Genomic DNA, 72,089 nt, shown 5'->3' with positions numbered 1-72,089 from the left:
ATGTGATCAATTCTTGAAATGATACCTTAGTTTAAGACAAAATTACCACTTAAATTAGCAAAATTCAAACTTTTTCTCAACATATGGTTGTAGATAGGACACCAGTGAACCTCCTTCATATTTTTTCAGATGTTTAAATCTTCCAAATGGTCTGAACCTTCGCAGTTCGACAGCTGTTCTGGGTGATTAAAAAGGCATTGTCTTGTTCTTGTATGCATAGTTTACAAACATAATGACACGTAGGACTTGCTATTTATTGCTTTTATATATTTTGGCAACACATTTGGCCAGTTTTGGGCAGAAACAAGCTAGTTCAAGAAATGTTTACATTCTTATCCTCAAATGTTATAGATGGCCGCATATCCCCTTAATCAAGTTTTTATTTTTGAAAGATATATACAAAATACTAGTATGCAATATATGTAAAGGTCAGCTTTATAAAAGGTATCTAGCAGGTATTTCATCTATATGCAGACTGAAGTACATGTATGAAACGTGACTTTTGATTTTTGACCTGAAATTCATTTCTACATTGTTAGGTCTTCCATATACCAATGTACTTAATTAGATATCTATATCATAAAAGAGCAAAACAATATGTTTTTGGTATCTGATTGAAAAACTAGTTCCATGCATAAAAAGTATGTATCATTATCACACTTATAAAACTTTTGGTGGGGGTGAAGGATTTAGGTAGCGAGTATTGCTAAATTTAGCGTAAATTATCGTAATGGTTGATCAGAACGTTGCACTGTTGAATTCACATGGTTATACTTAATGACATGAAAACGGTTAAATAATGCTGTCAAAAGCTTTTTTTAAGATTTGAAGAAATACGTCAAATTAAATCAATAAATACTGAATAAAACCGGTTAGATTTTGATAAATTTCTATAGGAGTCGAATATCTGCATAAATAGAAAATATAAGAGAACATTTTCATAAAATTTTATTTCAAAATACCAATTTGCAATGGATACAAATTTCGACTATTAGGTCTTTTAAAATTATCAGAGATTTGATGGAGGAAGACATACCTGCACAAGACGATATCTGATGGTGCTGTGATGAAAGCTGAGACTTAAGGTAGCTGACTTCCTGATTGGTTTTACCCAACTCTTGGATCAAATTATTGATTTGCACTTGGAGAGCCTGAGGGTCACTACTTATAAGGAGCCGATCAGTTCTGTCCAGACCGAGAGAGGACCAGACCGACAAAAGTAAAAAATATGCCACAAAACTACTCGACAACATTGTGAACTCTGCGATAAGACTCGGGAATTACATCTAGAATTGTCGACTTATCTTAAAGATTTCATTCGTCCTAATGTGAAGTTGAAGTACATGTCGATAAGGAAGTTATTGCACACATTTGCTTTGCAAGGATCACTGCAATCATTCGACTATATTTTACATCAAACTTATGAGGATAACGTTTCTTTTAATTCAAATATTTCGTATCTGACATAAATTTGTTACAAACCCTGTATTCAATGTTTTAATCAACATCCATTAAGCTTATACACTAGAAAAGGAGAGGATAAATACAATTTATGTTTAACAAATAGTGGTCGAAAAATAACAAAATACTGTCTGAAAATTCGGTACACAATTTGAAAACTTTATTTTTGCAATTTTTTTCTCCAACCAATTTTGCTAGCTTGTTATGAACAAAAATGTATCATTCATTAATAATTCACAATTCATCTAGTCAGGACAAAAATCTTGCTTTCGAGGACGAACGGAACCTAATGCACTGGCCGCGCACTACACAATCGTTTGAGATACATGTGGAATATATTTAAACGACAATTTCAGAGGATCGTAACGATACACATTGCATGGATGTCATTTACATAAAGGAACAGAACACACATCTTTGTATGACGAACTGACTTCTACAAGACAAAGATTGATGAATATTTCTTTAAAATAGCACACGCATACGTGAACAATAAAAGGAGTGCAAATAATGATATTTGTGAACTTTCTAATCGTCAATCAACCCCAAAACAAATTTTGGTTTGCGAAAACACCTCCGATTTTTACCAAGGGAAGCATTTTACTGTTTTTAAGAACATCCATGTTCTATGGTTTTATCGATGTGTAGAAAAATGATATGAAGACAGGTTGTTAATATTTTAAATACATTAAATTTAGTATTGCTATGCGTTGGATATTATTCCTTCGTGTGTATATCTGTTCAGTAAAACAAATTTCATTTCATCGAGGTAAATACCCTAATGGGTCTTTCCACCTTTTAGGTGAAAGACCTCTTGTATTGCTTCTGCATTTTTCTCTGCTTCTTATTATTTTTCTTCTTTATTTTTTTTCGGGACAGGTTTTTATATCATGAGAGATATTGAAACAGTTTGTTCTTGACCTAATTGGCACTAAAAAATTATGGCAGTAGATGATCCTTTGCCTGAATACTCCTTGAACTTACGCAGTTATGCCCTTGTAATGGAAATAATTGTAATTGCTACATTTGTACTCCTCTAAAACCATAAGCGATAGGCATTACACGTTTATTAATGTCTCAAGGTTAATTTATTCTCTCTGAAAGATCTCGTGACACCCTCTAGCAGTTATATATAGCCCATGAATGTTTTAGGTTCTTGAAAAACACAACTTGGGATTGCAGCGTCTACCTTGGCCAATTTAAGAAAAAAACAACAACATTAAGGTCAAAAGTCAAGGTTATTTAAAAATCTGGTCATTAGCTGTCATTTCTTTTTTGTTTAAGGGTTACAGAAAACGTTTCCACTCTTTAAGACATTTCCACTCTTTAAGACATTTCAAAATGTTGCTCTTCAAACCCATCTTGAAATATTTTTAGAGTTATTAGCCTTACTGTTCAAAATGCTTGTCATGACCTCCAAGAGTTCGAAAACAAATTATGGTGAGCTAAAAGTCTACGAAGATTGGATATAAACATTGTATACCGACATTTATATCTCCTAATTGATTGTTTGGGGTTTTGTTTTGGATAAAACATTTTCTCTAATTTATTCATTGACTATAAATATCATAGTGTTGAAACGATGTTCATTCAATAATTTGCAAATATTCCACAAAAATGCACAATTGTCATGTCATCGCAAAGCTCGTCGGACAATGATCAGACTCTCAGTTCGTTTAAAACCCATACAGACAAAATGACATTGCACATCTAGTTAAACCACTAGATGGAAATGCTCTCTACTACAAGATAAATTCAGTGTGAACTAGAACTTTTTTTTGTCTTCCCCTTTTAATTAAATATTAAAAAAAATATTCTCTAGTTTATTTCCAAGTGTTCTAAACGCCTTGGTATCCCAAGTTGCTTAGATAGCAACTTATGAGTAGTGCAATGTGAAAAGAAAGATAACTCCAGAACTTTACAGGTAGCTATATTTCTAATTTCCAGAAAAATATTTTCAAAAAATCATATTGAAGTAAGTATTCATTCCCCGGACTCCAAATTTGGTATGCCTACAGTATTAATGCTTCTTATTCTTCCAGCAAAGATAGACAACTCTTTCTAAAATTCTTTTTGAAATTTGAACAAGTTCTGATCTTTAGGTCCTTCAAACCCCTATTAGGACTCAAAAAGTGGCCCCTTGGACCATAATTTTAAAATTGTACTCTTTATTCTAAACAATAAACTGAAAAGATTTTTAAAATCGGATGAAAGGTAAAAAAGTTACAGCTAAAAGGCTGTTTTGCACGTTGGCCCCTGCAGATCCCTAATTTTTTCGAGTTGTCTACCCAAAACTTTTTCAGGTCTGCGGATTGTGTGTGTCATTATAAAGATGAAATATTGTAGCAATTACTTGAAAACCTTTTGAGAAAACGAACCACGCATGATTTTTGTTAAACATTGAAACTCCCATAGGCAATTTCATTGACCTATAAAACCGGACGTACTCAATATATTTTAATGAAACTTGGAATATATGTTAATTACATCTATATTAATAATATCTAGGCGTTAAATAATATTTTAAAGGTCATTTGAATTTTTTTGCTTTTTCATCCCCCCTTTTCTAAAGTTTAGGACTTTATATCTCAAAAATGGTAAGATATAGAAAGTTGTCTTCGCTGACAATTTTGTACAACAAGACAAGATGCACCTAATTCTAAAAGTTGAACATTCTAATATAAAAACTAAACAAAGTATTGCGTTTAAATCAATTTTTACATTTTTCCTTGTAAAAACCGGAAGTACCGGAACCGGAAATCAAAAACCTTACATTCAATAGATTAATGGATTTGTTGTAAGACCGTTTCAAAACTGTATCAATATATCTTACAGTTTTCAAAAAATCGCTGACAGAAATCTGTCGAGAAAAATAATAATAACTAGAGCAGAGCTCGTGGCAAAGCCACGAGTAGGTCTTCCGTTGTTGCTGCGAGATGAAAATTTATGTGATTTGGTGTCAAACGATTATAATGACTAAAGATTAAAATTTCACTTCTGCTTTTCTTATAAAAACGTGCTGTGATTGAAAGCCTGTATAAAGACAGGAAGAACATGTTTTAGGAAAACTATTTGTCGAACACAGTTTGTGTAATTGTTTTGAAAACTCTTTAAGGCCCTGTCGCACAAGTTGCGTTCCCAGGGGCGTGTTCACGGCGTTGTAAAATTCATGGAATCACCGTAGGATCGCAAGGAAAATTCAGAAACGCGTTCTTACAGAGCTCCCAAATACGTTTCCACAGAGTTCTACTTGGCGATTGACTGCCCTCTCGCTGGGTATCCGCCGAGCGCTCATGACGTGCTAGGAGTTTTTACCGCGCATCCACAGCGTGCTCTGCGCACTGACTGCGTGCACATGCGCTGTTGGAGACTTTACAGCGCTGTCATGGCGACCTTACTCCACTTCTACGGCGTGTTTATCGGAACGCAGAGCCACGGCGCGTACTTTGTGCATGTTCAATGTGCGCGCCGTCGCATGGCGTTCTAAAATGTTCTAGGCTAGGATATCCCACCGCGGCGAACGAAGATGCCGTTGAGTTGTTACGGCGCTGTAGAAGACTCTTGTTCGTTTACCATGGCGTTTTACATTATTCAATTACGCAGCGGGATCGCTGTGAGGACGCAGCTCCAGTGTGACAGGGGTTGAAACAATGAGAAGTTTAATGGCGAGTTAAATTTTTCAGGGTAGCATGGATTGTTATATATTACATGTACTCATGATTCATGTAAGGAAATGTACGTAAAAACGTGCATAAAAAACACGTTACTTCTGTAAATAAATCTTTCTAATTTTTTGAAGACTATGTGCAAGTTTGAATTTGTTTCGTGCTGTCAAAATTTGGTAAATAGCCAAATTTGATGGCATCTCTGAAAATTTATTCAGGGCTGATATTATTTGATAATACGAGTAGACTTGAACATTTAAAATAATAATCAGCTATCAAAGATCATCGGGAGAATTTATGCATAAGTGAGCATCTAAATTTTACTCCTGATATACAGACACCGCTATGTACCGTAAAATTTGATAACATTATTTACAGAAATGAATATTACTTCTCCCTACGATGCAATAATATTCAAAATCCCTATCTTTAAGTCAGTTTTTTCTCCTTTATCGGATCAACAGTTATTCTCTCGGAGAAAGTTTACTTTGATTATAATTTGATTTGATTTATTAAATTACCTTGTACGCTGTCGTATAAATCAATGCTAAATCAACTGTACGAGTAAAATAAATTTATCTGTTCATCTGAAACCAATATATAATAGTTTAAAACATAATAAAAATAGTTGCGTTCGTACAAAATACCAAACATGCACGCGTGATAAGGTACATGTAGAGGTCACTTGCGCGGGATCTCCTCGGCCATGTGCGAGGGATGATCATTATTTAAAGGTTTTAATATTTGTGTTGTTGTTTCTTGTTGTTGATTGAAAACATTATTTGTACAGTTTTTAAAACATTTAAGACTTACAAACCAACCATTCGAATATGTCTAACGAGTTTTTCCGATTTGGAGTAATATCGCTTTTATTAATTTTCAGAACGACTTTTTAATTTACTCTCCAATGTTTAATCTAACTAAATACAAAATAAACAAACTTTTATAACATAAACTTAAAACAGTGTACAGTGTATTAACGACTATATAAACTCTAACACGTTCATATTCATGTAAGTGTGCGGGTGTGAATCTTGTGTATTAGATAACCGTTTACCGCTAGGTAGTGCAGCCGTGGATGATTTCCTCGGCCGCGGGCGAAGGATAGATTACATAAAGCTTAAGGTTTAACGCATACACACGCACAGCTAAGAACCTAGGAAGATTTGAAAAGTTTGCAATTTAATGACAAAATTCTATCAAATAGAAATTCTTTTTTTACTTAAAACCCACAATTGATATATATGTCTGATATTGCATTAGATTGAGAATGGCATTGCTTTTATTATAATTAACTGGACGATTTCTTAATTGACACCCTATCGTTTAATCCACTTGAAGAATAAACCTTTATGTGTAATCAAAACTGAAATAATTCTTCAGTTCGCAGCTAAATTAACTCATATATGAGAGACGCAACTCTCGTGTATTAGATAACCGCTGACCGCTAGGTAGTCTAGTCGCGACCATGGTGACAGATTTTCTCGGCCGTGGGCGAGGGATAGCTTACGTAATAATACACATCTCTGATTCAAGGTGGATTTTAAATGCATGCAGTATGATAACTAAAATGTAATGCATATAATTGTTTTTCAATAAGTATTTTGTGTTTTACTAGAAAAGAAAAAGGATGTTTTGTTTTCCGATTCTCGTCTTTAAGGATTGTGCACTATAAGAACTAAACGACAATGACTTTAACTTCTATAAAAAAGCATGTGTTCTAATTTTTTTCTCATGAATTAAAGCCTCCTGTATAAACCATCATATTTTTTGTGGTAATTATTTGCCAGTTTTACGCGCAGAAGACTCTCGTTAACTTGCCAAATGAAAGCAGGCACATGTTAACATGTATAGCTTTTTACACGTATACTACACAAATCACTTACAAAATAACATTGTAACGACCTTTATGAGATCCCAACAAACAACTTTTTCAGCGACAGTAATATCGAAATCCTAACCATTTTTGAGTTATTAAGCAAAATCTTTTGAGGGCTACTGGCCCTTAATTTAAGGGGCCAGCCCTTTTTTATTGGTGTTAAATGAAAGTCCTTAACATTATGCACAACTTTTGTTCTATATGTATTTAGGAAATATTTCAAATTAAAAACTTACGAAGCTAAAACATGAGAAAAATTTTGCTATTTTTAAAACATAGATTTCGATTGATTAATTCGAGTGGAATAATTGGAAGAAACTAAAATCCAAAAATCAGAGGACAATATCCAAAGTGTCAATAATAAAGATTTTTAACTATAAATTATTTGCTACGGACCATTTCGGAGCCTTTGTCTGGAAACTAACGCCCCTAAAATTTTAGAAAAAGGGGAATAACTCAAAACCGGAAATTGCGATTTCAATTTTTTTTGTGCTCTAGAAACCTAATTCAATTTACAATATACCGTGAAAATTTGAATAAAATCAGATGACAAAAAAAAAGTTATTGAGGATTTAAAAACGTCTAGAAGAAGAAAAATAATAATGAAGAAGAACCATCAGAATCAGTACAAGGTCTTCCGTTGGAAACGGAAGACCTTAACTAGAACTTTTTTGGTCTTCAACAAAAAGTAAGGGCTTTTCGACAGCCCCATTATCCCTTTTTAATTAAATGTTCAAAAAAAATTTATCCTCTAATTTATTTCCAAAAGTTCTAAACGCCTTGGTATCCCCAGTTGCTTAGATAGGAACTTACGAGTAGTGCAATGTGAAAAGAGAGATAACTCCAGAATTTTACAGGTAGCTACACTTCTAATTTTCAAAGGAATATTTTCAAAAAATCATATCGAAGGAAGTATGCATTCCACGGACACAAAAATTGGTATGCCTATAGTATTTATTCTCTACATTCTTACAGCAAAGCGAGATAACTCTTACTAAAAAGCATTTTGAAATTTAAACAGATGATGATCTTTGGGCCTTCCTTACCCCTATAAGGAGTCAAAAAGTGGCCCCCCGGACCACAATTTTAAGATTATACTCTTTATTTTGAACAATAAACTGAAAAGGTTTTTAAAATCGGAAAAAAAATAAAAAAGTTACCGCTAAAGGGCTGTTTTGTACGTTGGCCCTTGCAGATCCCTAATTTTTTTGAATTGTGTACCCAAAAACTTTTCCGGTCTGCGCATTGTGTGTATCATTATAAATCTGAAATATTGTAATGTTAACTTGTAAACTTTTTGAGAAAACGAACGACGCGTGATTTTAGTTAAACATTGAAACTCCCATAGATAATTTTTCAAAGGCTCATAAAACCGGACGTACTCAATATATTTTATTGAAACTTGGAATATATCTTGAATACTTCTATTTGAACAATGTCTAGGCCTCTTATAAAATTTCTATGGTTTTTTGAATTTTTTTTCTTTTTCATCCCCCCTTATCTCAAGTTTGAACCCTAATATCTCGAAAACGGTAAGAGACAGAGAAATGGCTACGCTTATGATTTTGTACATCTTTACAAGATGCATCTAATTCTAAAATTTGAATGCTCTAACTTAAAAAATAAATAAAGATATTGTGCTTCAATGGAATTTTAGTATTTCCCTTGTCAAAACCGGAAGTGCCAGAACCGGAAGTCCAAAACCTTACATACGCGTGTCATCAACAGTTGCTATAAGACTATTGAATAATTGGTTAAATATTCCTTTTTGTTTTCAAAAAATCGCTGACGAAACTTTGTCGAGAATAAGAATAATAACTAGAACTTTTTTTGTCTTCAACAAAAAGTAAGGGCTTTTCGACAGCCCAATTATCCCTTTTTAATTAAATGTTCAAAAAAAATTATTCTCTAATTAATTTCCAATGTGTTCTAAACGCCTTGGTATCCCCGGTTGCTTAGATAAAAACTTATGAGTAGTGCAATGTGAAAAGAAAGATAACTCCAGAATTTCTCAAGAAGCTACACTTCTAATTTCCAGAGGAATATTTTCAAAAAATCATATTGAAGTAAGTATTCCTTCCTCGGACACAAAACTTGGTATGCCTATAGTATTTTTGTTCTACATTCTTACAGCAAAGCGAGATAACTCTTACTAAAAAACATTTTGAAATTTAAACAAGTGATGATCTTTGGGCCTTCCAAACCCCTATAAGGAGTCAAAAAGTGGCCCCTCGGACCATAATTTTAAGATTGTACTCTTTATTCTTAACAATAAACTGAAAAGATGTTTAAAATCAAAAAAGAATTTAAAAAGTTACAGCTAAAGGGCTGTTTTGTACGTTGACCCCTGCAGATCCCTAATTTCCTCGAATTGTCTACCCAAAAACTTTTCCGGTCTGTGCATTGTGTGTTTCATTATACATCTGAAATATTGAAAAGTTAACTTGTAAACTTTTAGAGAAAACGAACGACGCGTGATTTTAATTTAACATTGAAACTCCCATAGACAATTTTTCATAAGCTCATAAAACCGGAAGTACTCAATACATTTTATTGAAACTTGGAATATATGTTTAATAGTTCAACCTGAACAATATGTAGGCGTCTTATAAAATATCTAGGGGTTTGTTAAAAAAAAATCTTTTTCATCCCCCCTTTTCTCAAGTTTGAGCCCTAATATCTCAAAAACGGTAAGAGATAGAGAAATGACTACGATTATGATTTTGTACATCAAGACAAGATGCATCTAATTCTTAAACTTGAATGCTCTAACTCAAAAAATAAAAAAAAATAGTGTGCTTCAATGAATTTTTAGTATTTTTCTTGTCAAAACCGGAAGTGCCGGAACCGGAATCCAAAACCTTACATACGCGTGTCATTTAAAAATGCTATAAGTCTATTGCATGGTTGTTTTAATATGTCTTTCCGTTTTCAAAAAATCGCTGACGAAACTTTGTCGAGAAGAATAATAATAACTAGAACTTTTTTTTGTCTTCAACAAAAAGTAAGGGCTTTTCGACAGCCCCATTATCCCTTTTTAATTAAATGTTCCAAAAGAATTGTTCTTTTATTTATTTCCAAGTGTTCTACACGCCTTGGTATCCCCAGTTGCTTTGATAGGAACTTATGAGCAGTGCAATGTGAAAAGAAAGATAACTCCAGAAATTTACAGGTAGCTACACTTCTAATTTCCAGAGGAATATTTTCAAAAAATCATATCGAAGGAAGTATGCATTCCACGGACACAAAACTTGGTATGCCTATAGTATTTATTCTCTACATTCTTATAGCAAAGCGAGATAACTCTTACTAAAAAATATTTTGAAATTTAAACAAATGATGATCTTTGGGCCTTCCTAACCCCTATAAAGACTCAAAAAGTGGCCCCTCGGACCATAATTTTAAGATTATACTCTTCATTTTGAACAATAAACTGAAAAGATTTTTAAAATCGGAAGAGAAATAATAAAGTTACAGCTAAAGTGCTGTTTTGTACGTTGGCCCCTGCAGGTCCCTAATTTTCTCAAATTCTCTACCCAAAAACTTTTCCGGTCTGTGCATTGTGTATACCATTATACATCTGAAATATTGTAATGTTAACTTGAAAACTTTTTGAGAAAACGAACGACGCGTGATTTTCGGAATGTACGTTTATTACTTTTATCTAAACAATGGTAAGGTATAATTTAAATTTTTAAAGGTCATTTGAAATTTTTTGTTTTTCATCCCTCCCTTTTCTAAAGTTTAGGATTTAATATCTCAAAAACGGTAAGATATAGAAAGTTGTCAACGCTTACAATTTTGTTCAACAAGACAAGATGCATCTAATTCCAAAAGGTGAACGTTGTAATTCAAAAACTAAACAAAATATTGCGTTTCGTTCAATTTTTACAATTTTCCTTATATAAACCGGAAGTACCGGAACCGGAATTCAAAAACCTTACTTTCCATAGATTGATATATTTGCTGTAAGACCGTTGCATAATTGTATTTATATACCTTCCAGTTTTATAGAAATCGTTGACAAAAAACTGTCGAGAAAAATAATAATAATAAAACTAGAACTTTTTTTTGTCTTCAACAAAAAGTAAGGGCTTTTCGACAGCCCCATTATCCCCTTTTAATTAAATGTTTAAAAAAATATTCTCTAATTTATTTGCAAGTGTTCTAAACGCCTTGGTATCCCCAGTTGCTTAGATAGCAACATATGAGTAGTGCAATGTGAAAAGAAAGATAACTCCAGAACTTTACAGGTAGCCACACTTCTAATTTCCAGAGGAATATTTTCAAAAAAAAATATCGAAGGAAGTATGCATTCCACGGACACAAAACTTGGTATGCCTATAGTATTTATTCTCTTCATTCTTATAGCAAAGCGAGATAACTCTTACTAAAAAACATTTTGAAATTTAAACAAATGATGATCTTTGGGCCTTCCTAACCCCTATTAGGACTCAAAAAGTGGCCCCTCGGACCATAATTTTAAGATCAAACTCTTCATTTTGAACAATAAACTGAAAAGATTTTTAAAATCGGAAGAGAAATAAAAAAGTGACAGCTAAAGTGCTGTTTTGTGTGTTGGCCCCTGCAGATCCCTAATTTTTTCAAATTGTCTACCCAAAAACTTTTCCGGTCTGCGCATTGTGTGTACCATTATACATCTGAAATATTGTAAAGTTAACTTGAAAACTTTTTGAGAAAACGAAGGACGCGTGAATTTTGTTTAACATTGAAACTCCAATAGGTGATTTTCATCGACCTATAAAATCGGAAGTAGTCAATATATGTTAATGAAACTCGAAATGTACGTTTATTACGTCTATCTTAACAATGGTAAGGTATAATTTAATTTTTTAAAGGTCATTTGAATTTTTTTGTTTTTCATCCCCCCTTTTCTAAAGTTTAGGATTTAATATCTCAAAAACGGTAAGATATAGAAAGTTGTCTACGCTTACAATTTTGTACAACAAGACAAGATGTATCTAATTCCAAAAGCTGAACATTCTAATTCAAAAACTAAACAAAATATTGCGTTTCGTTCAATTTTTACAATTTTCCTTATATAAACCGGAAGTACCGGAACCGGAATTCAAAAACCTTACTTTCCATAGACTGATATATTTGCTGTAAGACCGTTGCATAATTGTATCTCTATACCTTCCAGTTTTATAGAAATCGTTGACAAAAAACTGTCGAGAAAAATAATAATAACTAGAACTTTTTTTTGTCTTCAACAAAAAGTAAGGGCTTTTCGACAGCCCCATTATCCCTTTTTAATTAAATGTTCAAAAAGAAATTAATCTCTGATTTATTTCCAAGTTTCTAAACGCTTTGGTATCCCCAGTTGCTTAGATAGTAAGTTATGATTAGTGCAATGTGAAAAGAAACATTACTCCAGAACTTTACAGGTAGCTTCACTTCTAATTTTCAGAGAAATATTTTCGAAAAATCATATTGAAGTAAGTATTCCTTCCTCGGACACAAAACTTAGTATGCTTATAGTATTTGTGCTCTACATTCTTACAGCAAAGCGAGATAACTCTTACTAAAAACATTTTGAAATTAAAACAAGTGATGATCTTTGGGCCTTCCAAACCCCTATAAGGAGTCAAAAAGTGGCCCCTCGGACCATAATTTTAAGATTGTACTCTTTATTCTAAACAATAAACTGAAAAGATTTTTAATATCGGATGAAAGGTATAAAAGTTACAACTAAAGGGCTGTTTTTAACGTTGGCCCCTGCAGAACCCTTATTTTTTCGAATTGTCTACCCAAAAACTTTTCCAGTCTGCGCATTGGTAGTGTCATTACACAAAAGAAATATTGTAATTTTTACTTACACACTTTTTGAGAAAACGAATGACGCGTGATTTTAGTTTAACACTGAAATTCCCATAGACGATTTTTATCGACTTATAAAACCGGAAGTAGTCAATATTTTTTACTGGAACTTAAAATATATCTTAATTACTTTAATCTTAATAATGTCAAGGCGTCAAATATTATTTTTAATTTCATTTGAATTTTTTTATTTTGTTCACCCCCCCTTTTCTAAAGTTTGAAGCCTTATATCTAAAAAACGGTAAGATATAGAAAAATGTCTACGCTTACAAATTTGTACATCTAGCCATGATGCATTTAATTCTAAAATTTGATTGCTCTAACTCAAAAAATAAACAAAATATTTTGTTTAATATATTTTTTACAATTTTCCTTGTAAAAACCGGAAGTACCGAAACCGGAAATCAAAAACCTTACATTCCATAGATTGAAAGATTTGCTATAAGATCCATGCATAATTGTATCGTCGTGTCTTCTAGTTTTCTTAAAATCGCTGACAAAAAACTGTCGAGTATAATAATAATAAAACAGAACAAAAACAATAGGTCTTTTCGACCGAAGTCGAAAAGCCCTAACTAGACCTATTTTTGTCTCCAACAAAAAGGAAGGGCTTTTCGACAGCCCTAAAAACCCCTTTTTTGAAATTTATCATATTTTCTCTCAGAATCTGTATATTAAAAACTAGGAAAATATCATGAGCATATACCCACACGTTAACATTTAAGAAATTAAATGCCCAAAGAAAGACAACTTCAGAATTTTTTTATCCAACTATATCGTTTGTTTCTAAAAGAAAAGTTCTAAAAATTCATATGTAAGAAAAAACTCAACTATGATTCAAGACTTTTGGTAGGCCAATAGCTCTAATGCCAATCATTCATTAAGCAAAGCGAGATAACTCTTGAAATTTAATTTTATTTGAATTGGGATAAAGTTATCATTTTCAGGCCCTTAAAACCCTTATAAGGAAACAAAAAATGCCCCCTCGGACCATATATTTTAAATTGTACTCTTTATTCTAAACAATAAACTGAAAAGATTTCTAAATTCGGATGAAAGGTAAAAAAGTTACGGCTAAAGTGCTGTTTTGAACGTTGGCCCCTGCAGATCCCTTATTTTGTCGAATTTTCCACCCAAAACCTTTTCCAGTTTGCGCATTATATGTGTCATTACACAGATAAAAAAATGTAATATTTAATTGAAGACTTTTTGAGAAAACGAATGACGCGTGATTTTAGTTTAACATTAAAACTCCCATAGACGAGTTTCATCGACCTATAAAACCAGAAGTAGTAAACAGATTTTAATGAAACTCGGAATGTATATTAATTACTTCTATCTTAATAATGTTCAGGCATCAAATAAATTTTTAAAGGTCATTTGAATGTTTTCGTTTTTTCATCCCCCCTTTTTTAAATTTGTGGGCTTTATATTTCAAAAACGGTAAGATAAAGATACTTGTCAACGCTTACAATTTTGTATAGCTAGACAAAATAGATCTAATTGTAAAATTTGAACGTTCAAACTTAAAAAATAAACAAAATATTGGGATTTTTTAATTTTTAGAATTGTCTCTGTAGGTTCCGGAAGTACCGGAACCGGAAGTTCAAAACCTTACATTCCATACTTTGAAAGGATAACTTTATAACACTTGCATTATTGATTCAATATATCTGACAGCTTTTAAAAAATCGCTGTCAGAAAACTGTCTAGTATAATAATAAAAAAAGACGAAAACAATAGGTCTTTTCGACCGAAAGTCGAAAAGCCCTAATAAAAAAAGACAAAAACAATAGGTCTTTTCGACCGAAAGTCGAAAAGCCCTAAAAAGACAAAAACAATAGGTCTTTTCGACCGAAAGTCGAAAAGCCCTAATAAAACAGAACAAAAACAATAGGTCTTTTCGACCGAAAGTCGAAAAGCCCTAATAATAATAATAACTAGAACTTTTTTTGTCTTCAACAAAAAGTAAGGGCTTTTCGACAGCCCTATTATCCCTTTTTAATTAAATGTTCAAAAAAAAATTATTCTCTAAGTTTTTTCCAAGTGTTCTAAACGCCTTGGTATCCCCAGTTGCTTGGATATGATCTTATGAGTAGTGCAATGTGAAAAGAAAGATAACTCCAGAATTTTACAGGTAGCTTCACTTCTAATTTCCAGAGGAATATTTTCAAAAAATCATTGTGAAGTAAGTATTCATTCCTCGGACACAAAACTTGGTATGCCTATAGTATGTATGCTCTACATTCTTACAACAAAGCGAAAAAACTCTTACTAAAAAAAAATTTGAAATTTCAACAACTGATGATCTTTGGGCTTTCAAAATCCCTATAAGGAGTCAAAAAGTGGCCCCTCGGAGCATAATTTTAAGATTGTACTCTTTATTCTAAACAATAAACTGAAAAGATTTTGGAAATTAGATGAAAGGTAAAAAAGTTACAGCTAAAGGGCTGTTTTTAACGTTGGCCCCTGCAGATCCCTTATTCTTTCGAATTGTCTACCCAAAAACTTTTCCGGTCTGCGCATTAGTTGTGTCACTATTAAAAAAAAATGTTGTAATAATTACTCCAAAACTTTTTGAGAAAACGTGACACGCGTGATTTTAGTTTATCATTGAAACTCCCATAGACAATTTTTCATAGGCTCATAAAACCGGAAGTACTCAATATCTTTTATTCAAACTTGGAATATATGTTTAATAGTTCTATCTGAACAATGTTTTGGCGTCTTATAAAAATTTGAAGGGTTTTTGAATTTTTTTTTGGCTTTACATCCCCCCTTTTCTCAAGTTCGAGCCTTAATATCTCAAAAATGGTAAGAGATAGAGGAATGTCCACGCTTACGATTTTGTACAACTGGACAAGATGCATCTAATTCTTAAATTTGAATACTCTAACTCAAAAAATAATAAAGATATTATGTTTCAATGAATTTTTAGTATTTCCCTTCTCAAAACCGGAAGTGCCGGAACTGGAAGTCCAAAACCTTACATACGCGTGTCATATAAAGGTGCTATAAGATTATAGCATTCGTGTTTTAATATGTTTTTCCGTTTTCAAAAAATCGCTGACGAAACTTTGTCGAGAATAAGAATAACTAGAACTTTTTTTGTCTTCAACAAAAAGTAAGGGCTTTTCGACCTCCCTAATGTTTAAAATAATGTTTAGATCTTAATAGAATAATAAATTCGTTTAAATTCTAATAAACGCTTTGATAAAACTGAATTTCCATTTATGATTTGTAATGTCACCAAGACAAACTGATTTAAAACTATTTACATCTTTAATAATCACTATTTTCTTTTCTTTCTCTATATATATCATACTACATTTTAAGAGCCGAAATTTGTTGTACTATATTAAAAATGTTAAAATCACACCGATGCAATGAAATTCTAAAAGCAACACAAGTAATATTATTCAATAAAGATTTTGTAAGCTAATCTACTATATCTTAAAGTCATCAAGCAATCAAGCATATATATATATATATAAATTTGTATATATATAAATTTATATATATAAATTTGAAAGAAATGGATTATTGTGTTATCGTCTACTGAAAACATTTTTCTATATCGTTACCTATACCAAGGACTTATTCGTATATATATATATATATATATATATATATATATATATATATATATATATATATATATATATATATATATATATATATATATAGACCTTTTGTAATATAAACATTAACTGAATTTCTGGGTTTGTTAAGAAGCTCAGAAAATTGTCAATTCAAGTGCTTCATGATAACTATAGTATGTTGGAATCATTGATACTCTTGCATTTATATCTTTGCCATACACGTGATCTATCATGGTTCCACCATCAGTTGTTATTTCCGTTACTAGTTGAGTATATCCATTTCTTTCCATTAACTGCTTGATCGAAGAGATGCCATTGTTTATGTTTTGATTAAAATCGCCCATAATAAGGCAAGGAAGATTCAAAGTCTGAACAAATACTAACATTTTATTCATCGTTTTCAAAAAACATTCAACAGCATACGATGAAGGTCGGTACAATGTAATAAATAATACATTACTCGCTTTAAAAGCTATGTATTCTAGATTGTCAATAGGCAAAATAACTCGTTCATACTGGCATTGTCTGTTAAGCTTTCTGTAGACACATACTCCTCCTATGCCCTGGGCTTGTATTGCATTGTCTGAAGTGTATGCATTTCTGCGAAGTTGGTGGACTGATGAAAACAAATTCAATTCCGTATCAGGAGTTATTTCATTTGTCACCCATGTTTCTACTAAACAAATGAAATCAATACTTCGGTTTCTTAAAGTAATCTTAAGATCCTCTAAATGGTTTCGCAAACCCTCTATATTGTGATACAACACTGTCAGTCTCTTTTCAGTCACCTCTTTGTCTATGTCAAGAAACTGATGCATTGAGGCCAGACATTCCGGGATACATGGATTTGAATATATTGACTTTTCATTAAAATCTCGCAATGTCAAACCTAAGGCAACATAAGCTTGTCCTGGTTGAAAAATCTTTTTCAATGACACAACTGCTTTAGAAACGGTTAAACCTTGCACTTTATGAACAGAACATGCCCAGGCGAGTTTTAATGGAAACTGTTTTCTAACAATGTTTCTGTTTTTCCCTACCATCTCGTCTACTCGCTCGATGAGTACTCTAATTTCGTTATTTACTTTTGTTCCACGTCGCTTACCAACACTTTTGTTGTCAAAACATACTTCTACCAACTTCACTTCTGATGCATTTGCAGACTTTCCATGTAACAATTTTGTAACAGTTCCAAATGCACCGTTAACTAAACCATCTGCAATATCAATGTTATAAATCAGCATAACCCGTGCACCAACACATATCTGAAGCTCTTTCACTAACCTAAATTGATTTTTTACCGACGAAAGCGTATTTCCTTTCTCTTCTCCACGTGAAGACTTTTGTTTGATACAGTCTTCCGCTCTTAAAACCGTTAATTCTATTTCATTGTTTGAACAGAGTGAAGCTAATGCGTGTGCATTGAATTCATTGACTTGAGCATTTGTCGAAAATATATGCAATGCGTTAATAATTTCGTCATTTTCTCTGCTCTGTAGTAAATCTTTGTCCTCCGAACTTAAAGCTGACATGAATTCATAAAAGCATTTGGTCGCCATATTAGTTTCGATCGCTCCTCTACTGCCACTGAGGTATATATACCGGTTGAGAAAGTTACGGTCGGTTGCTTTCCGATCGAGGTATTCACGTTGCACGGACATCTAAATGCATGAACTACACATTGTAGTAAAATGTAGTAATAAAGAATAAAGAAAACAACAATCAATGAAATACAAATATATTTATTCTTTGAAAGGATGTCCAAGGTATCCGTATTAGTTTTGCACAGACAGTGCTGCCTTACTTCGCATGCACATCGAACACGTGTGTCGTTCATACAGTGCACAACTCTGCATCTTCTTGAAAACCCCGGCGACTCTACATCCAACACAGTAAATAAATGCTAGTAAATCCAAGAAAGTAACAACGTTTCCATCCGTTCCTTCAAAAACTCCTCATTTATAAAATCCATGCGATAATTGACATTGCTCGATCTGCCACAGTGTGTGGTTTGCGCATGTGCGATGTTATAACATACAAAGGGAAACGGTCTACAATTATCAAGGAATTTTTGAAGTATCTGCGCCTGGATTTCAGTCTGTCTTGTTTCGTCGTTTATTGGATAAATCTTGCCAGTGAAGTGGTTGTCATTATTTTTGTTCAAATCGCGTTTTTACAAGTCTTTTCGTCCAAGGTAACGTGTTCGGGTGTATGAAATTCCTGAATGCGTTGAAGCAAGACGAGGGCTCTCGGCCTTATATAGGGGGTGTGTAGCGATGAGCAGAACAATAGAAATCGACAACTAATATGGCGGTAGTCGGAGATAAAAGGGAAATAATGCGTATTTATGAATTCATGTCAGCTTTAAGTTTTCCTTCTTAACCTTTATTCTACATCTGTTGAGAAGCTCGGCAAATTGTTTATCTTCCTTTTGTCTCATGATCTCGGTCAAAGTCACAACTTTAAAGGAATCATTCCAAAGATCAAAGTAGCAATCGTGTATGAAAAGAGGCTTTCCCTTAACAGGCGGTAACTGAAAAAAATCACCAAAGGCTAAAACGCTCACATTTCCAAATGGTGTATAATCTCCAGTCTGTTTTATTTGTCTTAGACGGCCGTGTATGTAAGTCAACAGTTTCTTATCAACCATTGATATTTCATCAATTATCAACAACTTTAGCTGCCCAAGTTTTGTTCTCAGCGTATTTAACTTGTCATCACCAAGTGGTTGATATTCTAATGGCAAAGCGCTGTTTCCAGGTATAGCAAATGTACTGTGAATAGTTGCTCCTCCAATATTAAATGCTGCTACACCCGTTGGTGCCGTTAACAATACTGATATATCGTCTGGGTTTGCTAGGGAAGGAGCAAATAATCGTGATAACTCATAGTAAATGCTTTTAATCAAATGGCTTTTCCCAGTTCCAGCACCTCCTGTGATAAACACTTGTAGTTGCGAAGGTTGTCTTCCACCTATTGTTTCAACACACCATGATTTTAGTTTGTAGAAAATCCTTTGTTGATTTTCATTCAAAGATCGGATAATCTTTGTGCCATCATCTTTTGAAATTAAAGGTTGGGAAATTTCAACCGATTTAGAAGACTTTTCTAGCAAATCAGGAACTTGCAGTTCTAATTCATTATCGTCGGTTTCTTGAGCTTCTTTCTCAATTATACATTCAAGCCTATCAACTTCTGCTTCTGGACAAATCTGTGACCATGCATTTTCTCGAATACCACCATTTTCAAGTGTTTCTTCAGCCTTTTCTAAGGCATCTATATCCATTTCAAATGAACTCCGGTTTCTTTCAACAATTTCTTTAACACCTGAAGAGTTATAAAATTCCTCGTAGCTATTTCTAGATTTAAATTCTTCGATTGATCTGTGAGGACAAAATAATTGCAAATTACTGAAATAATATTTCTCAGCGGATTTATCTGGTGAAAATCGGGGGTATCGTATGACAGCTTTTTCAGTTAATGTTCTTTTCTGAATGTAACCCAAGTTCTTCTGCAATAAATGAATGGGGCTTCTTGGATTTTTTGATACCTGCGATGAAGCTAAAACTCTATACTCAGAGCAGAATGCAGCTAAGCACATACTATCAAATTCATTAGAGACAGGTCTTGCAATGTACTTCTCAGTGAGGCTTGACATCCAAATTTCTTCATCTGCATCTGATTTCTTTTCCAAAACTTTTAAAGGTAGACTCATACGAATCGGATTTTCTCCTATAGGTATAAACTGAACTTTTCTTGAACATCCTTTCAACTGAAAACTGCAAACTCTGAAAACAGCTTCTTGTGCACTGACTTCTCTATGATGTAAATATGCGGCTCCAAGTTTCTTCATGGTAGTTTTTGCTTCATGATTACCATCTCTGGCTTCTCTTTGGGTGCAATCCAAAATTTGACTCATTTCTCTTTCTGCTTTTGAAATGTAAGATACTATATAGACTACGCATGCATATGCATCAGTTATATACTGAATGTCCATATTTGCATTCCAGCAGGAGAGTAGCTGTGCGTTGTACTGATTGATCCATGATTCTTTAGGATTTCGTTTAAGGACAACACATGTCGACCTTGTTAGAGAGTTGTTTGCCTCCTCAAATTGTTCTTGAGTAATACCTAATGTATGGAATAGTTCTTCAGCAACCATCTCTTTCGAGTCATTTTCTTTAATATAATTCCAAATCCTTGATAACAATTCTTTCGATCTTTCTTTTCGGTTAGTTTCTTCGACATTGTGACGAATAATTTTATCGTAGTCTTCTTCTGACATATTCAAATCAACAGTCTTGATATTTTCTTGTTGAGGATGACAAACAAAAGTTCTTTCTGATGGTGGTCGTGGAAAATTGAATCTACATTCTTTTGGACCCTTTTTACATGACTTAGAATGCGACTTACTGTGTGTTTGAACGCTCTTAACAATTTCAAATACTTCGTCATCTTCACAAGGAATTTCACAAGAAACATAAGTATCAATAAAGTCAGCTACTTCACAATCAGCATCTGTATGTAATTTAGGCGCATCTTCAATCCAAAATAGACAATGTGTATGTGGGGATCCTCTTTGCTGGAATTCAACTCGATAAAAGTAATCTTTTACTTTTCCAATAGGATTTGCATTTGATAAGATCACTTTCTTGAGAAAGGTTTGAAACCGATAATCAAACATTCGTGAAACAGTTATTGGATTCTTTTTAAGAATTTCCCATTTCTCTGACAGCGTCAAGTCTTCAACATTTCTTAAGTCATTCTGCTGTTTTAAGATTGCTTCGAATATTTCTGGCCATCTCATTTCAGCAGCAGAGAAAGAACAAAACCATGTTGGAAGACCAAGTTGTCTAATCATTGCAAAAAGATCTTTTTGTGTTGTCTGCCAATATGGGGGAGTCCCTCGTATCGGTTTTAGAAATTTGTATCCATCATCTGATTTAAAAATTTCCTGCAGAGAGTCTTTGTTTTTCAATGACTTCAAAGTTAACTTATTTCCTTCAAAACCTTTCTCTGGTGTCTTTCTCAATGCTATTGAAACGTTTGAAACTACTTGTTGTAGTTCTGTCAAATACTGGGAAAAGAAAATGAAATCGGTATCATTTGCGTATCTAGGATCAACATTCATCAATTTGTTCAAAAGGTATCTGGACAATGTTAAACGGACATCTCTTTCATCGTCAAATATATTTTCACCTGTAGGAAAGTGACATGGAAAGCACTTTGTGTCTATTCCTTTTTCTGTTAAAATGCTAACTGGATTATTTTTTTCACAAGGTGCAAAACAAAATATTTGATCGAAATATTGATCAAGAACTTCTTGACCTAAATCAACTGGCTGGAGACAAGTATCATGTGGCAATGCATGATTCAATTCATCATCAACAGTTTCGCACATTTCGTCATCGTGAACATGTTCATCGTTAGAGTCTTCATTGTCAGCAGTAGACAATTCAATAGGATTTTCCCAGGACTCATCAAATTTAAGGTCTTTGTAATATTTGTTTGTTTTACATAAATACTCAATTGCTCGTCTGACCTTTTGAGTGTTAATAAACTTGAAATCACAATGACCTTTGTAAGCAAGTTTTCTTTTTAATTTGACTTGAATTAATTGGTTTTCATTTCCAGGTCGTGGCAGTGACTCTACAGTCTCTGAAACATTGCTAGGTACACAAACAACGGGCCCTTGAACACCAAACTGACCTCCTTTAGGTAAAGCCATCATTTTCTTGAATGGAATGATTCTCGAGACAAGGTGACGCTCAACCGAGTTTAATTCTCTTAAAACGTCTGGTACTTCTACATTTTCTAATTTATTCATAAAACATTCGCTAGGCATAGTACCAGATAGAAGTTTTCTATGGCAAGTGTAGCAGACCCACAGTTTACATCTAGATGAACATATGTGTTTTTCAGTCCCTGGACATCTTTCTAAATATTTCGTTGATACACATACTTGTCCTAATCCAATTCCGTCTGCGGTTGTATTTTTGTTGTATATTTCAGGTTCGCATATCAAGACTTGTTTTCTAAATAATAGTTTGTAGCATACCGAACAGACATGATCGGGTAACATTTTCATTTCATTACGAAATTGTTCGTGAACAAAAGACCATTTCTTTTTATCTTCATGATTTTTTCTCAGTTTGGCATAAACACATTTCTTAATGTTTTTTCGGTGAACTTCGCTTGTTTTATACTGTTCATAAGATGCCCTCTTGACTTTTGCTTTATGAATGTCATCAGTTTTGTACTTTTGTATCGATGCTTTCTGTACTTTCTCTCTATGACTCTGATCAGTTTGGTACTTTTGTATCGATGCTTTCTGTACTTTCTCTTTATGAATCTCATCAGTTTGGTACTTTTGTATCGATGCTTTCTGTACTTTCTCTTTATGAATCTCATCAGTTTGGTACTTTTGTATCGATGCTTTCTGTACTTTCTCTCTATGACTCTGATCAGTTTTGTACTTTTGTATCGATGCTTTCTGTACTTTCTCTTAATGAATCTCATCAGTTTGGTACTTTTGTATCGATGCTTTCTGTACTTTCTCTCTATGACTCTGATCAGTTTTGTACTTTTGTATCGATGCTTTCTGTACTTTCTCTTTATGAATCTCATCAGTTTTGTACTTTTTCACAGAAGCTTCTTGAACATTAGCTCTATGACTGTCGTTAATTTTGTACTTTCTAATTGATGCATCTTTTACTTTTGTTTGGTAGAGGATATCTGTACTGTACTTTCTTTTCGATGCGTCTCTAGATTTGTCTCTATAATCTTCATCCAGTTGATATCTTTTTAATGCATAGACTCTTTGTTGATCTTTTCGTTTATCTATAAGACATGTACGATCAAAATCGTTATTTAGCTTTGCTTTTTTCTTTCTGTAAACTCTCAAGGTTTCTGAACTTTTTCTTTTTCTTCTCCTCTTTGCAGAGTCGGGAATTTTATCTGGAACAAGCATAGGACTATGATTAATATCTTGAAAATCTGAGTTTTCAAAAAGATTTGGTACCTTTTGATCTATTTCTAAATTCGTTTGTTCTACCCCATTTACCTCAAACTGATTGGTTGTTTTTATAACGGGAAGCTTTTGACGTACATTTAGTTCTGCTACTCTTACACCAGTGATCTCAAACTGTTCAAACATAGTAGCATTCATGGAATTTGCCAACGTTATACAGTGCAAACTAAGCTCTTCTGTTGTACTGAACTCAAGAAGAATACTATTTCCACATCCTGACACTTTACCAAATCTATCTCTAGAATGGGGATCAAAAACATAATATGAATTTCTGTTCTTGATAATAATGTATGTGTTGGCTTTAAATGTAACAAAAGCACCATCTGATTCTGTAAGGGCGCTCTCTAATGCTTCATGGACAGTATAAGTTTGAAAACCAGAATCATGAAGACAATTATTAGAATTGATCAATCCATACAACGAATCATTAAATTCAAAATTAAATTCTTTATTAAAGCATTCGATCTGTCTTGGAATTTCTGCAATTAATACATAATCATTTTGCATGGTAGAGCTCTTTGACAATAACTGATACAGTTCATTTCCTGTATTCAACACAACATTCATGTCATTAACATTCCAATGTTTTGTGAGCTTTACTCTACTATACATCAAGGAAGCAAGACTGTTCAAAACACATTGTTTTCCAGCAGATGCACCGAACTTGGAATGTCCTTGGTGACAGTTACCTTGTAGGATTTTTCTCTCATGTTCATGGTCCTCTGCCCCTGTGCTATAATGATATGCCTCTTCCACAATGATGTCGTCAGATCTTGGACGGCCACATCCAAATGTCTCAATTTTTCTATCAACCTCTATATCGTGTACAGCTGTTTTTGAAAAGGCATTGTTTAAGGCTGTGCTTGCAGACATCTTTGATAAGTTTTCTTTTTGCACGTCCACAGAAAGTACAACTTCGTAATGCGCTCGGTAACAATGTTTCAGATAAATAGCCTCAGATTCTACACTTAATCTGCCGTTTGCCTGCTTTCCTGAAAATCTTGCCCATGATTTGCTATAATCGTCAAAAACAAAAATGTCTGTTTGTAGCAAATGAGCTGCAGCAATAATTTCAACTTCGGTAGCCCATGAACCGTTCTTCAGCATGCCTTTTTTTAAAACATAACTGCAGACTGATTGATATCCTGATCTTAAAAAGCTAAAAAATGTACTTTCATTCTTCAAAAGATGATTAACAATTGTGCTTCTTATCTTGAAATGATGGCATTCTTCACCAAAGATTGCAAATGATATCGCTCTAAAGAAACAATTTCCATCCCCTATTATAGATTTTGTTCTCGAAGGAGCTTTTAGTACCTTGCCAATAGAAATAGATTGTTCTTTTGATCCATTTGCAACAACAATTGAGCTTGCTCTTTTTTTCAACCGTTCTTTTGTGGTGTTTGAAAGTGGACAAAAACTCAATTCGTTTTTTTCACTATCGGTTACATACACTTCATCATCCTCTTTTTGTTTCCTTGCGTTTCCTACTTTTTTCGTTTTTGGTTTCTGCTTCAATACATCAATTAATCGAACTTCCTTTTTTCCATAGTCTGGTTGCGATAACTGCTGAAGTTTGCGTTCGATTTGATTTTGTATATCTGTTGGAATTGAACAACACTTTTTCTCGACTGTATCAATGGACTCGTCATTCTTGTCTCCTGGTATTTTTCGCTTATTTGAAACATTGAATATTTCTTCATATTTCATCTCTTTTTCTATTTCCTCTGTTTTAATTTCATTTTGATTAACTATGCATGCTCCCGTTTCGTGGATTCCTTTCATCAATGTAACTTTTCCTTTGACTTTGGTTTGGGAGTTCAGTTTCAGTTTATTTGTAGCTTTCCTTTCAATATCAACTTTCAGTTTATCTTTATTTTTAAGTATCTGTTTTGGGTTTTCTTCATTACTCACTTTTGTTTCTTTTTCATTGTTCAGTTTTGTGTCAGTTTCATCATTAAGTTTTGTTTTTGTTTCAGTTTCATTGTTTAGTTTTGTTTCTTTTTCATTGTTCAGTTGTATTTCAGTTTCATTGTTCAGTGTTGTTCTTATTTCAGTTTCATTGTTCAGTTTTGTTTCATTTTCATTGTTCAGTTTTGTTCTTGTTTCAGTGTTCAGTTTTGTTTCAGTTTCATTGTTCAGTTTTATTCTTGTTTCAGTTTCATTGTTCAGTTTCATTCTTGTTTCAGTTCTTGTTTCAGTTTCATTGTTCAGGTTTGTTTTTGTTTCAGTTCTTGTTTCAGTTCTTGTTTTAGTTCTTGTTTTTGTTCTTGTTTCAGTTCTTGTTTTAGTTCTTGTTTCAGTTCTTGTGTTTGTTCTTGTTTCAGTTCTTGTTTTTGTTCTTGTTTCTGTGCCAAGGTTTTTTAAAGAGGCCTTGACTAGCCTCTGGCCACTAACGTCGTTAGTTTTGGCCACAGTTCCTGAAATGGAACAAGGGTTTTCTGGGTTTTTTAATGAGTCACCCACTAAACTCAATGATTTCTCAGTCTTCGACTTTGCTTCCCTTTTCTCTTTTGCTTTGGCTGCTTTCTGGGCAGCTGACATCCGTTTAGACCTCATCCTGTAAAAGCCAAAGAAGACAACATTAAAATTTTTATGAGTGTGAGTAATTTTATTTACAGAATTTATATATTTAAATTACAAAACAAAATACATGTATTTCAGTATTTATAGAAAAGTCAACTTTATGCACACTTTGTTAGTTGTTTAAGAACAACAATCCTCAAATCAATTCCACAAATTCAGTAAAATGGAATTTATTTAATAAATGAAAAGTAGCAATTATATATCTAACAAGATGTAATTATAATCGGGGCGATTATAAAGTCTCCCAAACGAACAAGGTCATCATTGGGTGTAGGGATGACCCATATGGGTCAAACTTAACAGATAAAAAGATTTAGAACTTGATTATTTTTTATTTCTGAAGTTTCATGATGGTCCACAGGGGTCTTTTACTATACATTAAGTGAACCAACATAACTCAAGGAACAAGAATATTAATGGTTAAGGGGTGGGGATCTTAACTGTTTTCAAGATATTTGGACACTTCCTGTTTGAGGGGGTCTGGACCACCCCCGGGGCCAATGACCTACATACCATTTGATGCCCCTTGACACCAGGAACAAGAATATATTTGGTTTAGGGGTGGGGATCTAAACCGTTTTCAAGTTATTTGTGCACTTCCTGTTTAAGGGGGGGGGGGGGGGGGGGTCAGGACCACCCCAGTGGCCCGTAACCTACATACCATGTGATTCCCCTTAACACAAGGAACAAGAATATGTATAGTTTAGGGGTGGGGATCTTAACCATTTTCAAGTTATTTGTGCACTTCCTATTTGAGGAGGGTCGGGACCACCCCCATGGCTCATGACCTACACATCATTTGATGCCCCTTAACACATGGAACAAGAATATATATGGTTTAGAGGTAGGGTCATTAACCGTTTTCAGGAGATTCGGGCACTTACTGTTTAAGAGGGGTCAGGACAACCCCCAGGGCCCATGACCTACATACCATTTGATGCCCCTTGACACAAGGAACAAGAATATATATGGTTTTGTGGTAGGGTTCCTACAAATGTAACTGTTTTCAGGATATTTGGGCACTTACTGTTTGAGAGGGGTCCGGACTACCCCCAGGGTCTATGACCTACATGTACATACCATTTAATGCCCCTTGACACAAGGAACAAGAATGTATATGGTTTAGGGGTGGGGATCTTAACCTTTTTAAAGTTATTTGTGCACTTCCTGTTTAAAGGGGGTTGGACAACCCCCAAGGCTGATGACCTACATACCATTTGATGCCCCTTAACACATGGAACAAGAATATATATGGTTTAGGGGTCAGGATTCTAACAGCTCCTGAGATATATGGTCATTTCCAATTCCAGTGGTTGGGGATGACCCCAGGGGTCAGATCTAATAAACCCTATATATTGCCTGTAACAGTCAAATTATGGTTCTGAAAACTCTATTATTATTATCCTTGTCCGTTTTCAAGTTATAACCATTTACAATAGAGTCGTAGATTTTTCTCATTAGGTTGAATGTTAGACCCCACAACCTTTTGCCCCCCCCCCCTCCCCCTTCCCCAGAAAAGTGGTTGGCCAACCCCAAATGAGAAAAATCATCAGACCTATCGTATCCTAGAGTTTTGTACAATTCTGTTTAGCCATCTCTGAGAACTGCGACGGACAAGTTCAGAGCAGGCAAGACGAAAAAGAAGAAGAAGAAACCGTACAAAAACAATAAGTCTCCAAACTTCATTTGGGAGACTTACTTAGACTTTAGGTCACAATTCTGTACCCTTACATTTAACAATTACTTCTAGGTTGCATATTAAAAAAAGCAACATGTTTCATAAATGTAACTTCATAACTATGTAAATATTGTTATTTGGCATTCCATATCCAAGAAATTAATTGAGGCCACACCAATATAATCTCTTGTTCGTCAGACATCTAGTGAAAAAAGGTACAATCAGGCTAGCGATTCAATAATAAAATTGTTATTTCTTGTAGTCAACATTTTAAGATGGTACATGAATTGTACGGACGGTCATTTTTTTTTCCTGATTCTTATCTATTAATTAAAACAATTTAAAATGCCTAAAATAGAGAAAAAACAGCGCAGAATTTCCTGGATGCGGAAAATTAATAATAATATTTAATATATAGTTTTATATATTAATATGAGCGTGCGGGGTCCGACGAACAAGATATTATATTGGTGTATACTGAGGAAAATTATATTCAAGCAAATGCATATTATTAATTAATATATTAAGTGGCACGGAAATAAAGTAGGGAATGGTTAGGACTAAAAAAAATGGACCTTTCTTGTCTTTAGAAAAACAATCAGTGCAAACAAGAGGACCATGGGTCTACACTACTATGACTTTAATTTAATGCAAACCAAAGTTAACATAGATAATGCAAATCACAATTTAAACTATAAAATTATTGATATAAATAATACAATGTACTTCCAATTAATTTTTGAAAGAAAGAAATATAACAAAGAATAACATGTATATCAATGAGTGTTTACTTTCTATATATACATATATAAAGTTCAAATTGACAGAATTATATTTGGTGCAAACAAATTATATTAGAAAATTAAAATGAAATTCCAAATCACACAGCAGGGTGAAAAAAAAAAGCTTTTTATAATTATTCATCGACTTCAGAAGGAGTTTGCTGTTCTCTCTGATGTCTTTTATCATCTTGTCTCGAAAAACTTCACATGTGATAAGCATAGTCATCTAGGAGTTTGGATATAAGTTTGAACTGATCAAGTCATCATGTGTGTACGACGAAGTATCAATCATAAAGTTGTTCTTTGATTCATATTCACCCTTGGTGTCTTTAAGAAATCAGGGATGGCATTTGTAGTAGGAAAGGAGGAATGATTATATAAATACAATGAAAACATATGGCTGGACCAGGAATCGAACTCGGACCATACAACTCTAGTCAGGAGCTCTACCACTGAGCTACCCAGGCCGATATCCACGGTCCATATAGCCCCAACTACTACAGCATTCATACTCTAAAACTGAACAGTATCATTCCAAAGACTATCTGCTTTGGATGACCAAGTGTGAGGGTCCAGGCTTCAAAAGAATGCATTTTTCTTCTACAATTGGTTTATCTGTGTTTGGAAAGGATGGCGAATCTGTTCTGAAAGTATTAAATGCTTTCATTAGTCATTAATACAATTAAATATTGAATTACTTAGAAATTATATGAATAAACAATATTATAGCTTTTAAGTGTTGGTATTTACATTACAGATAATTTTTAAAAAGATGTCTGACAATTAACTAATAAACAAAATAAATTCAATATATCAACCTCTCATTATAACAATATAGCAACAATTCTTACACATTTTCTCATTTATACGTTTGAGAAATCTCGCCATTTGCTGGGATTTCTTTGATTTTATTAACACACAACCCGGGACTCGGGTGCTAATTGACACCTTCGTTATTCCCAATCTTTAATATGTCTTGCATTCAGCACTCACTTCCACATTATTCATGCCATAAATATCAAAAATCTTAATAGATTAGAATAATATCAATACACAAACAAAACAAATTGTAATGAAACAATAATGAAATTTCAAAACTATTTTTGTTTTCCTTTATAAATTTTACAAATAAAATCCTAATCAAATCTTCATCAAAATTGTAAGTATTCACTAAATGTTTGACCCTATCAAAGGGTTGCACTTGTTTCACTTTCCACAAATTCAAATCAACCATACTTGAAAATGTTTCTATTGTAATGATAAAAACTATCATTTAGTTCCTTAAAATATTTTTGTAGGACTTTTTACTCTGTGTGTGTGATTCTAAAATTGCTTTTTTTCCTGAATCCTAAGGATCATGATATGAATAAAACTTTATTCTAAAATATATTAAAAAGTTTGAGCAAAGATAAAGTCATTCCTTTCATAATACTATGGTATAATGATACCATAAATACTATAGTAACCTCAAAATACTATAGTAAACTCCTCATTGTAATGAACAAACTTACAGACAGATGACACTGAACAATAAGAGATCAGAAAAGCTCTGTAAGTTAAATATTTTAAGAGCCCATGCACCACATCCCTTATCCGAACAATATTAATTGTACATATACACAGTATGTGTATATGTACAATTAATTGAAATCATGAAACTCATTCTTCTTAAAGATTGTTGAATCCTTCCTGCAGCTAATGTATATACCTGAGGTCATGGTTTAAACAAAATACAGTAAAACATGGTTATAGCGAATATGCTTATAATGAATTGATGCTTACAGCAAGTGATTTTCATTTCCCGTGACAATATTACGTTGTAAACTTGACGGATATAATGAAATACGCTAATAACAAAGCAAAATTGCCCATCCCTCATGCTTCATTATAACCGTGTTTTACTGTACATGGATTCATTGGTGTTTCAGGACTTTTTAAGACACCATTTCTATTTTCAGTTACATGATACATGTCATATCACCTTTGAAAAAAGCTACGCTCTGTAAAGTGTTTTCAATTTAAAATTATTTTCTTATATAACAATGGTTTAATTCAGATTTAAACTGAGAAACACACAACAAATGATCATAAAATATCACTTGAATTTTCAGTACAGGTGAGCTACAAACAATCGAAGTGCTGACCATATAACAATATATCTAGTGAACATGCTACATGTGTGAATAAATAATTAAAATACTACCTACCTGATAACAAATTGAAATAGTCCAGTTACACTGGATTGACCAATTTTCATAATCTTCTTCTTGTTTTCGTTTACACTTCTGTGCAGCCAAAATAAGATTTTTCTTGTCTGCCAAATCTCACCCGAATGGTGTCTATTGAAACTTAAAGCTAACTCATAGCTCTATAGAAACAGCCAGACTGAAATCTACACCCACTATTTATCGATCGGTCGAAATCTACGGCGGCTGAAAGTGACAGGACTGAAATTGATACGACCTGTTTATTGATTGGTCTGAACCTACAGCGACCTTAGTAAAATCCAGGCTGCACGAAATAATCATGACGATGCCAGACTCAAAGTCTCACAGGAGATGATTTGGCTGATCAACATTCCTTTTGGCTAACGTATTTTTGTACATTAACAGTAATTTGGTGAATTTTACTAACTTTTCATAATCAGTTTATTAATTAGTTAAAGAAAGATGTAAATATAAACAATATAATGCTTTCTTTGATGATTCATGCGGGTTATGAAGGTAGCGATCATTGCAGGGAAAATTTACATAACCCGTGTTAGGATATGTATTTTTCCTGCAATGTCGCTACCTTCATATCCCGAATGAATCATCAAAGAAAGCATTTTATTGTTTAAATAAATCCTTAAACTTAGAGCTGCTTGGTCTGATTGAATTTAAACAACATTTATGCCACTCATGTTATAAGAAAGTGTAAAATAATAGGAATTGCAGTAGTTTTCCCAGTCAATCAAGCCATATTTCATTAAAACGAGGCCCATGGGCCACATCACTCACCTGAGCAACAGTAGACACTGAGACATGATAAAATCAGTTTTATGGAGTTATTATACAAAATATGCAGCATAATACATGTAGATCCTGTATAGATTAAAATTCGTTCCTTCCCTCTGAATATTCTTATGTTTATAATTAAGTCCCTTTTCTAACAGGATGATTGTAAAGTCAAATCACATGTTGAGCATTGCAGTTCTCAAAAAAGATTCAAAACAATTGTTTATATATGGGATATAAATCTAAAAATTTGACACCCCCCATTGTAGCCCAATCCAAACCCCTGGGATCATGATTTGAACAAACTTGAATCTAACCTATGTGAGGAAGCTTCCACACAAGTTTCAGCTTTTCTGGACAATTGATTTCTGAGAAGATTTATTTACCCAGTATACTAGACTTTGACCCGTGCATGCACGGGTTGCACGCACGGGTTGACATTGCATATGATACCGGACATTTACGAAATAGATACATCAACACATCGTATTGTTTACATTTACATAACCAAGCTTAAAGCCTACAATAATGCTATTAATTTCACTAAACTCTGCTTAGTAAGAATAATATAACTGTGTCTTAGGACAGGCCTTCACAACAATTAAAATGCCTCTCTGCATGGTCTAATATACCTGTAATGTAGCAATCAAAACATTGCAGAATCGCTCCGACACGATTTTTGAGAAAATTAATGAAGCTGCATTGAAAATAACAGTTAAATTGTTCATAACAAATCATTTTGAGACTGTAAATACCTTCCATCTAAAATTTTATTTCATATGAATGAAGGATTAAACACTTTTTCACCAATGTTTACTTGCTTTGAATTTACACACTATGCTGATCGACATTCAGAACTCTTGGGATTTTTCATATTAAATGCACTGAGTTAGAGTTATCTCCCTTATTTCCTTTGATAAACAGAATATATGACAAATTTTCAATGAAAATTTACACGTACTTGCATTATCGTTTCTGAATTTATCCATGCAAATGTGATATCGTGGAAACATTAACTAAAGAGCCTCCCGTGATTTAGCGTGAATGTAATGCGCATGCGCAAGATTGTAAAATCAAAAAATTTCAGATGATTTCCAGATTGTTTAAAGGAATTGTCGTTCATTAATAATTAGTGAAGCTTGATTGAGAAAATTTTTTTAAAAATTGGTAATCTTCAAATACCAATGATATTAAAATACTAGTATATAAAACAAAAGACAGTACTCTTCTGATTTCTCGGTATTAAAGCCCAAAAATTTGAGTTTATTATATTAATATAGAAGTATAGATTCCTATGTAAAAAAAAAAAAAAACACCCTTTTGGCCCAAGCCTAACCCAGGAGATCATGGTTGGAACAAGCTTAAATCGACCTCACCTGAAGGTACTTCCACAAAAGTTTCACCTTTCTGGCTAATTGGTTTTTAAAAAGACAATTTTTGAATTTTTTCTTTATACATTTCTATGTTAAAATTTAACACCCAATTGCGGCCCAATGCTCCATGGGGATCATGATTTGAACAATCTTGAATCTACTTTACCTGAGGATGCTTCAACACTTCCAACTTTGAATCCCTTTTGCTTAAGGAGCTTTTGGTTCTAGAGAAGATGTTGAAATGTAAAGTTTATGGCACAGACAGACAGACAGGAACAGATGGTTGACAGACAAAATGCGATCAGAAAAGCTCATTGAGCTTTTAACTCAGGTTAGCTTAAAAGTTGTTAACCAATAGTTGTTACATTTTATGAATTCTAATGTGGATTAATCATATTTTATTAAGTACATGTAAAATATTTTAAAAATATTATCTTTTTGCACTTTAAATTTATATCACATTTGGGCTGTTATATCCCAAATGAGCTATTATATCTGGAACACTAGTAAAATGTACATAATGTAGTAGTCAGTCAAGTTCCCGTTTACATCTACATGTATCTGTCCTTGTCTTGGTCCTACGTACCATGCATATTCCACGTTCAACTTAAAGACACCTCTCGTAAAAGGCAGTGTCCGCCATTTTTCTCTCTCACTGCCCCTATTCTTACAACACCTATATACATGTACGTCGCAGACTTTTTCGCAGTTCAAAGTATTTCGCTGTAGAGGTCTGACATGTGTGAACGTACAGCTTAATTGCCTTACCCTGTTACTCGGTTGCAATGAAGTTATTAAATTTTTGCACTTTTTCCAATGCAGGAGAATACTATCATCAAACATAAAGGTAAATGAATTATTTACAAACATAATATGCAATAAAATAAAACATATGCACAAAATTGAAGGCAACGAATGGAATATTACACGTCATCCACAAGTTTCAGGTCTGACAGACAGACAGATGGATAGACAGACACCAAAGGGTACAACAGTATATCCCTTTCTCCTTCGGAGCAGGAGTACAAAAACGGATAAATCTGTATTTGAAAGTAGAGAACATTTTCCAGAATCTCCTATCTTTACTTTCAATTTCTTTGAAATCGGTCCAGGATGTTTCAACAAGTTACTTGCATTTCTACTTTTCTTGAAAATGTTTAACAAATATTTCAAACAGTGTGAGTTTCTCGTAAAGTGAAAGTCAAACAAAACTTGCAACTGCTTCTCGATGTTGGCAAGAGCCATGTTGTTTATGTAACAGTCACGCTAAACAATAAAACATTAAAAAAAAGATAGAAATTTGGAAAAAAAAATTTCAAATTTGTCATCCATTTTTTATTATTAAAATTCAAACATAGTTTCGTCACTATACAATAAAATGGAATATATAGTTGTCAGTTAATAAAGGTCAGATGACAGGTTCCTTAGAATCTTTTTTGTACCTTCTCATAATGAAGAGTTCCAATAAAATTACTATTTACTATTATGTTAAATCGAAATTGAAGGTGTTTGCAAACATTTAAATCTGGCTTGTAAAAAGGTTAAAGTCTCTCAGTAGTTGTTTTATATTACCGGTCAATCCGACCGATTAGATAAGAAAAATTACCAGACATTTAAAATATTTACCAGTTTTGCTCGTCACCTGGGACCGTCTGATTTAAAAAAAAAATCTGTAATATGTGTTATGGTGCAACTGTTGGGGTGAGCGCAGTATGTGATCAAATAATGAATTACAATAAATCACTAAAAATAAAAGTAGCAACGTAATGTAAATAAATTTAATTGCAAATTAAAATAAGACGTGCCTTCTTTTTTTTCAGCGAATTTTCAATTTTCATAATTCATTAGATTTTTTATTTATTTAAAAGTAGAAATCATCTCCGATACAATGTCTTTGAATAATAAAGATTTTAACATAATGATCAATGCAGTTTATTTCCTATTTTCTTGCAGCAGACATTTTTCTTTAACTTGTATATAAAAAATTGACTTATCATAGAGCTCCCCCCCCCCCTTACATATAAAAAAGAATTTGCTTATCATATAAGGATCATGGAGTTGCCCCCCCCCCTTTTGCCCTTTGGGAGATACCATTGAACAGCTAAAGAGCTAAAGGCATACTCCGCACTCCCCATTCCTCACCCCTGATTAGAATTTTCATGATTTTGAGAATTATCTTTTATTTTTCTCCTTGCTTGTTTTAAGGTATCCGATCCATATAAGGACCAAATTTTTCCAGCCTTGAATATCCATCATGTATTAAATACTTTGATATTTATTTCAAGCATTTTCGAGTAGTCGAGTATGATTACCGAGATAAATTTTCAAAAATAATATTAACTTAGCAGTAATTAATTAATGAAGATTGCATTAAGGTCTATGGAGACTAGAACATTTCTTAAAATAAAAAAGTAATTACTAGGAATATCAAAAAATGCTTTAGTGGAAAGATGTATTTTATCATTAGGAATACAAAAACTATTGAAAATAAATTTTATACCGTGTAGATTTTCTTAGAATTAATTTTTATAGAATAAAAGCAAAGGGGGGCAACTCTTCCAAAAAAAAGAAAAGGTCATTAATTAGGACACATTCCACTCTTACATATTGATACTTAAATAGGAAAAGTATGTCCAAGTATACTGAGTATTAAGCCCATACATATCTGTTGTGCACCCAGATTCATTGAATCTGAGGCTATTATAGATCGGATACCTTAAATGGGGCTGCCACGCATTCATCCAAATGAGTGCAAGTTACAACTGTTTCATCTCTGAGGAAATGTCCCCATTCCTTAGCTTTGCAAGATTTTGATAAGATTTTGGTAACAGCGAGTGAAGCAATCTCTAAAAACCAGTGCGCATGGGAAAAAGAATGAGCTAAATTAACCTAAAGATTCATCAAGAAATCAAAATTTTTGAATCTACGTCCCATAATGCACTTATTAAACAAATGATTCTAGATTTTAACGTATGACGTCACAGTGATCTCGCGTTATATTTCCTGCAATAAATTTATAGGTGGATCAAACATCTGTAATGCGTGTACAAGCAATTTAAGTATAGACTGCGATACCTGCCTCTGATGATGTTTTTAATTTATTTGTTTATTTTTTTTTATTTGTGAACAAAGGTTGAATTATTTTATGATATATTTGCTCTCTAACTTCTCACATACTCACATTTTCATCGCATATTGTAATATAAATAAATATATATATTTATTAATATATATATATGTAAATAAATATATAAATAATATATACATGTACAATCCAAAGGCTAGAGAAAAACTTTTAGAAATTATGGATAAAGATGACAGTATATTCCTAGAGGTGCTTCTTATGGAAATAAGGGGTCTTTTTATTTCATATTCATCTCATACTAAAATAGAAAGAGAGAAGATTGAAATCTCCTTATCAGGGAAATAACATCCTTAGAATCTCAAGAGCACACTGATTTTGATGGAGAGATTACATATATACATGTAATTTCAAGAGCCATACTTTTCTGTCATATCACTCCAATTTTAAGCTAAATTTGCATGCATGTATAGAGTGTATAAGTAGGGAAGATTAAAAACATATAGGTCATTTTAACTGAATAAAAAAATAAATAAAGAGAAAATCTATACAGATATTGCATACTGTCAAACCATTAAATTGGAAAATGGGGAATTACAAACCTACAAACAGGGACCGAGTGCACGTATACACCGTATGCAATATGAATGCAAAAAAAAAATATATGAACCAGGAAAAGAATAAAATTCAGATAACAAGGTACAAAAAAATAATTATACTGTATTTATCGTTAAAAATTTTGACCAAATTGAACATAAATTACATTTTACAGACTGATCAATTCTATCTAAAAGTAAAGAACGGTTTTAGGTGGAAGCAAGTCTATGGATTTCCTAAGAATTTCAAGACTTAGAAATCTTGTAATTCTCTCTCTCTCTTTCTCTCTCTCTGTCTGTTTTCTCTAAGACTATCTGTTTTTCTCTGTCTCTTCTCTGTCTATCTGTCTGTCATTCTCTCAATCTGTTCTCTCTGTGTATTTGTCTGTCTCTTTCTCAAATTCTTTATAGTGTTAGTTGATAACTAAATGACACTAAGTTGACAATGATGCAGTGTATGCGTGATTCTTGCTGCACTCCTCACAACGGTAGCACTGTAAAACATATTATTTCAGCAGATTTACAATAACTAGTTAGAGTAATTTCCCATTATTGTGATGTCAAAGTTCATGTTGATTCAGGGACATCTGTCTCTTTAAAAACTACACGAGAAATAAAACTATGCAAAGTATATACTGTTCTATTAACTTAAAAAGCATTATGTTTGTGAAATTCCACATTTTATTTGTTTCTCAAAAGTTTTACTTTGATTCTCGCAACTCGCGAGAGCGTGAGTACGACATTTGAAATGCTTGGAATTGCATTGTGGGTCTGTTTGGAATTGCATTGTGGGTCAAAATTTACTGAGGCTTAAAAATTCTGTCAGATCAATATTTAAGAAATCTATTGTGACTTCACTTGATATTGCATTTAAAAGTGTACAGAGGTTAAAGGACAATAACTCCGCTAGTCTTATATGATGGTTGTGTCAGGAGTATATTTACAATGCAGGTACAAAGTCTCTAATTATTTTTGTCTTGTTCTCGTGAGAGCATGAAATGGAAAACCATATTTATAGGGAACTGCTGTTCAGATAAATACAGGGCATTACTTGTCTAAGTAATTGACACCAAAAAAATCAGTTGAATAATTGTGCAACTAGTCCGAATTTTCTTTTTACACGTACAAGCCTTGCCAGTAGAGCTCGCTTCGCTCGCTTTTAAAGCAAACGGATTTATTATTATTCAACCATAGATTTGGCAGAGTTATAAACTAATTGCAAGTTACCAACTTATACTCAACACTTAAAGTAATAAACATCAGTTGTAATTTTCAATTCACAGTATGTGGTTGCATCATCCATATTCATAACCCCTAACAATAAGCATGATAAGACAGTCGTGAGTTATATCTAATCATAACAGGGGTTAACTGAGGCTGTGGAAGCGTCTTTTTTTCAGTTAGATAATTGTCATTTTAATGCATTTGGGGTTAATTTACACGATTGAGTACTCAAAATACAGGGTGACTTCAACTTATCTTTCGGCGGAAATTCTGGAATGATTTTGTTTAAGACCACTCTAAACGATAGGAAACGTTTTATTGATTGTTTATTTTGCTTTAAACCAATACAACAAATGAGATTTGATGTTTAAAGGAATGTATCTGAAACTAGTTAACTTCCCTGTTTTTTATTTATACATCAATACATCATTTAGTTATATAATAGACATAGGGCACTAATCTGTTTATTGCAATCGTTTATAAATTATTGTATATTAAAGGTTTCTTCCAATCTTTTGTGGTACTATAAAAATGTATGAAATTAAAAAAAGCTAGTGTTTGCATATTTATTGCATATATTAAAGATTTTAACTAAAGTTGTAAACCAAAGTATCTGCCCCCCCCCCCCCCATCCCTAATTTTTTTTTTTTTTAACAGTCTTTTCTTTTAAAATTTTATTAGGAACAGTGATAAAAAATCATAGTACTTACAATTTGATCTAAAGAACAAAATTTAGAGATACAATGCACTTAATACCAACTCCCTGGTTTGAAATTTAAAAAAAATGTTTTTTTTTCCAGTCAGCAACAAAAAGAATAAGGGCCACATTTATGAATATATCATCCATTTTAATTTAGATTTTTCAACTCTGCCCGCGCGCGCTCCTCTTAATGTCCAGCCATATAAGCTGTCATGCAGTTATTTCTTTATTTCAATTTTAAAGAATAGCAATTAAGAAAATTTTGGGACACTGTACATATATCTGTATATACACAAAAATGAACAAAATATATGGTTCAACATATTAAACATTGTATCATATTAATGTGTAAAGTGTTAATTCCTGTGCTTGCGCTAGATATCATCTAGTGGTAAACAATATACAAGGCAAAAAAACCCTTATCTTAACTTGTACATGTAATATGCATGGTACAAAAAGGACAAAAACAAGACAAGGACAGATATACATGCAAACAGGTATGTGGTAGGAACTTGACTGCCTACTCTGGAGGTCCAGGTAAAGGGTTGGGACGTTGGGTATTGGACCAGGGTCAGAGGTCATTTGCATATCAAACATACATGTATATTAACATATAAACTGTCCTAACCTTTAAACGGCTTTTGATAGAAAGTCAGAGGCAATGTGTAAAAGCATAGTTTTGAAGCTGTATCTATTTAGTGAAAAACAATGACACACAAGTTTTAACCATCTATAAAATATTAATAGACTCTATAGAAGTTTGCAGTAGCTACATGTACAACACAGTCCAACAGGCTAAACAAATAAAAGTCATTTTACTTACACGTTTTCAATGTAGGTCTCTCTCTGATATAACCAAAGGCACAAATATAAACAGTACTGCCTTCAAGAATTCTTCGTCACTGGTTCTCAGAGCAACAAGTCTTGTGGTTGTAATAGGACACGCTAGTATATTATTTCGAGCCGGCTGTCAAACAGAAACATGTGGGGCTTCCACCTGCACGAGGAATATTTGCTATTTATGTACTCCCGAACCCGATGGACGAGATTTCGCTCCGCGACACATTCGCACCTCTCATTAAATTAATGTGCTATATATATATGATATAACAGTATCGTATGTCTATTTTTTGCTAGCTATGAGCAAAGCATAGCTTTGATGAGGACAATTGCAAGTTTAATCCTAGACCGAATCTACATATTTCACGAGGCAACCCCCCCCCTCATTTTTTTCCGCATATTTAGAGTATTTTTCATACACTCAGCTGTCAACAGTGTGTCAATTTCCCCTTTTTTCACAGTTCATTGCCCATACATTTAATTTAAAACCGACATTTTAAGGAATCGTTAAAACGAATCCAAAGTAAGTTTTTCGACTCGCATTTTGCAAAAAAAATATATTAAAAAAAATATTCACGCTGTGTTTTAAATATATATCTTATCTTAAAAACAAGTTGTCAAAAAACTATTTCAATGTACATGTTTGTCAAAAACTAAATTCTTCAAAATCTGACACAAAGAAAAAAACCCAGAACAAAACAAACACCCCCCCCCCCAAAAAAAAAAACTAAAAAAAAAAAAAAAAGAAAAGAAAAAGGTAGATTTGAAAAAAATTACGGTATTTAACATATTTTTGTCACGCGTCACAGGGAAACCAGAAATACATCGAAACTGTAAACAGAAAAGAAGCGGAGGTAGACTGACGAAAATTCCATTTGCGGATCTAGATGAGGGGGCGGGGGTGGGGGGGGGGGGTCCTTGGAAAATTAAAACACTAAATTGACAAAGTGATCGGATTTGTATAAAATTAAATCTTAACATCTCGCTGTATTGTGTATTCTCATCATTGGTTCCCAACTTTAATTGAAATGAAAAATGAAATGAAAAAAATTGTTAAAAGATGGTAAAATTCCATCAAATATTTGTAGTACGCCATACTGTTTGTGCTATACGTACAGTAAATTATATTTATATTATATTAGTATATGTAGTAAGGTTATTGATATCAAAAATGTTTATGAAGGTTTTCTCCGTGTGTCTTGAAGCTGTGTGTATAAAGGCTATGCATATAAGATGATTTCGCTTCAAAATAGCCAAATGCATAATTACTATATACAGTGACGTGGGAAGCAAAATTAAAGTGGACCGAAGGAGAACCAAGACTTATCAGAAATCTTGACAAGCAAAAAAAAATTAAAAAGGATTGTTGTTAAGTTATGGTTATGTATTTAAAAAAATCCCTCCCGGTTTCGACGGCCTATGTTATTATTTTATTTTTAGAGCAGAACCGATATATATTTTTATTGGAACGTTACCATTGTAAGTACTCTTATTCAAAATACTGGGAAATTTCATTTATAACACTACAGTAGTTTGACACCTGTCAAAGTCGCTAGGTAAAAGAAGAAAAAATTGTGACACAGATCTGTTTAGTACTGAAAATATTTTTTTCTGTTGATACCAAACAATCAATTATATACATGTTATTTCAAAAAATCGCACTTGGTATAGAAATAAGCCCACCTTGGTATTAACAGATGGTCAGACTTGTGAGTAAGGGCTTTCTGAAAGCCCCCCCCCCCCCTTTTTAGAATTTTTTTTAAAAAAAATCATTCATTTTTCCCCCCAATTCTTCAACGCCTTGGTACATGAACATGTGTATCCACTTGCCTGAATATGAACTTATAACAAATATCAAAAGAAAGATAACTCCAGAACTTTATAAGTAACTATACTTTGAATTTCTTTATGAATATTTTTAAAAAATCGTATAAGAGAAGGTATTCATTTCTCTGACACAAAACTTAGTTTCATTAGAGTATTTTTGCTCTACTTACTTTCAGCAAGGCGAGATAACTCTTTCTAAATATTTTTTTTGAACTTAAATAAGATTCTATTTTTTAGACCCTTTAAGCCCCTATAAGGAGTCAAAAAGTGGCACCTCGGACCATATTTTTTAAGTTTAACTTTCTACTCTAAACTATAAGCCGAAAAGATTTTAAAAATCGGAAGAAAAATAAAAAAGTTACAGCTAAAGGGCTGTTTTGAACGTTGGCCCCTACAGACCCCTTATTTTTTCAACTTTTCTACCCAAAACCTTTTCCGGTTAGCGGATTGTGTGTGTCATTATGCAGATGAAATATTGTAACATTTACTTGAAAACTTTTTGAGAAAACGAATGACGCATGAATTTAGTTTAACACTGAAATTCACATAGACAAATTTCACCGACCTATAAAACCGAAAGAAGTCAATATTTTTAACTGGAACTTGAAATATATGTTAAAGACTTCTATCTTAATAATGTGTAGGTGTCAAATAAAATTTTAAAGGTCATTTGTAATTTTTTGGATTTTCATCCCCCCTTTTCTAAAATTTAAGGCTTTATATCTCAAAAACGGTAAGAGATAGAAAGTTGTCTACGCTTACAATTTTGTTCAACTAGAAATGATAAATCTAGTCCTAGAATTTGAATGCTCTACATTAAAAAACAAACATAGTATTGAGTTTCAATCAATTTTTGCAGTTTTCCTTGTAAAAACCGGAAGTACCGGAACCAGAAATCGAAAACCTTACATTTCAAAGACTGATATATTTGCTGTAAGACCAATGTATACTTGAATCAATATTCCTTCCAGTTTTCAAAAAATCGCTGACAGAAATCTGTCGAGAAAAATAATAATAATAATAATTAAAACACGATTTGATTAAATTTAAAATTTTCAAAAAATTTAAAATCATCCAATCAATTCGACAAAGATATCATTAGACGCAGAATTCAAAACGCAACTTAAATATCATGTTCAAAAATTTTTATGATCTCATTTAAACACGATTTAATTAAATTTAAATTTTTTAAATTTTTTTAAATTCATCCCATCAATTCGAGAAAGATGTCATTGGACGCAGAATTCAAAGCGCAACTTAGATATTATGTTTAAGAACTAGTCTGATGTCATTTAAACACGATTTGATTAAATTTAAAATTTTCAAAAAATTTAAAAATCATCCAATCAATTCGACAAAGATGTCAGTAGACGCAGAATTCTAAGCACAACTTAGATATCATGTTTTAAAATTAGGCTGAAGTCATTTTAACGCGATTTAAATGAGTTTAAAATTTTTAAAAAATTTAAATTCATTCAATTTATTCAAGAAAGATGTCATCAGACGCAAATTTGTAAGCGCAACTTAGATATTAAGTTTTAAAATTAGTCTGAGGTCATTTTAATGCAATTTAAATGAGTTTAAATTTTTTTAAAAATTTAAAACTCATCCAATCATTTCGACAAAAATGTCATTAGACGCGAAATTCTAAGCACATCTTAGATATTAAGTTTTAAAATTAGGCTGAGGTCATTTTAACGCGATTTAAGTGAGTTTAAAAATTTTTAAAAATTTAAAATTCATTCAATTTATTCGAGAAAGATGTCATCAGACGCAGAATTGTAAGCGCAACTTAGATATTATGTTTTAAAATTAGTCTGCGGTCATTTTAATGCAATTTAAATGAGTTTAAATTTTTTTTAAAATTTAAAATTCATCCAATCAATTCGAGAAAGATGTCATCACACTTAAAATTGTAAGCGTAACCTAAATATTATGTTTTGAAATTAGTCTGAAGTCATTTAAACACGATTTAATTAAATTTAAAATTTTCAAAATTTTTAAAAATCATCCAATCAATTCGAGAAAGATGTCATTAGAGGCAGAATTGTCAGCACAACTTCAATATTACATTTAAAAATTAGTCTCAGGTCAATTTATAAAGATTTAATTAAATTTAAAATTTTTTAAAAATTTATAATTTATCCAATCAATTCGAAAAAGATGTCATCAGACGCAGAATTGTAAGTGCAACTTGGATATTATGTTTTAAAATTAGTCTGAGATCATTTTAACACGATTTAATTAAATTTTAAATTTTTAAAAAAGTTAAATTTCATACAATTAATTCGATAAAAATTTCATTGGACAAAAAATTGTAAGCGCAACTTAGATATTATGTTTTAAAATTAGTCTGAGGTCATTTTATAACGATTTAATTAAATTTAAAATTTTCAAAAAAATTTAAATTTCATCCCATCAATTGGAAAAAGATTTTATTAGACGTAGAATTAAAATGCAACTTAGATATTATGTTTTAAAATTAGTCTGAGGTCATTATAACACATTTAATATGAGTTTTAAAATTTAGCTTCCCTACTCGGAATTTCCAGACAATGATTTTTCTCGTGATGCTAGTCTATCATGTCCTCTATCATTCCTGAAATTTTCAGCTTTCTATCTTTTCTCGCTTTCAAATAGATGTGTGGACAATGAAAACTCATCGAAAGTGTGTTCTATATCTTGACCCCGGCTAGCTTCCGTACTCGGAATTTCCGGACAATGATTTTCCTCGGGAGGCTATACGATCATGTCCTCTATCATTCCTGAAAATGTCAGCTTTTTATCTTTGGACGTTTTTGAGGAGATGCGTGGACAAGACGTTTTCGTCAAAAACGTGTCCTATATTTTGACCCCAGCTAGCTTCCGTACTCGGAATTTCCAGACAATGATTTTCCTCGTGCGGCTAGACGTTCATGTCCTCTATCATTCCTAAAAATTTCAGCTTTCTATCTTTGGACGTTTTTGAGGAGATGCGTGGACAAGACGTTTTCGTCAAAAACGTGTCCTATATTTTGACCCCAGCTAGCTTCCGTACTCGGAATTTCCGGACAATGATTTTCCTCGTGAGGCTAGACGTTCATGTCCTCTATCATTCCTGAAAATTTCAGCTTTCTATCTTTGCTCGTTTTTGAGGAGATACGTGGACAAGAACTTTTTAAAAAATGACAAAATGGCGGATAAGTCCGAACCGGAAGTGATTTTTACAAAATAAAAAAAAGCGTATCAAGTTTATATAATAATAGATCGATGCTGAAAATTTGACAAAAATCGGACCACCCATCTCAGAGAAATCTTCTGCACAAAAATTGTAAAGAAAAGAAAAAGAAAAAAAAAAAACCTGAAAAAGAAACATTACAATAATAGAAGGGTCTTCCGCTGAAGACGGAAGACCCTAATAATAATAATAATAATAATAAAAAAAGACAAAAACAATAGGTCTTTTCGACCGAAAGTCGAAAAGCCCTAATAATAAACAGAAGAATAACAATAGGTCTTTTCGACCAAAAGTCGAAAAGCCCTAATAACTAGAACTTTTTTTGTCTTCAACAAAAAGTAAGGGCTTTTTGACAGCCCCATTATCCCTTTTTAATTAAATGTTCAAAAAAAATTTATCCTCTAATTTATTTCCAAAAGTTCTAAACGCCTTGGTATCCCCAGTTGCTTAGATAGGAACTTACGAGTAGTGCGATAACTCCAGAATTTTACAGGTAGCTACACTTCTTATTTCCAAAGGAATATTTTCAAAAAATCATATCGAAGGAAGTATGCATTCCACGGACACAAAAATTGGTATGCCTATAGTATTTATTCTCTACATTCTTACAGCAAACCGAGATAACTCTTACTTAAAAACATTTTGAAATTTAAACAGATGATGATCTTTGGGCCTTCCTAATCCCTTTAAGGAGTCAAAAAGTGGCCCCTCGGACCATAACTTTAAGATTATACTCTTCATTTTGAACAATAAACTGAAAAGGTTTTTAAAATCGGAAAAGAAATAAAAAAGTTACAGCTAAAGTGCTGTTTTGTACGTTGGCCCTTGCAGATCCCTAATTTTTTTAAATTGTGTACCCAAAAACTTTTCCGGTCTGCGCATTGTGCGTATCATTATAAATCTGAAATATTGTAATGTTAACTTGTAAACTTTTTGAGAAAACGAACGACGCGTGATTTTAGTTTAACATTGAAACTCCCATAGACAATTTTTCAAAGGCTCATAAAACCGGAAGTACTGAATATATTTTATTCAAACTTGGTATATATCTTGAATACTTCTATCTGAACAATGTCTCGGCATCTTATAAAATTTCTAAGGTTTTTAAAAAAAAAATTCTGTTTCATCCCCCCTTATCTCAAGTTTGAGCCCTAATATCTCAAAAACGGTAAGAGATAGAGAAATGGCTACGCTTATGATTTTGTACATCATGACAAGATACATCTAATTCTTAAACTTGAATGCTCTAACTATAGATTTAATAAAGATATTGTGCATCAATGAATTTTTAGTATTTTCCTTGTCAAAACCGGAAGTGCCGGAACCGGAAGTCCAAAACCTTACATACGCGTGTCACTCATAGATGCTGTAAGACTATTGTAAAATTGTTTCAAAATTCTTTCCCGTTTTCAAAATATCGCTGACGGAAATTCTGTCGAGCATAAGAATAATAACTAGAACTTTTTTTGTCTTCAACAAAAAGTAAGGGCTTTTCGACAGCCCCTTGAGTCCTTTTTAATTAATTGTTAAAAAAAATTATTCTCTAATTTATTTCCAAGTGTTCTAAACGCCTTGGTATCCCCAGTTGCTTAGATAGGAACTTATGAGTAGTGCAATGTGAAAAGAAAGATAACTCCAGAATTTTACAGGTAGCTACACTTCTAATTTCCAAAGGAATATTTTCAAAAAATCATATCGAAGTAAGTATGCATTCCACGGACACAAAACTTGATATGCCTATAGTATTTATTCTCTACATTCTTACAGCAAAGCAAGATAACTCTTACTAAAAAACATTTTGAAATTTAAACAAATGATGATCTTTGGGCCTTCCTAACCCCTATAAGGACTCAAAAAGTGGCCCTCGGACCATAATTTTAAGATTATACTCTTCATTTTGAACAATAAACTGAAAAGATTTTTTAAATCGGAAAAGAAATAAAAAAGTTACAGCTAAAGTGCTGTTTCGTACGTTGGCCCTTGCAGATCCCTATTTTTTTTTAATTGTGTACCCAAAAACTTTTCCAGTCTGCGCATTGTGCGTACCATTATAAATCTGAAATATTGTAATGTTAACTTGTAAACTTTTTGAGAAAACGAACGACGCGTGATTTTAGTTTAACATTGAAACTCCCATAGACAATTTTTCATAGGCTCATAAAACCGGAAGTACTCAATATATTTTATTGAAACTTGGAATATATCTTGAATACTTCTATCTGAACAATGTCTCGGCATCTTATAAAATTCCTAAGGTTTTTTAAAAAAAAATTCTGTTTCATCCCCCCTTATCTCAAGTTTGAGCCCTAATATCTCAAAAACGGTAAGAGATAGAGAAATGGCTACGCTTATGATTTTGTACATCATGACAAGATACATCTAATTCTTAAACTTGAATGCTTTAACTATAAAAATGATAAAGATATTGTGCATCAATGAATTTTTAGTATTTTCCTTGTCAAAACCGGAAGTGCCGGAACCGGAAGTCCAAAACCTTACATACGCGTGTCACTCAGAGATGCTGTAAGACTTTTGTATAATTGTTTCAAAATTCTATCGCGTTTTCAAAAAATCGCTGACGGAAATTCTGTCGAGCATAAGAATAATAACTAGAACTTTTTTTTGTCTTCAACAAAAAGTAAGGGCTTTTCGACAGCCCCATTATCCCCTTTTAATTAAATGTTTAAAAAAAATATTCTCTAGATTATTTCCAAGTGTTTTAAACGCCTTGGTATCCCAAGTTGCTTAGATAGCAACTTATGAGTAGTGCAGTGTGAAAAGAAAGATAACTCCAGAACTTTACAGGTAGCTGTATTTCTAATTTCCAGAAAAATATTTTCAAAAAATCATATTGAAGTAAGTATTCATTCCCTGGACACCAAATTTGGTATGTCTACAGTATAAATGCTCCTTATTCTTACAAAAAAGCGAGACAACTCTTTCTAAAACTTTTTTGAAATTTGAACAAGTTCTGATGTTTAGGTCCTTCAAATCCCTATAAGGACTCACAAAGTGGCCCCTTGGACCATAATTTTTAAATTGTACTATTTATTCTAAACAATAAACTGAAAAAAATTTTAAAATCGGATGAAAGGTAAAAAAGTTACAGCTAAAAAGCTGTTTTGCACGTTGGCCCCTGCAGATCCCTTATTTTTTCGAGTTGTCTACCCAAAACTTTTTCAGGTCTGCGGATTGTGTGTGTCATTATAAAAATGAAATATTGTAGCAATTACTTGAAAACCTTTTGAGAAAACGAACCACGCGTGATTTTTGTTTAACATTGAAACTCCCGTAGGCGATTTTCATTGACCTATAAAACCGGAAGTAGTCAATATATTTTATTGAAACTTAGAATATATGTTAATTACATCAATGTTAAAAATATTTAGGCGTTAAATAATTTTTTAAAGCTCATTTAAATTTTTTTGCTTTCTCCTCACCCCTTTTCTAAAGTTTAGGACTTTATATCTCAAAAACGGTAAGATATAGAAAGTTGTCTACGCTGACAATTTTGTACAGAAAGACAAGATGCATCTAATTCTAAAAGTTGAACATTCTAATATAAAAACTAAACAAAGTATTGCGTTTTAATCAATTTTTAAATTTTTCCTTGTAAAAACCGAAAGTACCGGAACCAGAAGTTAAAAACCTTACATTCCATAGATTGATAGATTTGCGGTAAGACCGTCAAAAAACTGTATCAATATATCTTCCAGTTTTCAAAAAATCGCTGACAGAAATCTGTCGAGAAAAATAATAATAATAACTAGAACTTTTTTTGTCTTCAACAAAAAGTAAGGGCTTTTCGACAGCCCCAGTTTCCCTTTTTTATTTAAAGTGTCCAAAAAAAATCTCTATTCTATTTCCAAATTTTCTAAACGCCTCGGTATAGCCAGTTGCTTAGAGAGGAATTGATGAGTACTGCAGTGTGAAAAGAAAGATAACTCCAGAATTTAACAAGAAGCTACACCTGTAATATTCAGAAGAATATTTTCAAAAAATCATTCCAAAGTAAGTATTCATTCATTGCACGAAAAACTTGGTATGCTAAGAGTATTTGTTCTCTAGATTCTTAGAGCAAAGCGAGATAACTCTTCCAAGAACAAATTTTGAAATTTAAACAAGTTGTGACCTTTAGGCCCTTCAAACCCCTATAAGGAGTCAAAAAGTGGCCCCTCGGACCATAATTTTTAAATTGTACTCTTAATTCTGAACTATTAACCGAAATGATTTTGAAAATCGGATGAATAATAAAAAAGATACAGCTAAAGGGCTGTTTTTAATACTGATCCCTACAGATCCCTTATTTTTCAGAAGTTCTTTTCCAGGACCTTTTCCGGTCTGCGCATTAGGTCCCTTATTGCAAATACAAAATATAAAAATATTTGCTTGATAACTGTTTGAGAAAACGTTACACGCGTGATTTCAATTTAACATAGAAACTCCCATAGACAATTTTCATCGGCTCATAAAACCGGAAGTACTCAATACTTTTCAATGAAACTTTGACTATATATTAATTACTTCTATCCTATTTATATTCAGGCGTCAAATAATTTTTAAATGGTCATTTGAATTTTTTTTGTTTTTTCATCCCCCCTTTTCTAAAATTGAGAACCGAATATCTTAAAAACGGTATGAGATAGAAAGTTGTCTACGCTTACAATTTTGTACAACTTTTTATGATAAAGGTAATTCTTAAATTTGAGTGCTCTACATTAAAGAATTAACAAAGAATTGAGTTTCAAACATTTTTTGCAATTTTCCTTGTAAAAACCGGAAGTACCAGAACCGGAAATCGAAAACCTTGTATTTCATATATTGATATTTTTGCTTTAAGACCAATGTGTACTTGTATCAGTATTTCTTCCAGTTTTCAAAATATCGCTGACAGAAATTTGTCTTAAAATAATAATAATAAAAAAAAACAAAAACAATAGGTCTTTTCGACCGAAAGTCGAAAAGCCCTAACTAGAACTTTTTTTGTCTTCAACAAAAAGTAAGGGCTTTTCGACAGCCCCAGTTTCCCTTTTTTATTTAAAGTTTTCAAAAAAAATATCTCTTAACTATTTCCAAATTTTCTAAACGCCTCGGTATAACCAGTTGTTTAAATTGGAATTTATGAGTACTGCAGTGTGAAAAGAAAGATAACTCCAGAATTTAACAAGTAGCTACACCTGTAATTTTCAGAAGAATATTTTCAAAAAATCATTTCAAAGTAAGTATTTATTCCTTGGACGCAAAACTTGGTATGCCAAGAGTATTTATGTTTTACATTCTTGGAGGAAAGCGAGATAACTCCTCCAAAAACTTTTTTGAAATTTAAACAAGATGTGATCTTTGGGCCTTCAAAACACCTTTAAGGAGTCAAAAAGTGGCCCCTCGGGCCATATTTTTCTAATTGCACTCTGTATCCTGAACTCTAAACCGAAAAAAATTTAAAAATCGGATGAAAAATAAAAAAGTTACAGTAAAAGGGCTGTTTTGCACGTTGGCCCCTGTAGACCCCTTACTTTTTTGAAATGTGTACCCACAACTTTTTCCGGTCTGCGGAATGTTTGTGTCAATATACTGATAAAATATTGTAATATTCAATTAGAAACTTTTTGAGAAAACGAATGACACGTGATTTTTTTTTAACATTAAAACTCCCATACACGATTTTCATCGACCAATAAAACCGGAAGTAGTCAACATTTTTTAATGGAACTTGGAATATATGTTCATTACGTCTATTTGAATAATATTCAGGCGTCATATAAACTTTTAATGGTCATTTAAATTTTTTTTGGTTTTCATCCCCCCTTTTCTAAAATTTAAGGCTTTATATCTCAAAAAAGGTAAAAGATAGAAAAATGTATACGCTTACAAATTTGTACATCTAGCTACGATGCATCTAATTCTAAAATTTGATTGCTCTAACTCAAAAAGTTAACAAAATTTTTTGTTTAATATAATTTTTTTAATTCTCCTTGTAACTCCCAGAAGTACCGGAACCGGAAATCCAAAACCTTACATTCCATAGATTGATATAGTTGCTATAAGATCCATGCATAATTGTGTCATAGTGTCTTCTAGTTTTCATAAAATCGCTGACAAAAAACTGTCGAGTATAATAATAATAAAACAGAACAAAAACAATAGGTCTTTTCGACCGAAGTCGAAAAGCCCTAATAAGAAACAGAAGAATAACAATAGGTCTTTTCGACCGAAAGTCGAAAAGCCCTAATAGGTCTTTTCGACCGAAAGTCGAAAAGCCCTAAAAAACAGAAGAATAACAATAGGTCTTTTCGACCGAAAGTCGAAAAGCCCTAATAACTAAAACTTTTTTTGTCGTCAACAAAAAGTAAGGGCTTTTCGACAGCCCCATTTTCCTCCTTTTTTTAATGTAAAAAAAAATTCATCTCGTATCTATTTCCAAAATTTCTGAACGCTTGGTATAACCAGTTGCTTAGATAGGAACTTATGAGTACTGCAATGTCATAAGAAAGATAACTCCAGAACTTTACAAGTACCTACACTTCTAATTTTCAGAAAAATATTTTCAAAAAATCATTTAAAGTAAGTATTCATTTCTGGGACACAACATTTGCCTACAGTTTTTATGCTATACATTCTTAGAGCCAAGCGAGATAACTCTTTCCTAAAAAAGTTTGAAATTTAAACAAGTTGTGATCTTTAGGCCTTTCAAACCCCTATAAGGAGTCAAAAAGTAGCCCCTCGGACCACAATTTTTAGATTTATCTTTTTGTTTTTAACAATAAACTGAAAAAGATTTTTAAAATCGGACAAAAAATATAAAAGTTACAGCTAAAGAGCTGTTTAAAACGTTGGCCCCTGCAGACCCCTTATTTTTTCGAATTGTCTACCCAAAACTTTTTCCGGTCTGCGCACTGTATGTGTCATTATATAGATGAAATGTTGTAACATTTAACTGAAAATTTTTTGAGAAAACGAATGACGCGTGATTTTTGTTTAACATTGAAACTCCCATAGACGATTTTCATTGACCTATTAAACCTGAAGTAGTCAACATATTTTAATGAAACTCGGAATGTATATTAATTTCTTCTACCTTAATAATGTCCAGGCATCAACTGGAATTTTAAAAGTCATTTGAATGTTTTTTTGTTTTTTCATCCCCCCTTTTCTAAATTTGTGGGCTTTATATTTCAAAAACGGTAAGATATAGATACTTGTCAACGATTACAATTTTGTAAGGCTAGACAAGGTACATCTAATTCTAAAATCTGAACGTTCAAACTTAAAAAATAAACAAAATATTGCGTTTTCTTTAATTTTTAGAATTGTCCCTGTAGGTTCCGGAAGTACCGGAACCGGAAGTCCAAAACCTTACATTCCATAGGTTGAAAGGTTTGCAGTATAACTGTTGCATCATTGAATCAATATATCTGACAGCTTTTAAAAAATCGCTGTCAGAAAACTGTCTAGTATAATAATAAAAAAAGACGAAAACAATAGGTCTTTTCGACCGAAAGTCGAAAAGCCCTAATAATAATAAAAAAAGACAAAAACAATAGGTCATTTCGACCGAAAGTCGAAAAGCCCTAATAATAATATTGTAAACTGTTAACCGCCGTAGGCAATAGAATTAAGCTACAAATATGCAAGTCATAAAAATGCATAACCTGCGTCAGAGTTTTTATTGCAATGCTAGTTATCTTCAGTCTTTATAAAATGCCGAGTATGAGATTAGTTTTCAACTTCCGAATTACACTAACAATTATCGATGGATAACAGTGGGAAAATAAACAAGATTTTGAAATCTTTAAATATACTTTTTGTGATAGTATATATGGTTATAAAAATATATGAACTTCAAGGATTACTTAATCGACAGCGTTTTTAGCTTTTAAAAATTTTACTTTTTGTGAATTTATTGTTATAAAAATATACGAACGTTAAGGGTTACTGAATCAACCTGAATCAATTACTGAATGTTTATGTAGAGCAAAGTGGATCAGAAACCCTTGACTTGCAGGGGCAGATACAGGATTTGCAGTTAGGGGGGGGGGGCGTGGATAAAATTATTGAGGCAGGGGGTCTGGGGGCAAAGCCCTGGTGGGGGCCCAGGGGGCGAAGCCCCCGGAGGCTCCTGTGTTTTCGTGTATTTTGAAGGTAAAACCAGGCTCAAAAGAGTGGTATTTTTTTAGTTATGTACATTTTACACAAAAGCTTATAACATATATATAACAATTTCACACAGATTTTTACTTATAACTTATACATGTATTGGATTAAAAACAAAATATTTTAGGTATATATGAACTCCCAAAATTAACCAGGTTATCAAAGTTACAACATTCTAATGACGTTACGGTATCCGACCCCTATTAGCTGTTAGAAATATCTGATGCATCAAATCTTCAAAATTCTTATATTAAAATAGTCTATTTACCTAGAAAAAATTTCAAAAAATATACAGTTATTCAGAAATTTCTGCTTGCATTGCAATAGGGAAATGACAGCGCAGTCTACACTCTGCTGGGGTTTCCAGTCGATTCTTGGTCGAAGCCCCAAGTTCAGGGCCCTGGGGAATTTGATGCAGCCACCATAATCAAATGACCAACACTGCTTGTTTTAAACACAGTTTAATTGGTTTTTTATCAGAACCTGTCAACATGCATTAGGTTCAGATGTTTATAGATGTTTATAGAGCAGCAGAATTACAGTCAGCATAGCACAGCTAGTGTATCAATGAGGTGTAACATTGAGTCAGGCATAATTATAAATTAAGTGAAACACAAAATGCTAACTTTTCTATGTAAAATTTATCAAATCATCTACAGTAATGCATACTTTGAAAATTTTAGGGGGGGGGGGGGCGGGCGTGCGCCCTCCACGCCCCCTTAAATCCGCCAGTGACTTGGGAAGATGATGGTTACTAAATCGACCGCATTTGTAGTAAATAATCAAAGTACTGTGAGTACTGAATCGCGGGGTTGTGAAAGTTTGAATTTGTACAGCGAAGTACATTGAAGCGTTTAATAGGGGTTTACTCCAGAAAAGTCTTGACTGAACCTTTGTCCACTCATATCGTAGCTGATACATTGCCGCTCGTGACTTCAATGAGAGAGAGAGAGAGAGAGAGAGAGAGAGAGAGAGAGAGAGAGTAAATTATAAGTGATGCCGATGAAGAAATCACCATTAGTTATAAACTGGCAAACAGATTAATTAAGGTCTATATATAAAAATTACATGTATATCCTATATTGGTATATCTTTAAAGCGTTTTAAAGAAAGATTGTGAAAATTTCTTTGGGCGTCGACAACAGTGTCTTCATACATGTACATGTATAAAAATGACGTAACTAACCAACTTAATTTCCTGGCATGGAGTTCAAGAATACGCATTAAAAATTTTGAAATGCGAACGAATGATCACTTATGAATTTAGATGTAGTGAAATAGAAAGGCAACGCAGGTGGATGCTAAGTGAAAAAAACAATGGCGGACAAATTAGTCCTTAGGTGAAAGAATGTTTCACACTGAGTAACCAAGAATTTTCTGATACTTGGTCTAAATTTTACTCAATTCCGGCTTTCATAATTGTAGAAAATTGACACAACAGTATATTATGTAAAATAAGACGCCAAGGAAATTTTTAAAAAAATACTACTAACAGGGAAAATCAAACAACTATATCAAAGTAAATAATTTTAATCATTAGGTTTATTCAATTTTGTGATCCAAGGGAAAATCCACAAGTCGGGCGGTATCCGTAATTAAAGTTTTATGAAAACACCGGAAACTCAAAAACTGCTGAATTAACAAACAAAGTGAACTTTTTATACCTATAACAAACACAGGTACCTGACGTTAGAATTTTTTTTTTTACAATTAGAATCCAAGAACTTTGAAAATAAAAAGATTCGTTACGGTCGCCTTTTTGATTTTTAAGACCGACTTATCTGACACGATTTGCGATTCATGCAAAATTAATAGGAAAAAATAAATCCGTTCGCCACTTACTACTTTTTTGTGTAAACTCGTGCATCACCTACACGAATTACGATACAACCGTTCCTTTCATTAAAAATCATACTCCGAAAATCAGAGACATAGATAACAGAGATTGTCAACTCCGCCACTAGCGTTTAAATGTTACGGGACCAACCTTACTTTGAGAACTACAAGTGCAACAGCAATCTGGTATAAGTCATTAAATTTGAACCTGATAGTGAACATGAACATGAAACTATAAATATTTTAAGCATGTTTTATCTATGAAATATTTACAAAAACTCTTTATTTAGTTTTTAAATTACTTTTTTAAAACTTATTGACTTTTCACAAAGTAATGGTAATGCATTACTTTACTCATGTAATGGTAATGTAATGTATTACTTCAAAAAAATTAAGTAATGTTAATGGTTATTTAATGCCCAAATTCATGAAGTAATAATGGTAATGTAATGCAATATTTTACAATGTAATTCACCCCAAGCCTGATTCCAACTAAGCCGGAAAACATGAACATTAACATTTAACTTGGTTCTTCAATCGATAAGATTGTATATATTATATGATGTATAAGTCTTCCAAAATGTATGATCTATTATAGATTTTGCTTACAATGCATTGTTTAAAATTTAAATTCAGTTTAATCAACGAAAGAACCAACGAACGAGAAGGCAAATTCAGACTTGTTTTTATTTTCTTTGTACAAAATTCCTTTAGAGACGAACAGCAGTCATACCGCAAGTAGACTGGAAGCCAATGAAACACCTATTTAATTTGTAAAACATCTGTGTATAACCCGTCCCGATTTTAACTTGCGCATGAAGTTTGGTAGTATTAATGTTGTGATTACGTAATATTGGTTACGTAATGTAACGTAAATAAAAATATCCAGTTTTAAAATTTAGAATTTATTAAAGTTCAAAATCACTCAATTAAAGAAACATCATATTAAAAAGAAATCCAAAGTGAGAGTGTCAAATAATTATCAATCCCGCATGTCTCATCTTTGACAACTCCTCCCCTTTCTCTATAAAGGACCAATGAAATAACTCCAAGATGGAACTAAAATTTGGGGAACGCTCAAAGACATAAATTCTCAAAACAGGATACAGGAGGGAATTACTACAATAAATTCAAAGACACGCCAGTCTAAGATCTGACCATCAATCAGATAAACGAAAATAAACAAATGGCAATAAACAGGGGATCACTGTGAGAAATGGATAAGGGAGAGGAGGGAGATGTCAACATGAGAGATCACAAACAGATGCGGCAATGTATTTCTAAAATGATCAAACAAATTAAATTTCAAACATAAAATACCACTCGGTTTACAAAAGGAAATTAATTCAATATGAATGAAATATATAAGAAAGTTGTCTTTATCAATAAGATATACGTATGTATATAACATCCGCCCCGAAAAAAAAATTGACATTCAATTTTAGATATAAAAAAAATTGATAAAGACAATAAAATCATACTGCACAAACATAAAAAAAAATAAACATTACTCACCATATAAAAACACAAAACTCAAATCATGCAAGTAAACATTAAACACAACTGAAAAGAAAATGATCATGTCACCCGAAAATTATTTTTATCACTTTCACACTGTACATGATTTGGCCAGTACATGTACTCACACTTACTCCTTACACTGCAATGTCATGGTCATTATCCTAACTTTTAAACTTCTTTTTTCTTTACTTTTTTTTTATTCTTTGAACACAAAAACTACTGAAAAGTTTAACAACTAAATTATATCAATTTTGTCTTGAAAATATTTCAGTCACCATAGAAATGCATAAAATATAACCCTGTCGGAATAACACATCCTTGGTTAGAAATAGCAATAACTATGTCAATTATTCAAGATTTCTCAAACACTATAGAATTGCATAAATTATAACCCTGTCGGAATAACACATCCTTGGTTAGAGAAAGCAATATCTATGTAAACCACAACAATAAACACAAATGTCGCAATTTGTGCAAAACTTAGAACAACTGAACTCTCAACATATCTCGACTTGTATCATAATTGTTAAACCTTGTCGATGCATCCATCTAAGTTAACACAATACAGACAAGATGCATTTCTATTCTAAACAATTCATTTACATTTCAAAAGTTGTACATGTAATCATTTTGGAATAAAACATACGGTGATTACATACAATGACAAAATTTGTAAATGGTTATCTTCATAAATTACTACAGGTCAAACATACTCTGCAGTAAAATGAAAATACACACAACTAAATATAGCACACTGTCAATAAATATATCAACAGAAAGCATAAGAAAATTACAGATTAGGTGGCGGTCTTATTTCAATTGCACGTCTGGCTTTGTTGTTAAGTGCAGACCACGGAATCCAAACTTTGGTAAAATTTTGAAGAAATTAAATTGATTGTACCATACGAATCCAAAAATGCAGACATTGAATCATAACCAAAACGTACATGTAAATACAGAAATTTTCCTTACTGAAAAATGTCACACTTATCGGCACCATTTAATACATCATTCTTGGAGCCTAAGACAGATACCGCATTTATCCCGGGCGCTGTGCGTTTTTTGGTTCGGAATTACGGACTGTTTTCTTTGTAGCGAACAGACAACATTCCGCGGCGGTATGTCCGGTCTGGAAACAGATCTGGCACTTTGCTTGAGACTTTGGGGAACCGTGCCCGGTCCAATTACAGCTTCGTTTCAAGTGTCCTGCTCCCCCACACGCGTGGCAGGTAGGTAAATCCCGGTCACGTCCAGTCCGCGGTCTAGAAGTTGGTGCCTCTAGTTTTTCTAGACGGTGACTGATGTCGCGCAACATGCTAAAGAGGTGTTGATTATGGCCCTGGTTAGTGTTCGACTCTGCTGGCTGTACGGCTGCGACCATTGGTGCTGTGGCGGAAAGGGATCTATATCCATAGGCCTCGCCTAACTTTGCTTGTTGCAAAGCATCCTTGAAAGATTTAACGGACGCTGTCCGTACGAAAAATGCCAACTGATCAGGTAGTTCGTTGACGAATTTTGTGATTAAATCTCTTTCGGGTTTTTGCAGGCGGGAACCCTTTTCCATTATCTTACTGTGAAAATCTTCCAAGGGTTGTGAAGATGCCAACCTCAGCGCTTCGAAAACTGCACTCTCTGCAACCATATCAGGGTCAAACATTCCCTGTTTTGCATACTGCTCTGTAAACGCATTTTTTAAGGCAAACCATGTGCGTTTTACAGGGATCTCTAACGAATTAAACCAAATCAATGCCGGTCCAGATAGATGGAGATGGAAAGCTGCAACACGTCTATCATCAGTTGTAAGATTTTGGTATATACAAAATGATTCGAATTCCATAAGAAAGTTTTTGCCATTTTCGGAACTAAATCCACTGAATTTTTTCAAAGAAACTTTGTCCGAAATTGATGAAACATTGTTTCCTCGTGAATAATTTAGTGAACTTCGAGGATTGAAGACAGGAGTGTCATCTAGCCCTGCTTCCATATTGATAACAGTTGGAGGTGTACTAAAATCACTGTTTTGTCCTCGTACAGGCGTAAACATTGTTTTGTTTTTTAACTCAATAAATTAACGCAAAAATAGTCCAAAAGAAGCACAATACGAATTTAGATTCTCCACCATGTTGTGATTACGTAATATTGGTTACGTAATGTAACGTAAATAAAAATATCCAGTTTTAAAATTTAGAATTTATTAAAGTTCAAAATCACTCAATTAAAGAAACATCATATTAAAAAGAAATCCAAAGTGAGAGTGTCAAATAATTATCAATCCCGCATGTCTCGTCTTTGACAACTCCTCCCCTTTCTCTATAAAGGACCAATGAAATAACTCCAAGATGGAACTAAAATTTGGGGAACGCTCAAAGACATAAATTCTCAAAACAGGATACAGGAGGGAATTACTACAATAAATTCAAAGACACGCCAGTCTAAGATCTGACCATCAATCAGATAAACGAAAATAAACAAATGGCAATAAACAGGGGATCACTGTGAGAAATGGATAAGGGAGAGGAGGGAGATGTCAACATGAGAGATCACAAACAGATGCGGCAATGTATTTCTAAAATGATCAAACAAATTAAATTTCAAACATAAAATACCACTCGGTTTACAAAAGGAAATTAATTCAATATGAATGAAATATATAAGAAAGTTGTCTTTATCAATAAAATATACGTATGTATATAACATTAATTTAAGGTGAAAGATTGTCAAAATAAAATTCACAACTTTTCAAAAATGGCACATTGCGATTATGAACTTTAATTTCGATTCCACAATCAACCTCTTCTATTGATAAATGAGCTCGTACACCAACTGAATCGTCAACGGCGCTGTGCATTCAGTTACGTAACTCATTCCACATTTGAACCCGGGCAAGAATATTTTGATCAATAAAACTATTTGTTTATTTTCTAAATAGAATTTTGTTATACACAGAGGACTTAAAAAAGATTTAATGCGTGTTTTTATAATACATATTTACTGAAATGCATGAAAACTTTCTGCACTATTTTCTTACGCGTAGACTCAATTCATGTGTTCTACGCGTGCCTTCCGGTTTGAGACTTCGGCTGACAGTAAACCAATAGACGGGGTCACGTGACCCCGTCTAAAAAACCCAACTTACGGCTAGCTTTCCTCGTTCATATGTTAAACCATAAGGCTTAAAGCAAAAGCAAACCCGTATCAAAGGTGCCTGAGCGATAACAACAATTTACCTATATATCTCGCCTGAAATGTTAGATGTTTTTTAAGTAAAGTTTGTTAAGCTTTATTGTGTATAGACATTCCTATTAAATATATAAATTAAATATAAATTCTCTATAAAAGGCAAGCTTTTTCAGGGAGATGTAAACAATTTTCAATAAATCAGTTCAAAAACATCAAAAATAAAAAAGTAGAAAGAAATAAAAAAATGCAATCATTTTAAACTTTGTATGTCATAATCGTTTTTTGACTAGCATGGTCACGATTTTGGTCAATTTTGATTTTTCTGTTTTATTATTTACAGTGCTTTCTAACGATCAACTGAATTTCCGGTGCCAGTCGATGAGTTTTTAGCAAGATACAAGGCTCACAATTCTTCAGAATGTAAACAAGGCTCGCGTCCTGATTTTTTTTACATAGGTTCTATATACCAGTAAAAAATCTTTTTCAAGTTGATTTGTCTATCCTCTTATTCATTTTAATCATAGATAAACAGTTCCTAACGATTAACACTTTCATTTTAGGTCTAAAACTGGATTTTTCATTTCAACATTCAAAATGTGAACAAAAGCTTTGTTTACATAGCGAAAAATTGTAAGCTCTGTAACTCGCTTACAACACTTACATGTTGGTTGCCAATTAAAAATTCCTTACTAAAGCATTGTAAACATTAAAATCGAAAAAAAAAATAATTTCGACCTAAACCATGACAATGCCCCTTTAAGGTTTAAGGACGACGGACCCAATTCATTTCTACAATAATGATTTTCATGAAAATTTATACGTGAGTTAGATCCAATAAAGATATATCAATATCAACCAAAAATAACATTAACATTGAACTAGATTTTTAGTAAGAACCATTTCAAAAATTGTTTGTATTACTTTTCTTTTTTCAATTGAACTTATTGGGCAAAAGCGTTTCGTGAAAGAAAAAAAATACTATTGAAAAGATGCTGCAATATATTTTCTATCCAAATTGAAATATGATACTAACAAATGTATATGATGATTTTGAATTAATATCGCGTAAAAATGACCATGTAATCGACTTCGTTTTTACGGGGGCAAATACTAAAGGGCGGTATGTTGTTTTTTTTCTTAATTTTTCATGAAAATTATCTAAAAAAAAGGTTATGTACATCATTTCGAGGTTGATTTATGACATAAAACAACTATAAGAGTGTGCTTAGCATTTTTTAATGAAAAAATCTTAGATCTTAAACACAGGGACGGTTTTGAGAAGTTGAACTGACCTCGAAATTGCGACATATTTCACGACTGTTTGCATGTTAAGATTTCTTTTTTAATAATAATCATACAATTTTGACATCATATTTTGATTTGCACATGAACAGAATGTCTATGTTATTCAGAACAATTATTAAAATGGTATTAACATGTCAAAAATATGCGTATTTTGATACGAGTAAGCGGTTGATTGGTCGGAACGAATTGTGATCAACCGATTAGCAATTCTGAAATTGATTATAATAGATAACAATCTATTATAAAAAGTAACTGTAAAAAAATATTCATATAGTACTTATTTTCATTGTGAAATATTTCCGTATCAATTTTTTCTCGATTATAAATTATGTTCTGTTCAATCACGATATTGACTATTTCATAATTTTCATTCGATCTTAAATCGCAGTAAGGTTTTATTCCATTGTAAGTTAAGCTCATCGACAGGTGTTTGCAAAGTGAACTCTAGAAATTCGCAGTTTCCCTCAAAATCTACAGTGATAATGGAGTGTGTCCGTGTTCCCCGCCGTAGCTCTGGCATATATCCAAACAAGGAGCTTAACTGTTCGATCTGTTTAGCTTTATCAGATGTTCCTTCAAAAGGTTTTTCATTTTTTGTTTGCATTTTCAAAACAGGATCATTCAAATACACTGTCTTGTCTTTCAATAATTTTAGCAGTGCGCTCTCAAGTTTTGATTTGCTATCCTTATTGTTAAAGTTTTTAACGATGTCTTTGAATATCTCCTTTCCTTTTGCAACTTTTTAATTAACCATGGCGCCTCCTCTGACCGAGAATTTCTAAGACAAATAAATTCCTTATCGTCACGAATATCCTCACACCTATTGTTGGTGGATCTGTTGTTGAAATAATTCACATCTGTCTTGGTAGAGCTGCAGTCGAGCAGTAAAAGATGAAACTCTTTGTAATTATCGCTTTTAGAGTTAATGCATTGTTCTAAATACGAATGTCCATCCATGTTGGAATAAAGGAAATCACTGACCAGGAAACCCCTTCTTTGGTAACGAAATGTATCAGACTTGGCCTCTATTATATTGAGCAACACTGCAATTTTCCCTTCTTTTGACGTTCCTAACCATGTTTGTCCGTCGCCGTCGAATAGCACATCTTGGCCTCCGGCGAAACTTCTATTTTTGCTTTTCCAGTAATATAGAGGTTTCGTTGGACGATCTCAACTTTCATCCCTGTTCATTGCAAGAATTACCCTGTATTTGTTTGGCTCCGGGATGTCATTTACATAAAGAAACAGAAAACACATCTTAAGGTATCGAATTGACATCTACAATTCTATCACTTATGATAATCATTATTACCTTTAAAAACGTAGAATAAATTTCTTGAATTCACACAGGATGCACACGAATACGTCCTGATTAGCAGGTGTGTGTATAAATATATATATATATATATATATATATATATATATATATATATATATATATATATATATATATATATATATATATATATAAAAGAAGCACTGACAAACCAACAACAATCGTTATCTATAGTGTCGGATCAAAAGATACACGGTTATAAGATGAGATATAAAAAAGCACTAAAAATAACCAACGACACGAACAATAAAGTAAAAATATTGTCAAATTTTCGGGACGACCGTCCCTTCTTCAGGACAACAAAATAAAAACTACATATGAAAGAACAAAAACATCTACAAAACTAGCACTAAACTAAAATCTAAATAATATATGAAAACTAAAAAATGTATAAACACCGGATCGAAACGTGGCAGCTACATCTTTGTATTAAAGATTTCAAGCCCGAGAGAGAAAAATCCCGTCCGACGCAGCGGACGGTCTGTGAAGAAGTGCTAGAAGATAACGCGAACGAATTAATTTGCTAATTGGGGGTTGCTGTTAATAAGTTGTACTAGTAAGAGAAATCGTAGTGAAGGTTTGTAGGGAAGATAGGCTCTGTAAAAGACCACATAAATATACATAAGAGTGTAAAAACTAATGGGAGTTAAATAAAGAAAATAAAATGGATAAAAAACAATTAAAATAACAAAACCAAGGAACGAGCTAGTAAGTTGAATAAATCACAGGTAGCAAGGGACAGTTTCGAATAAAGTACCCGTCAATATTTTTGTAAAATTGGGAGTTGCTGTACTTGAAGGCTTATGAGTGTTGCTAAAATTCATGAAATGATTTTTAATGATTATCATTGGTTAGAGGGGTGTCTCTTGTTGAAATTGATATGCAATATGTAGGCCCCTTATGTTAGGTACATGAGAATCAGAAGTAAAATGCGAAACCTGCGGCTTTGACTGTTGTGCTGACTTTACACAGTGAAATTGCAAGTTACAGACGGGAGGTAAAATAACACGAAAAGTAGGTGGATGGGACATTGTAAACTATACACCGGTAAGTTTCTGACATGTGATAGTGCAGCATGCACGCGGTACGGAAGGTCAACCCTCTGCAGGGAATTAGCTGGGGGAGGTCTAAAAAGCTGAAAAATCATGAAAAATTAGCAAAATATGAAAGGGTCAAAATCTCATAAAAACCAGTATGTAGAGAATTTTACAGGTTTTGATTAGCAATTTTCTTCAGAAATTGGTGATTGGCCTTATAAAGAGTGAATTAAAGGTATTTGTGCTGAATGGGAACTGAGGAAATTCTAGTTACAGAGTTCCGAAGACATGCATACCTTGGCTACAATGAATTGGATAAAAAAAAACTGTCCCCTGCCACCTACATGAATGAAAGTTTGTACATGTACCCAAGAGGTGATCGCAGGTTTAAGAATGTATTGAGACAATTTCAAAATATAATATTTCTTATCTAATTTAAAAAAAAAGAGAAGATTTAAACAAATATTCAAGTAAAGCAGACTCGCAGTGCTAAATCAGCTTCATGTACCTATTGCTATTGATTGCGCCCAGTTAAAGCAATTAGCCAATGATAAATTTATTGAAAGATAAAAACCATAATTGACGTGTAGCTTCCCTATCCTGTTAAAATGCATGCATTTTTGCTTTTTTTTAATTAAGAACTGTGTTCACAATTTTGAATAGATCAGTCAACTTTGGTTCAGCGTATAATGATGATACAAGTAATACACTTTTGAATTGATGAATAATCCTAAAAGAAATTAATTCATATCTTTGTGGTAACTGTGAATATGTCTTTTGGTAGTTTAAGCAAATATATTAAAATCCAATATAAGTAGTTTGTCATTTGCATGATGCAATAAAACTGCAGGTCTGTAGTTCCAGGTCTGCAAAAATTCGGATGGAAGACCTACAGTTCCGTACGTGTTAAATAGTTGTGATTCACGGCGCACAAAAACTTGCGCTGGTTTTGGACTGATTAATCTCACTTCCACATAAATTCTGGGAAAATAATTAGTAGCACCTAACTTTTCAGACAATGTCATCTAATTCCCAATCCCAAGGACTTGCAAAACCCCAAATTAAAACAGCACCACTTTTTTTCAGATACTATTATAACAACCCCTAACCCCCCCATGTTGTGTTTAGTAACTTTAACATTTATTCCGAGCTGCTTTCATCCAATCTTTATAAATCAATTTCAATAAGGTCAACCCGTTCCATGTGTACTAAAATGAACTGAGATATTTTAATGTAATCAAAGTGGCCGTTGCTTTAGATGAGTACACGTACATGTATATTATCAGACCTTGGGGATTTCAATTATTGGCAAACTGAAATTTGAATAATTTGAAAAATTGATACAAACAGAATTGATATAAAGTTTGTCAATGTAATTTTTTATTTTGCTCATAACTGTTATATGAGATTAAATTTTTCATTTTGTTATAGAAATAATATTTCTTCCATTTATTGAAAAAATATTTTTTGTGCAGGTCCATCAAAGGATACCCTTCTGTCAGACTAAAGACGAGGGCTGCTCAAAAGGTAATGCCGCTGATGCGATAACATCATATAATTAAACCTAGGCGTGAAGCCACAAAATTTTGCACAATGTAACATTTACATATTTGATGTTTTACTATTGATAACTTATTATGATTACTGAAAGTAACTTTTTAAATAGAGTAAGAAGAAAGAATGGTTGTCATCTGCCTGACACGTTATTTTTGGCTACTTTGACGTTTTGTTTTAATCATGATTATGTTCTTTACCAACTATTCTTCATGATGCTTCATTTTCAAAATTTTGTAATCGATGTCAAATTTGAAAAACATCACAGACAACATATTTAAAATCGATTAACCGTAACGAAACAAAAAATCTATTTTTTCAGCACGTGCTTCTTGTTATTCGATGCTATTCAATAGTAATCTTTATTATTAACAGTTTTAAAAGTGAAACGCTTAAAAATGCATGGGAAATGTTGGAATGTCGAATTGTTCTAACGACAGATTGTACCTGTGCTCTCTAGTGATATACTGTTCATACGTCTATCATCTTTCACATTACGCCAAACATATGGAAACCTTATAAAAGTTATTATCAGAATATTTTTCTTTACTTAATGTTGCTTTTCATTTCGATAAGCAACAGATGAATATCTCTGTTTCAACTTTAACTAAACTAAAACAAAAGTGTCCGTGATATCATAGAAAGAGAGAGATATTGTGTCTCGACCAGATGTCAAGATTGCTACATCCATCAAAACCACCTGAAACATAGGTACCTTGTTGGCAAGTTAACTTATACCATTTATGGCCGCGTGTAATATCGTTTCAAACAGTACGCAACATTGTCAAATTGGCACGTGTACGCACCAAACGTTCTGTGAACGAGATTAAGCACTGATTCAGAGACATAGAACCGCACGTCTTGTATGGGCGTAAAGACATCTTAGATTTAATTACCAGAACTGGCTTGACCAATGTTGGTTTTGTTGTTGAAACCAGGTAACTGATGAACTGAAATAATGGAATTTTAACCATACTTGAAGATAATGCAATAATACTAGACTTTGACCCGTGCGTGCACGGGTTAACATTGCATATGATATCGAACATTTATAAAATAGATACATCGACACACCGTATTGTTGACATTTACAGAACCAAGCGTTAAGCCTACAATAATGCTATTTATTTCACTACCCTCTGCTTAGTTAAAATAATTATAACTGTGTCTCGGAACAGGCCTTCACCACAGTTAAAATGCCTCCCATATACCCGTAATGTAGCAGGAAATTGCAGAATCGCTCCAAAACGATTTTTATTTAATAACAAACCATTTTGAGACTGTAAATACCTTTCATCTAAAAATTTTATTCAAATTATTGAAGAATTCAATTCTTTTTCACCAACTTTTTTTTTTACCAGAATATATATAGCAGATTTCCAATAAAAATTTACACGTATTTGTAGTATTGTTTCTGAGTTTATCCATGCAAATGTGATATTGTGGAAACGTAAACTAAAAAGGTCGAATCTATTATTTTAATATAGTAGTATAGATAAAAAAAAACCTGCCATTTTTGGTTTATTGTTGTTATCTTGCTTTATATGTTTCTCCTTTTTATAAAAATGGTATTTGTTAGCTTTATTTAACAATATTACAGTACAATATTACATGGATAGATATGTTTACAATAGAGGTCCGTCAAAGTATGCCTTTCTGACAACGTTCAGACAATGCAATCACGTGACCTTTCATGCAAAGCAAGACAAACACAGAGCAAATTATTTACCTTTTAGCAAACAATTTATAAAGTTAACATGTGTTCCAGTATTCTCTTGTCAAATTCTCAACAAGGTATTCCGATCAATTTTACATGACATTTAGCTTTCAGTCATGACGTCATGAATCTACGTTAATACACTCCGATTTAAAAAAAAATGTCTCTGGTATTTTTTTAAAATTTGATTTCGGTCTACGTTTTGATAGTTTAATATCAATAGAATATCAATTTGAATAGGTATTTATATGTAAGATTTATTATTTCGCGGAATAACATGTATCTTTGACTCCGTATGCCTCCTTTACACCCCTGCAATATTTGATTCTTGCTGTTATTAAAATTCTGTTTATCAATATCTGTATGAAAAAAGTAATCCATGTCGTAATTTCTAGAAAACAAGACAATTCTGATAAGATAAATGTTTATTATGATGACTTAACAAGGACAATTAGTCTAATACAATAAATGACCAACACCAGAACGAAAAGACAATAAATGTGTTAGTGAATTATCTGGAACAAACAACGCAAGAGACAAGCTCTCCATTTTCATAAGGGGGACACGGAACGAAAAGAGATTAAATGCATGTGTTAGTGAATTATCTGGAACAAACAATGCAAGAGACAAGCTCTCCATTTTCATAAGGGGGACACGGCAATGATCCACACACGGTTTTAACCGGATAAAATATTCTTCCGTTGTCATCCTTTCTAGACCCATGAACATAATCTGGATTATCGTCCAGGCACAAGTACTCAGTCATTCGATAGTCGTATCGATTGGCGGTCAAGATTCCTGTGTACTGTTTTCGCCATTGGGTCGGACATGTACGTTTCGCTGGAATCATGATGGTTGATGACGCTATATTTGTTCGGCAGACGGCGCAAGGGACGTTTTCCGATATGCGCACGTGATGAATATTAAGCTGGTACTCGCCGCCAAAGAGATGTGCATAATCGTTTCTGGCTGGCAATGATATTCCGTATGGTAGACGATCGGGATCATGTGGCAAACACAAAGTGTTTGCGCCATTTCCCTTTTCATTATATTGGCTTCCCCCAACATATCCTGTCAATCATAAGTTAAACTACATGTGAACAAATTTTGGATATCACCAAGCGATGTTCTGCTTACAGAAAAGCGTATCTCACAATACACTTACATGTATTTCCCCAGACTTTTAGAAAACTTTTAAAAAGTTTTATTTTTTAGTTCAAGTATATATACATCCGATGCTTTCGATTGATGTTGTCTAACCATTGTGGTAAAAAAAACCCACCAAACGTATGTTATATCTGCCGTGCATTTATCGAGAAGAAATCAAGAAAACCAAATTAAATGGATTATGTCCTCTTTGTTCACGAGCTACTTAAAAAAAAGATGCGTCTTGCTGTCTTCCTGGCCCGAGTCTTCAATGACCCCTTATGGTCTCATCTAAGGATTATAAGGCTAAAAATCAATTCATTTTGAAGAATCTTTTAATTCTACTCTTTAAGAACACTTTCCCAAAAAATGCATCCTTAGATGTTTTGAAAAAGATACTGAAAATGACACGGTTTGTACCACACCTTGTTAATCAAAACCCTTCTCTCTGTCATTAAAAGAACACGTCAGAATGTTTCAAGTCTTATAAATGTTCATTATATATAATGTAATACATATCAAGATTTATCAACTGGGTTTATTTTGAAGCTGAGACAATTGCACTCTATACCGTAATTTAATTTTATTGCCCAAATGACTATTCTAAATCATGCCATAACTCAAGTTGATTGCAGAAGAACACACATAATTTTTGTAAAAATGATATTTTAGTTATCTTATCATAAATACTAATCGTAAAGATTACCGTTATAAACTTCTTTTGTTCCATGCACAGCTGGGCAAGAGTGTTTTCCCCAGATTATGTAAGTCGAACCTACAATACAAGAAACATTCTCAAAACATTTTTGTGACGTCATCTTTTGTTAAACCGAGTCCATAAAATGTTCATAATCAATAGAAAGACAAAATGTTTTAAGTAAGCTATTAGTCTTGAACTGGATTTTGTCAGATATTGTACTGTCGTCGGCGCTGACGTGCCTCGGACTGTAAAATATTTGACATACATATAATGGACAGTTTTCGGTTTATAACCATTAAAAATTACATGAATGCATAAACTTGCCATTTTTTGGCGATAGTCGGTAATATAATTCACCAGGATATGCAAACAGTTAGAAAATTAAGTTGTTCGAAATCCAAAGAAAATAAAATATTGTAAATAAATCCTATTACATTTTTTACTGTGTATTTATTTAACGTTCACGGTGGGTAGCGATAATCGCGATATCAAGCACATCGCTAATTGCCATGCATATGTCTATAAGGTTAGAAACATTCAGTAATATATTCTAATCTACGCCAACTTGCTGAAAAGGCTCGATCACGTAATAATTGGTCAGTGGTGCATTTAACGTGCAGGCAATGCTTGCACTGTATGATACTTCTCTAAAAATGTTTCCTATCTGAAATTAATAAAAAAGATAAACTACCTAATAAAAGGTCTAGGAATTCACCTTTTTAACGATAATTTCAGAATTGCTCTTTTTGCAGGGAAAGTTCAAAATTTGGCGAGGCTTCGGTTTTGTATGTAACTTAACAATTACGTTGTTTCATATTTCAGCAAACTGTGTCATTACGTCATGCAAAGAACAGTACCCTAGTTATCGTAAAGGGGGCAAAATTTTACACGGGGCAATATTTTATAGACGGCAATATTTTACAGACGGGCTAACATTTCAGTTTTTTACTGTTTGTCTACATTATTTATAAAGTGAGAATATATTGCTAAATATTAGACATGATTTTATATGTTAAGTGCTGTGTCATCCTAGGTTTTCCTTCACAACTCTGTTGGATAAAATTCATAAGATGGAAGAACCTATATTTATCCTATTTCTAAAGATGATTGTGCAATTTACAAACTGAAAAAAAAACCTATACTTTTAAAAGACATTTTTTATGATTAAAAACCCCCAAAACAAACAGCATTTCTCTTTACCTGTATAGCCCGATATCCACCGGGGATGTTCATCTCTGATCCGATCAAGAAGAGAGCGATGTGTTCCTAAGGCCGGCTGGGATGATGCCAGTAATAACACTGTCATGAAAATAGTTACGAAAGCCGTGGGGAACATTGTGCTCTTCTACTTTGTTTTTTTCGAAAATATGACAGTCACTGTCTTCTTATCAGTATGGACTGAAATACTCTTTAAAAAATCAAATTTAAAATATATACTCATCAATTTAAAGCGTCAAATAACATCTACAATGTGTTATAATATTTAGGGTTAATTGGAAAACGCATATCTAAGATTTGAATGTTTTTATTTTCGTATCTTTTATAATTATCATACAATTATGTTTGAGATTTTCAATTTAATCAACCAGTAAAGTTAGTTTACACCTAATATTTTAGATTGGTTTAAACAATAGACTGTGCATTAGAATTTATGTGTTCCCATAATGCTTTTATACACAATGTACCCATTGATTTACGTTTTTAAAAAAAAAAAAAACATTGTACAATGTTTATGTAGTAAATGTTTCAGTCCCACGTACTTTAAATGCACAATATAACATCATAATAAATTAAAACTTTATAATTAAAAAGCAAGCATTTGCATATTAGCTATAGTATAAAATATACATACCGTAAAACTGGAAACGACGTACTTTGCACTGCTTGAGGAACTTAAATAGTTACATCTTGAATTCTATTGGTTGGCACAGTGCCAAGAATACGATAGGCCAATAAAATTTCAGATGAACTTTATTCACTTTTTTTTTAACTTCTCAGAGCTTTCCGGGAAGGGTAAAACAACTTATAGTAAAGGTCTAAGAAGCAGTAAAAGGAATGCAACAAATGCATTCTGTTACCAGAGACGAACTATTTTCTAAAGAAATGTATTTTATATATTAATTGTCAATAGGTACAAAAATTTAAATTTGACAAATATTTTTTTGTCAAAACTTTCATTGTATATTAATCATACATAAAAAAATATACAGTTACAAAATCTTTCTGCAATATATTGATAATACCATGATTATCTGTTTTATAATCAATTAGTAAACACTGGACAGAATTGTATCTTACTTTTCAGTTCAATTAAAAAATGTAAGCTAACACTAAAAACTGTATGGGAATGTATTAAATAACATTGGATGCATGGGTGGTTATGGGAATATATTCCTCGATCGAAAGTATGGAGAGTATGTGTTGATCAAGGACCAAACAAGATGGTATGATATTTTGCTCGTATATAATACTCAGAAAGTTTTGGCAAACATTGTTATCTCGCAACCCACAATATACAATATTTAACATTATTCAAGTAGTGGTTCCCTGTATATGTGCAGTTAAGTTTTCTGATTTTTATTTTGAATCTGAGGAGTTAATGAGGGACAGAAAAATGACTTTATCTATAATAGAACCTTTTTATGGATGCAACAAAAGCATCACTTAAAATACATGTAAATGGTTAAGGTGCTACTATACATGTAAATGGTTAATATGCTACTATACATGTAAATGGTTAATGTGCAACTTTACATGTAAATGGTTAATGTGCTACTTTACATGTAAATGGTTAATGTGCTACTTTACATGTAAATGGTTAATGTGCTACTTTACATGTAAATGGTTAATGTGCTACTTTACATGTAAATGGTTAATGTGCTACTTTACATGTAAATGGTTAATGTGCTACTTTACATGTAAATGGTTAATGTGCTACTTTACATGTAAATGGTTAATGTGCTACTATACATGTAAATAGTTAATGTGCTACTATTCTTGTAAATGGTTAATGTGCTACTTTACATGTAAATGGTCATTCAGATTTTCGTTTTAAATATTTTGGTAATTGCTAGGTAACAAGACAAGAAGTATTATTCTATGCATGAATATGTGCAGTAAAACTTTGGAGTATTTATCTTTTTATTCCCAATATGTGTCCATGGAATGTAAATGTATATGCAATATTATTGGATGTTTATTTGCAAATTAAAAAGGCGTATGAAAGGAAATTGGCTGTTTAAGTTCATCTCCGATTTGACACATTTTTCAAAGAGTACGAAAATGTCTGAATTAAGATTTCAACACATGTGAAATAGGCAATGGTCTTTTTACGTTAATTCTATTTCACAAGAATATTACTAATTTTAAATTATCTAAGGTGGGATATTTCTGCTTTCCACATACTTTTTGGTCAAAATAATTACCTTCTCAAGTCACGATAGCTATAACTTAATATAATGTTATTTTGACAAGTTACCACTTATAAGTTACGAATTGTCGTTAACTTTAGTTTTCTATCAGTAAACTACATGGACAATTAACAACCGATAAAGCTAGTTTATCGACTGTGAAAATAGCCTAAGCTCATTTTCGTAAATTGGGCCTGCCATAGAAAAAAAGCCAACAGAAATCGTTTAACATGGAGCAAATGTACATAAGCCCATTACTTTTTAACGCTTGTCAGGTTTTTTTTGTAACCACTGTATACGACAATGATATAAAAAGTTGAAAAAAAACCCCAAATTTTATTTCCATTAACGTGTAAAGACAAAGTGTTGGTGTATAATCTATTAAAGTTCTCAGATATTGATAGTTTCAACATCAAAGTATCAGCATAGCATTAATACGTTTAAACATAATTATATCGTCAAAAGAATCATCATAAAACATAAAGGAAAATAACTTAGGGCCAGTTTTAGTATCCTAAATCTAAAAAGGTGGTATTGAACACCGTCGATAATAAAATGGATAAAAGTTCACTATAATAAAAATACTTTCAGCGGCTTATTAAGAATTTTAAACGTAACAATATTTGACCAAAATGTTTTTGGAAAAGGTAAAAATATTAAAAGCCCCCCTGCGGTATTCGAACTCATGACTTACATAGTCATAGCTAATGTTCTTACCCATTTCGTTACGCTGTTTTGGAAAAGAAAAAAAATTGAAAATTAAACCGATTTTATTGTTTATTTCGATACTTGAGGCCTAAATAACAGTTCATCATAA

The 72,089-nt window shown here is 32.7% G+C and overlaps 3 protein-coding genes and 1 pseudogene across 3 annotated transcripts in view; all 4 read right to left on the bottom strand.

Annotated features, from left to right (window-relative positions):
* Positions 1 to 1,294, bottom strand: part of LOC128161614 (short-chain collagen C4-like) — a 2,164-nt gene extending 870 nt beyond the window's left edge. The window contains exon 1 of the mRNA XM_052824927.1: positions 1,037 to 1,294. Within this exon, the coding sequence (XP_052680887.1) occupies positions 1,037 to 1,253 (217 nt within the window). The 5' untranslated portion in view covers positions 1,254 to 1,294. The remainder of the gene's footprint in view (positions 1 to 1,036) is intronic.
* Positions 1,295 to 23,348: 22,054 nt separating this feature from the next.
* On the bottom strand, positions 23,349 to 39,470 carry LOC128160911 (uncharacterized). The gene is made up of 4 exons (XM_052824204.1): positions 39,319 to 39,470; positions 23,897 to 26,038; positions 23,557 to 23,716; positions 23,349 to 23,405 (listed from the first exon to the last, which is right to left on the bottom strand). The coding sequence occupies exons 2-4, from the start codon at positions 26,035 to 26,037 to the stop codon at positions 23,349 to 23,351; spliced, it is 2,358 nt and encodes a 785-aa protein (XP_052680164.1). The 5' UTR covers position 26,038; positions 39,319 to 39,470.
* Positions 39,471 to 60,215: 20,745 nt separating this feature from the next.
* LOC128160696 (transport and Golgi organization protein 2 homolog) lies at positions 60,216 to 61,669 on the bottom strand (annotated as a pseudogene).
* Positions 61,670 to 66,589: 4,920 nt separating this feature from the next.
* Positions 66,590 to 69,311, bottom strand: LOC128159928 (short-chain collagen C4-like). The gene is made up of 3 exons (XM_052823154.1): positions 69,063 to 69,311; positions 67,869 to 67,937; positions 66,590 to 67,087 (listed from the first exon to the last, which is right to left on the bottom strand). Exons 1-3 carry the CDS (start codon positions 69,196 to 69,198, stop codon positions 66,618 to 66,620), a joined length of 675 nt encoding a protein of 224 aa, XP_052679114.1. The 5' UTR covers positions 69,199 to 69,311; the 3' UTR covers positions 66,590 to 66,617.
* Between the last annotated feature and the right edge of the window lie 2,778 nt (positions 69,312 to 72,089).

This window comes from Crassostrea angulata, chromosome 8, assembly GCF_025612915.1.
Source record: "Crassostrea angulata isolate pt1a10 chromosome 8, ASM2561291v2, whole genome shotgun sequence".
In the NCBI taxonomy this organism is placed as follows: Eukaryota; Metazoa; Mollusca; class Bivalvia; order Ostreida; family Ostreidae; genus Magallana; species Magallana angulata.
This window is presented reverse-complemented; position numbering and strand designations above follow the sequence as displayed.

Coding starts and splice junctions, on each gene's coding strand:
- LOC128159928 (XM_052823154.1), bottom strand. CDS start 69,198: ATGTTCCCCACGGCTTTCGTAACTATTTTCATGACAGTGTTATTACTG. Junction 67,938..69,062: donor GTGGATATCGGGCTATACAG/GTAAAGAGAAAT, acceptor CTTGTATTGTAG/GTTCGACTTACATAATCTGG. Junction 67,088..67,868: donor AACAAAAGAAGTTTATAACG/GTAATCTTTACG, acceptor TATGATTGACAG/GATATGTTGGGGGAAGCCAA.
- LOC128160911 (XM_052824204.1), bottom strand. CDS start 26,037: ATGAGGTCTAAACGGATGTCAGCTGCCCAGAAAGCAGCCAAAGCAAAA. Junction 23,717..23,896: donor TTTGAATTTAATGATTCGTT/GTATGGATTGAT, acceptor TCCCCATTCTAG/AGATAGATTTGGTAAAGTGT. Junction 23,406..23,556: donor TAAGAGTAGCAGAACTAAAT/GTACGTCAAAAG, acceptor TGCTTGTTCCAG/ATAAAATTCCCGACTCTGCA.